Here is a 70,233-nt window from a genome sequence, read left to right on the forward strand (position 1 = left end):
AACCACTCGCTTACGCGTCTGGTGCACTTATAAAGCACTAACTAATCAGGGGGAAGGCGCATCAGTATATAGACCACGTAGTCTACTTCATACAATTAACAGTCACCATCCAAACAAGCATACGATACTACATGTATTTCGTGCCCGTGGATACGACTTACTTGTGCTATTAAGTTAGTACAAATACTAATTAGTAAGCGCGCACAGATTAGCAATTACTTAATACCTCCCCCCAAGCGATATATACGACAGCAACCACCCGTTCAGACTCCTAGTACGACCTACTAAAAGGTCGGAAGTTAGGGATTACGGACTTATCTCTAACTCTATATACTTATTTAAGTCTTAGTACAGTTTACCGGAAGTTATAGACGCGAATATAGACTTATACGGAACCCCTATCCTCAACCCCCTTAAACCTTAAACCTCTTCAGACCTTTTGCGGAAAACCCCTACCCTCCTACAAACCATTACGGACCCGTTAATTAATTTTACGGACCGTTATAAGACCTCCCCCACCCATTACAAGCTGCTACTACCCGCTACGCACCATACTATACTATAGTATGGCAGACATTAGCAAGCAAGTTAGTAAAGGTCAAAAAAAGTAGAAACAAGGAGTCGACGTTACGTCTACAAACGACGTTAACGACTATATTAGTTTCAAAATCCTTAAATACAAATACTTTAAGCTTATAAATAACGACCTATAGAAGCAATACTAGGAAGACTTTACGGACTTTACGGAAGCTATTCTTAAGGCCTATAACCCTATTACTATCCGTAAACTATAAACCCTTTTACATAACTAAGGTATATAGGTTAAAAGGAATAAACGAGTTACTATTATATAGTCCTTATATAACATAATATATAAGAAGAACCAAACGGAATAGACTAAAGAAGAAATCCTAGACTAGTTCTAAGAAACTAAGAAACTCTTTACTTCTTCTAAACTTAATATAATCGCTAGCCTTATACCTAACCTACTTAACTAAATTTGTCCTATAAACCTAAGCGGCTTTAAACTTAACCTTATTGGCTAAAATACACCCTACTCTTAAGTTATAGATTATAATACCCCTATAAACCAAAATACGGACTAAACTACCCCTACTATTTAAGTTATAGACCTATAAGCTATATATCCGCAAGCTATAGATCTATAAGTTATAGATCCGCAACCTACCTAAGTAAAGACCTATAGTAAGGAGCTAGTTAACCTAGCTAAGCTCTATACCGACGAATCTAAGTATAGCGGTAAAAATGATAATTTTAACTTTAAACTAACTATCTTTACGGACCTCTACTAGAAGGCCGATATTCCTAAATAAGAGTTTAGCTAAGCCTACTCTACTATACTGCGCGGCCTAGTACTTAACTACTACTATACTAACCTTAAGAGTAACCCCCTTGGTGTCCCCTTTAATAAGCTATACAAAGCTACCCGTAACTACTTTAAAGGACTAAAATATAGGCGTGATATCCTTACCTAATAGAATACAACTAAGCTACGGACCGTAATCAATAAGAATACTGAAAAATCGACTATAGAGTGCCTGTAAATTCTTATTAAAGACCTCTGGCACCTATAGCACGGCCTTAACACTAAGCTTCGAATAGATAACTTCCTATATAATAAACTTATTATAGCCTACTAGGAAGTAGAGCCCTATAAGTACGCTTACTATAAGCCTACAGATACCTTAGCTAGCCTCATTAATAATCTACGCTCCTCTATTATAACCTACAAAGTCTTAAACCTACTAGGCAGCACTTAAGCCTTTATTATAGATATTTAATATCCGTAAATAGACTTAGACGTCTACTTTACGGACCGCCGCTACTACTAGCAGCACCTATACCGACTAAGTCCTACCTATAACCCCCACAGTAACCCCTATATAAAAGTATACCCCTATAGACGAATAAGCCAGAAATGCTTCGTGTGTAGTAAGGAAGGATATTGGTCTATAAGGCATACCTAGGAAGAACATAATAGGTCTAAGAAGAGATTTAATAAACGGATTAGCTAGTTTATCTTAGAATACAAAGGAGAGGAAGAAGAGGAGCCCCCTAATAAGTTAATAGAAGCCCTTATAATTAACTTTAACCTAGACAACTAGGAATAAAAGACCCTAGAGACGTTTCTAACTACTTTTAGACCTTTTACGGACAGCTAAGCCTTTAATATTACAACCGTATTAGCTAACCGTTCCTTTATACACTTAGTTACGCCCAAAAACTATTCTATAAGCACCCCTATTATAAATATTATAGATTATAAGCAGGACCTATTTGTATATATCACTATAAAACACTATACCCCTAAGGAATTCTACAGTGTTATAATCGATATAGGCGCCTTTAAAAAGTCTACTATAGGCTATAGATAATACCTCATATATAGAACCACCGTAAATAATAATATGGATATTGATATTACGTAAACTGGGGCCATAAATGTCCAATTCGGCATTAGCTTAACTGCATTAATTAGATTAGTTATAGTTAAGACCCTAATTAGCCTAGTTAACTTCCATATAGTAAAAGCAGACACCCCTTTCTTACTTTGCCTTATGGATATAGATAGGTTATAGGTTTACTATAATAATATTACAGATACCTTAATTAGCCCTATAACTGCCCTAGAAAGCAAGCATATTACTCTGCTAATTATATAACGATTTGGACACTTATTCCTTATATAGGGAGAGACTTTATAAACCTATATTTAGGAATCTTTTAACTATAACCTATGCTACCTTACTAGTACGGAGATCTACTATCTGTACCGCCGTTTCGGCTACCTATTAGCCGAAAAGCTATATAGAGTCCTTAAACGCTTTAGACACGACGACGTCAATAGGAAGGTAGTTAATTACCTAACTAAATACTGCTCCTTTTGCTAGAAATACGGACGTTCCCTAGGCCGATTCAAGTTTACCCTTTATAAGGACCTTAACTTTAACCACTTAGTATACGTAGACATTATGTATATTAACGGCAGCCTAGTATTATATATAATTGACAAGGTAACCCACTACTAAGCTGCCTATTAGTTATAAAATATATCCACAAAGCATACTTAGGATATTTTACAGACCTGCTAAATTAATACATACGTTAGACCTCCTAAGTATATTACCTATAACGCTAGTAGGAACTTTATTAGCAAGGAATTCTAGCAGTATACTATAGCCATAGCTATATTAATAAAAGCTGTTCTAGTTAAGGTGTATTAGTCTATTAGGCTTATTAAGCGAGCTTACCTAGCTTTATAGAGAGCTTATTAAATTATTATAGACAAATATAAGGATATCTAAAAGGAACTGGCTCTGTAGATAGCTGTAAAAGCTATTAATAATACCGCCGGCCTAGACGGACTAGTACCTATCCTCTTAGTCTACGGAGCCTACCTAAGGATAAGTAACTTAGATCCTCCTGCCCCGTCTATTATAGAATAAGTAGCTATAATACGGAAGGCAATAGCCGAGATAGTTAAGCTACGGGCTAAATAAACTATTAATAATGCCCTATACTACCGCAATAGACCTAACACAACCTTAGTATATAACCTCCCGCTTAACTCTAAAGTCCTTATATAGCGTAAAAGCGGCAAGTGAACTGGACCCTACTGTTTACTAGCCGTAGAAAACGAGACGTGCTGCGTATAACTTTCTAGCGGGCCAACTAGGTTTAGAAGTACGTCCGTAAAACCCTACTTTCGGCCTAAAGACACCTATAACGTTAAGCCAGATAAACTAAAAATAATTACCGAACTAGATAAACTAGAAGCGACTGCCGAATTAGACGAACTAGAAGCACTCTTACCTACCCTAGAAGTCCCCTAAAAACCCACTAAACCCGCTATACTAACTATAAAGCGCAGTTAAGGACGCCCCTAAAAGCACCCTATAACTAAGAATACCATAATAGAGATTTACCCGATCTCTATAGGAATATCCGCAAAGTAATATCCGCCTATAGATATATTAGTTCTAATATAAGAAACCCTATTTACGGACTTACGACGTAAAGAGATCAACGGACTACTTAAAAAGGGCGTCTTTACAGTTATAACGGAAAGAGACGTTCCGCAAGGCGTCCGTATATTTAACTTACGCTTTATTAACAAAATTAAGCACCCTAGTACTAATAGAGCTTTTAAAAAATTAAGGCTTATTATATAAGCCTATAACGACTAAGGAAAGGACTTAGTCCTTATATAATCGCCCACAATTTAACGAGTTAGCTAACAAATTATACTTGTACTTATACCTAGCCTATAGCAAAGCAAACCCGTAGCTCTTTACCTACGGGATATCTCATAAGCCTATATATAGTCTAATACCTACCTAAACAGGGATATCTTTATATAACCACCCTACGAGCTTAACCTATAACTAGGAACAATTCTATAGGTTATAAAACCCCTATACGGAGTACCAGAAGCTAGAAACTATTGGTTTAAGACGTACCACTAGCATTATATTAGTAAGCTTAAAATGGAATAGTTGACCTACGACCCCTACCTTCTATATAGCTTATTAAACGGCCTTAGTATTGTCGGGCTCTAAATAAATAATACCCTCTTCCTAGTAGACTAGACCTTTGCGGACACTAAAGAAACTAAACTATAAAAGGCTAAGTTCTTAGTAAAGCTGTAAGAGTAGTTAACTAAGTAGAATCCGATTAGGTTTAACGGAGGCCTAATTATATAAAAGGGCAACCTAATTAAGCTAACTTAGGAGCGCTAAGCTTAAAACCTAAAGCCTATTATAGCAAAGCCTATAGACCTTACTAGCTCCCGCGGAGAGACCTATAAGACCGTAAATATAAAGGACTAATACGCCGCCTAGCGCGTAAGAGGCGCCTATATTGCTATAGTCTGCCAACCCAAATCTGCCTATAATTTGTCCTTTGCGGCCTAGGTAGTAGATCTAAAAGAAGAAAATATTAAGCAGCTTAATAAGCGCATTTAGTAGTAAATTGATAATATAGTAAGGGGACTTACCTTTATACCACTAGACCTAAAATCCCTTAGCCTACTAGTATTTATAGACGCCTCCTTTACTAATAATAGGGACCTATTATTATAAATCGGCTTTATACTTGTACTTACGGACTATAATTAAGACGTAAATATCCTATACTAGTCCTTAATTAAATATAAATAAGTAACCCGCAGTGTACTAGCTTCTAAACTATACGTACTAGATTATAGCTTTAATATAGTAGCCGCAATTAAATTAACAATCTAAAAGATCCTATAGCTAAGGCGGTTACCCCTAGTGTTATATACCGATTTAAAGTCCCTCTATAACTACCTAGTTAAACTAGGTACAATATAAGAGAAGAGGCTTATAGTCGACCTAATGTGCCTATATTAGGCCTATAAACGACATAAGATTATAGAGGTTAAATGAATTAGCGGTGGAAATAACCTAGTAGACGCTATAACTAAGGTAAAGCTATATTAAGCCCTTAAAACCCTAATTAACACAAATAAGCTTAACCTAAAAGTTATAGAATAGGTAGAACGGGACTAACGGAGTACCTATAGTACGCCTACGGCCCGTTAAAAGGCTGTACGGCTTATTATACGGCCTATTCTACGGACTGTAAGCTATTAGGTAGAAAACGGTAGAAAGCTACAGTAGAACTTAGTGGACTTACATAACCTGCTAAATTCTATAGGGTAGTTAAACTAACCAATTACAATTTTCCATCCCTAGAATGGAAAATCGCTATTAGCTCGCTTAGCACTAGCGCCTTAGCGGCCCTTAAGGATCCGACTTATAACCTATTTGGAAAGCAGCCTAAACGGTACCTTAGGGGAGATTTCCTATATATTTTCTTTTGTGTTTTACGGTTCTATTAAAGCAATTACGGAGGCTGTACACAGGTGGTTTCATTTTTTAAGTACCGCCAGTGTATAATTATAGCACCTGCTGTACCAACCGCGTACGCGTTTACGCGTTCAGTGCACCAACCACTCGCTTACGCGTCTGGTGCACTTATAAAGCACTAACTAATCAGGGGGGAGGCGCATCAGTATATAGACCACGTAGTCTGCTTTATACAATTGACAGTCACCATCCAAACAAGCATACGATACTACATGTATTTCGTGCCCGTGGATACGACTCACTTGTGCTATTAAGTTAGTACGAACACTAGTGTTAGTCCAACCAGTATTGCATTGCGGTAGATAGTTTCCCGGCGTTCTTTTATGCTCTACTTTGGCTCCTTTCTCTCTCTTGCTGTTGTCTTTGCTGGCCTCTTACGCGTCTCCCTTCCTTCTCTATATGGGCCTGGGCCCTAAAGCAGCACCATTCTTCTTCTGCTTTCTTCACCTGTTTCTCCAATATGTCTTCCCTACTTTAGGGTTGTTGGTTTGTTCTCCTACGGGGCGCCCTAGGGTCCCTCCATAGTTTATTTAGGCGTGTCTTAATATACTTTGTGACATTAGAGTTGTGTTCATTTTGCGCCCTTTGCATTGCAGCGGCTTCAATATGTAGTTGTAGGGGGGGTCTAACAGTATATCGAACCAACTTTAATGAACACAATAACTGAAAAAGAATTTGTATATATAAACCAACTAAACCGGAACATAAATCGTTCCATCAGATACGCAGCTTAAGCTTAATGATTGCGGTTATTTTGCTATTGCAAATTTTATACCAGCTGAGATATAGGTCAATTCCAAGAAAAATAGGAGGCGATGAGAACACGAGCCGTCATATAAAAGCTACATTCGTACCTGGGAGTTTGATGTCAATGGGACAATGATTCAAGATTTCTGATTCTTGGCCCGCACCCCGCAAGATGGCTCACCGTACTGCATGTCGTATTGCACTCTCTAAATTGCCGTGCTTGCTAATCTAGGAGTGAGCACTGACCTAGCCATAGAGCTCATCTAGATGCTGTTGTTGCATTCCATTTGGACAGTTTGATATGAAGAAAAAATTGCCAGGCGATATCAACGCGCTTCCACCACACTTAGCTCACTCGAATGGCTGCTGCTCTACTTTTTTTTGTCAGCCTTATTTCGAGATGAACCAACAAAAAAAAAAACTGCAAGATAGTGCATAGTACAAACTTACCCTCAAGGAGACACGGCAAAGGAGCTTGGTGAGGAAATTGGAGAAATCGTTGGTTCGCGAAGAATCTCATTTTAAGATTCTGAATGTCTGGGGATTCGGCGATTTGGATTTTTATTAACCCTCCTTCCGGAACCTTTTCACGTATTTCATGTAATATTTAACTGTAATACACTGAGGATATACAACCGCTTCTTTGCATGAATGTTGTGCATTCTACTAGAGGAAAGGCCGTGGAGATCTTCACGGTGCCCTAGCTTAAATAGGATATATTGAGAGGACCTAAACACCTTCCTATGGGTTAAGAGCCCCAGCAATTTCACAAGAACGCTGGATCAATCGCTGGCTTGTTAATTAAGATGCCCAATACAATCGTGATCAGCTGTGAAGCCGGATCACCGCTTATCCACTGCCTATAGAATATATTCTGCCCGTTCAAGTAGCTTCGGCACCACCTTGTTCTTGCTCCAACCAGGCTCCAAACTCATCCAATCTCTTCTCCTCTTCATCACCCTCGTCGTCATCATAGTCAAACATACCTTTCTTCTTTTCGTTAGTTTTCTTAAATTTTTCCGTGCCATCGGCAACATATGCTTCTACCGTCCTTCCATCGAAGTGTCGGCCTGCCATAAGCTAAAAAATAAATTAGCTAACAGGAGGTCATTAAGGTTGGGATGTGGGCACTTACCCTGACACAGGCTTTCGCAGCTTCCGCATTGCCAAACCTCACGCTGGCAATCCCGTCTTTTTCTTTGTCAAATAATACGACATTGGTAACCTCCCCAAGCTTTGAACATTCGTCACGGATATCCTCTTTGATGTCGAGGATGGCCGCCGGATCCTCCTCTAATTCTTCTAAAGTGAACATGTGTTTCAGGATGACTACTTTATTGAACTTAGAACTAGTGTCCGGAAGTACAGTTGGGTCGTCTTCATCCCAGTCTGCAAGCTTGTTGTTCAGCTTCTGCAAGTTCTTGATGATCTTCTTCTTTTCCTTCGCACTGGTTTTCGTTGGCGCTTCTTGTTGCTTCTTGTAGGAGAAGTCCGCTTCCTTGACCCTCATTTTTCCGGCAGGCCCAGTCTCTCCAAATCTAAAGTCAGTGTCATCTAGCATTTGTATGGCTAAATTCACAGACTCCGGGCGGAAGTAGACAACAAGGGCATCGCCCTTAAAAGCGCCCTGTTCGTCTGTATAGAGCTTGATACGTGGTGCGCCTGTCTCCGTAGCTTCGGCGATCACACCACAGCGAGAGAATACAGAGGAGACGTCTTCGACAGTGGCATTAAGGGGAAGAGAGGTTATATAGATAGCCGTATTTTTGCGCTCGTCTTTGGGCTGTTCGTCTTTGCGGGATTTCTTCTGCTTGTTTCCAGCTGCCTAGTTCATTATGCAAAGGTCAGCTTCGGTTTGGAGCCGTAGCAAGTTGATCGGGGAGACTTACATCGCCAGCACCGTTAGCATGCTCTTTCTTGCGTTTCTTTAGCGCATGTGCTGGTTCTGCCTCGTCGACGCCAGCTACGGCGTACGCTTCTCTCTGCTGTTGTAACAGGGCTTCGTCCAGCTGTACGCCCGCCAACCATCAATGTAGTGGTTAGAATGCCGTTCCGCTCCAGGGTCACAATGTTGTACATTTGCGACTTGCATGCGATGTTTCAAGAGGGCACGAAGCGTACCGATGGAACCCATTTGTTCAGATCCTCGTCGAATTCCCATTCTGAGCCATCGTCGTCCTCTAGTATCCACTTCTTGTCGAGTTTGGAATATGAGACTCGAGGGTCACTTGCGAAGTCGTTTTGGGTCTGAGGAAAAGATATGCGATCCATGTCAGCCATGGTTGGGATATAGTCACTGTTGTGGTCGGTAGTAGAACGCGCTTTGTGAGGGATCTAAGGTAGCGGCACCGTCTACAATGCCTTGATGAGCTTGGCGAGCTTGGCGGACTGATGGCATCCGAGTGCCAGGATGCGAGCTGAAGATATTAGTTGCATTTAAGGGGTTGCACGCAATCGGTCCGTCCCTCAGTTCCCCCAAAAAGCAAAAGTCAAATATCTTTGGAGGTGTTAATTAAAGGTCTGTCACTAGATTAAAGGTCCATCATGCAACCCTATGGGCAATTTTATCAGTGGCCTTTAGATGTTCTAATGGCCTTTTCATCAAGAAGTCACTGCAAAGTATGCATTCTGTATATATTGGATCCATCGATAGCAAAGCGTTGGGCGATGCTGGGCGATGCTTGCTAGTGCATTCATTTCCGAATGGTCTAGCTACCGACATGCAGGGAGACTATTTAGCCCCTTTTTTCAAAGAAATTTTCTAAGTATAGGGAGCATGGCCAACCGCGGAGATGCGCCAAAAATACCAAAACAGGATCGTTGATCAACATGTAGTATAGTGTGCTCATAAGGAAAGTAGAAAAAACTAGCGAGGTCTTCTCCCTCAAGACCAGATACAGCAGCAGTTCAAATACTCAAATTGCCACATTAATAACGATTACCAATAGAGCACCCGACCCGTGCAGGTAAAACCCTCCAACACCCGTAAAATGGGGACAATAAAGTCCAGGAATATGAAGAGAAAAGAGATCCTTGCGCTCATGGAAGGAAATTTCCCGCGGAGTCAACGGAATCGTGATTCTTCTCACGGGGATCCATCATGCCATGGTGATGATCTCCGGAGGTGCGCGACATATCGTCTTCATCGTCGGTAGTCTTGACCTCGCGGGTGAGCTCAACATAGTCGTACTATCACTGGATTAGCTTGGAAAATGTAAGGGCTGGTATTGGAACTTACGGCAAATTCACCGATCTCGACATCGTCAATACCAAGGATCTCCTCCTCTTCGGTGGCACGCAGCTTCAGAACAGGGAGGAATTTTCCAATTCCGTCAATGCAACCCAAAATAATACAGGTTCCGGCAAAAGAATAGGCACCACCAGTGACAGAATCCGCAAGCTGGTAACCCATCTGGATCCAGTGTCGGTTCACCCAGCCACCATTGATGACTGTGTAGCCATCCAAATGCGCAATATAATCTCTGAGGTTGAATGGATTAGCTGTTGGTACACTTTCGGATTCTTTTGAGTTTACTTACGCTGCAAAGAAGCCAGTGCATATGTTGCCAACAAAGCCACCAACAGCATGGACAGCAAATATATCGAGAGCATCGTCGCAGCGGAGGAAGTACTTCAGTTTCGTGGCGTAATTGCATGCAACGCCACCGCACACACCGAAAACGACGGCAGCCCAGACAGGCACAAAGCCAGATCCAGGCGTGATGGCAACCAATCCAGCAACAACGCCGGAGCAGAAGCCCACAGTAGACCATTTTCGTTCTAGGCGGTAGTCAACAAGGCACCAGGTGATGCCTCCAACGCAAGCCGCAAGGTTGGTAACAACGGCAGCCATTACGGCACGGAGGTTAGCAGAAAGAGCCGAACCAGCGTTGAAACCAAACCATCCCACCCAGAGGAAGACAGTTCCGATGACAATGTGGGTGACGTTATGGGGGCGGTAGTTAAGTTCCTGCGTACCGTGGCCTCTTCTCTTTCCGAGCATGTACGAGTAAGCCAGCGCTGCGCAACCAGAAGAGATATGAACGGGAGTGCCTCCAGCAAAGTCAAGTCCACCCATTTTTGAGACCCAGCCTTTGGGGTTCCAGGTCCAGCAAGCAATTGGGTCATAGATAACCGTGGACCAGATGAACATGTAGATGATGCATGGTAGCATCCGGCCTCTCTCAGCAACGGCCCCGACAGCTAGAGCGACACTGAACACGAAGGGTTAGTAATGCTTCGAGGTCCATTATTAGCTTGACTTACGTGATGGCGGCGAACATGCCCTGATACACGGCAAAAAGCAGGTCCGGGATCCTCGGGCTTCCGACAGATGGCTGAGCAAGGACGTTCTTGAAACCAAAGTTATCGAGAGCGCCGATGAACTTCCCTGCCTTATGAGAGAAGGTTAAGGAATAGCCCCAGAAAAACCACTGGAAAGAAACGACTGCTGTGGCCATAACTGAGAGCCATAAGAGTGACAAGGCTGACTTTCGTCGCGCAAGACCAGAATAGAAGAAACTGCCCGATGAGTTAGTTGACTTAAAGGAAATTATGAATATTTAAAAAGATGAACTATTTACATACCCGACGCCCGGAATCATGAGCAAAACTAGTGCAGTGGAGGTTATCATCCAGGCAATATCGCCGGACTTGAGCGGCCCAGTCAGCACTAGAAATCAGTCGCAAGAACGCTGGAGAGTGCGTACATTGTAGAAAACATTGAGATCGTACAGTAGCGAGTCTCCGCCCGTAGGCATTGACGAGTTGTTGTACGGCTCTAGCGGAACATAGGGAAGTGCTGTTGGATCTGTGGACTCGGCCATGGCGGGTTATCGAAGGCTATTTCCAGCGTTGTAAATATAGGATAGCAGGGCGTGGGATGTGGATTCGCTTCGGTCGCGCTGTAGCTAAGGAGAGCGACCCTGCTACCGGGAGAAGTGTAGAGAGGTAGAAAAGAGGTTGTTGGAAGGAGTGGACGAAGTGGGAAGTGGGAGGAGCCGTGGTTTGGATAGACGTGACCAGCGGCTGAGCCCGAAGTTCACTTCCAGGGATCTCAGAAAATGTTTTCCTTGGCGTCGGCCTCCAATTCTCCTCTTGGGCCAGCCGAGAAGGCTGTGTGCGAGCTGAGGAAGAGATTCCGCACGCGACTGCAGCGCGAGGACTGGAGAAAGAAGCTGGTGTTTATACAGGGAGCATGTGCAAATGCAAGAAGCGGAGCCGATCCAGCATAAGGGGCCATCTCCATAATTTAAATGGTGATGCGAATTCCACAACGGGTCTTCCACAGGCCCGGGGCACCACCGCACTAGAAGCAGCGGCCAGGATTCCCTTCCAAGCCACTCAGTGGGGTGTCAGATACGTCCCGCGCTTCAGCCAATGCCGGCGTTGTTTGCCCGCTGTGTCACGCAAGGAGGCGCCAGGATTTTGGGGCGGGACTGGGCGGAAGGCTATGCTAGTCGAACCGCCCTCGCGGGATGATGACCGCGCTGCTTTTCTCTATCACACGCTGAGCTGCGTGCTGTCGTGACCGCTTGAGTGCAGGTAAGCTTCCGGAGCGCCTTGCCCGCCTTGCCAGCCCGAATAGGAGGCTCTCCAGCGGTCTATTTTCGGCCTGCGAGCGGCCTCGACCTGCGAACGGGCATTCCTTGATGCAAAGTGCTATCCGCCCGGCCCTATCATGAGTTTCCAAGATGACATTGTGTTTTCTGCAGAGACCCTTTTTCTTATCAGGCCCGCAATCTCCTAGGCGTGCCAAGGCTCCATCTCCCTAATAAGCTTTGCGGCCCTTGCTTCAGATGGAACCCTAGCGCTGATGCTGGCTCGAAGCAGCTAGGAGGGTGGGCGGCCGAGACCTTTGACCGTTCTCGCGCCTTCAAAACGCTCTTCTCGAAAGCTTCTTCGTCCTCGTTTTTGCCTTTCCCAAAGCTTGCGAGGCAGTCTGGTGGGCAACTGTACGGCTGTCTCAGCAGTCATTTGACTGCCTTTCCGGAAAAGTCCAAACCACCCGCGTCTGAGAGTGGGACGCCGCTGGAGATCCCCCATAACGCGGCTGGCCACCCCACATCCCGCCTCTTCGAAACGAAAGATCGATTTTTCACGGAATACTCCAACAGCATGCGTTTCTCAATCGGTGCCTGGCCTGTATCCCCCGCGAGCCTCCTGCAGGAAGGATACTAGCTCCGGCGTCCCCCCAGTGTGCGCGCAACACCACCCACCCTAATTTCGCTTTCTTGCACACTAGAGAACTTTAAGTTTAACTTTTACAATTAAGCTTAAAAATTCAGAGACTTTACCTTTCTTGCAAGTGCACAGCCCTTTTGTACACTGGATCACTTGAGGGGGGACCTTGCCTATGGCAAATGCTTTTTCTCTATCGAAGTGGGCCCTATTCTCATAGATTTTCCCCTGTTGACGATCTTAGAGAAATTGTCAAGGCTGGAATGCGCCTTTGCTCTCTTTATTTCTCTTCCTCTCTCTCAAAACTTCGTTTTCCAGTTCGCTGGGGTAAGCGAATTTATTTCGCGGAGATAGCTAGCCTTTCTCTTATTGGTGTTTGTGGAGAAAGTAAAGACAGGGCAGACGCAACTGCGAGCTGCCTTTCTAAGCAAGAGAACCAACGAAATCCCAGGGAATGCTGGTCCTTCAAGGCCTTTGCTGAGTCACACGACGTTTGGCCTCATGTATTGTACGTGCCTTGCAGTTCCACTGGCTGCACGATCGCTGAGGCCACTCCAGTCTTTCCCCGCAGTTTCTCACCTGCAGCTGCTGTTGGTGTTCTCGTAGCACGGTCTCGGCGCCGTTTGCACCGCCTTTGGGCCGGTTCAAAGATCCGTCTACCGGTCCATGCTATCCTGAGACATCATTTATTGAGACATGTACACCACCTTGGTGCATTCGGTTGAAAGCGCGTGTTGATCGCGCAGATCAAGCTTATGTGGATTCATACCCAAAAATACGTTAAAACAAGTCAAAATGGTCGTGCGTATTACTTTGGGGGTATGAAATTGCGCCGTTTGATCGCCAAGATCAGCACGCGCGTTCAACCGGATGCGCCAAGGTGTACAACACTGCTGACGCCATTCGCGTCTTAGCCTATATATAGCGTCATCTCATCCCTCGGGAAAAGCGTATGCTGATCACGCACTACTCCTCGCTGTATAATCTCCAACTTAATTTCCACGTTGAGAAAGGTCCATTGGCTTCGTCGCCATTCGAAGAGAAAGGGTCTTACCAATGAGCACGATCTGCAGATACTCACCGCCGGATGTGACAGGGCGCTGTAATTTATCAGGTGCTCGAAAATGCAAAACTTGCAAAGGTGGGAGCACAATGACATTTCACCAATCTGGGTATAGTTGTGTGTCGCATGGTTTAAGAAATGGTCTAGCTTTTCACACTATTGAACGCAGCAATGGTGCTTATTACTATCAGCGCACAAAAGCGTCGTTGTGTCCAGCTCGATCTCCACCGGCAAACTTGCGCGATTACATTCCACTCACTTTGTTAATTGTCAACTGTTAAATTTCATCGCTAACGTTTGTCCAATCCGAACGATCCTTCATACAGGACGCATATGAATTAATGGTACTCCTGGAACAGCGCGAAATGTTTATTTGGTATGCCTCGAAACATTCCTAGCACTCCAATCTCGACCAGTGGTTTGAAAGACACATGGCAACTCTTTGTGGTTGAAGCATGAGTCCGTTTTTCAACTCCGACGCAGATCTCTAAGTCGGTAATAGTTTCACGATTAGACACGGTAACAGGGATGTTTTCAGGGTGATCGTATCCGTAGTTCGGAGAACCCCAACGTGGAAGGAGGCAGAGAATGCATAATTGTGGTACATCAAATGCATCCTTCGTGCAAGCAGGGATTGTATCGAAGCATTGGATTTCAGATGTTGGAGAGGATACAAAGGCCCGACTGTAGATGGCTTGGTATTCTTAGTGCAAATTTTCATGCCTGAAAGCTCATTCAACATTGATTCCTCTATGGTGAAGACTCCTACGTGAACCTCCCGGATATTTGAAACTATAAAAACAGTGTGGAAGGGACGTTGGAAGCTTTCCATTTCATTGGCAGCGGAGATAATTTGCGAGCCACCATCCGCTGATCTCTTCTCTGGTAGCAAGGATGGATTAGAGCCACATTTTTACGGTGGTTATCAAGGCGAACATAAGTTCGTAGTTGGCAGGAATATCGCAGCCCTACTTTGACTCCTGGAATGATGAGAAATGGTATTGGTGGCGAAAGCACGCCCAGTGGCCATCACAAGGGCGGGAAACCAAGTTTTTAGTGAAGGGACTAGGGTGAGGTCCAAATAAGCAACACATTAACTCCTCCAAATCCATCTACTTTTCTAAACGTCTGTATGTGCTCCTTTATTTTCTGCTGAGCTTTCTCGCAACGCAGTTTCGACGTTCGCACCGCCACAGCTGTAACGTCAACGTACATTCCCGCATCGGCTGGCGCTCGCCGATCATACCTCGAGACGGGAGAGCGTGAAGCAAGCCTTGCCGTCATGAGCCGCGAGCCTCCTCCTCAAAACGTCCGCTTCACAGAAGTTGGCCATGCTCAAGTTCTGCTCGATAAACGCGTCGACATCAACAACCAGCCGATGATGGAGACGCCAGGTTTGCCGACAAACGACTCGTCGGGGACAGGCTCGTCTGGCGAGTCCGATCACGAGAGCCCTCTCGACTATGGCCAGCGACATGGCTCCCTCGACAGTAATGAAGGCGAATATCAGTTTGCACCCCCGGTGTCCACAACGCCCATTGACGATGTACCACCTATGAGTAATAGTGCAAACCACGGCTGGGCCTCAACCGGACAACCCCGACCGAGAGGAACGGGCTGCGTGGGCGGGCCAAATGGCACGTTTGAGAATCCTCCGCTACTACAGACAACCGGCATGAGCACCGGTCGAACGCAGAGACCGAGTGCGATCAGGACGCCCTCAAATGCGTACGCGCCTGCCCGGCGGCCAAACCAATTCTCCTTGAATACTTCCAGTCGACACCGCAATTCCTCCACGAACCGAAGCCGCCGAAACCCCAACGCAGAATATCGCGCGCAGGAGAAGGCATACGTTCAGCGAATACGCCAGGAGGATGATCAGGATGATTTCTTCGATCTTCGTACACCTAGTTTGGGATACAGCACAGATTCTGAGACAGATGACGAGTCGCCATCAACCGCCGAGTGCGTTGATAATGACCCATATGACCAGGAGACACTATTATACTACGGGAATGATGATATGCAGCCCTCAGTGGAGGAGCTAAAGATCCCTGCGAATAGGGAGAGGCTGGAATGGCACTCGATGCTTGCGAGCGTTCTGACTGGAGATGTTGTGAAACAAGAAAAGAAGCGATTGATTGGTAGCAACGAGCAGCAGGGCGACAACTCCTTAAAAGCAGAGATATGGATGGGTGTTAGAGCAAAAGTCTGTGGGCGAATGCTACCAGCACAACGACGAATAATCGAAGATGGCCGATCACGCATGAAGGCAGTTATCGAGGGGATAATAGCCTTCGAAATCAAAGGAGAGGCCGAGGTTGGTAAGACTGCTGCCCAGCAAGTAGAAGAGGTGGTGAAGAAGATTGAGAAATGCGAAAGTCTCTACCCAACAAGACAGGCTATGGAAGCTGCTCAGCCACAAACCGCATCCCAGGCATATAAAGAGAGCTGTGATGCAGTCATATCATGGCACAACACCACTCAGCTCATTAACACTGAATTGGGAATCTTGAAAGCTTGGGTTGGAAATGATGAGCTTGATTTCTCGAAGCCGCGATCTAGATCAGGGAACGACCATCGCCTTACTGACGACTCGTCCTTTATTGACAGAATCCTCAAAGAAGACGGTCTGAAATCTCTACAAGGCAAAGACAATCTTCTCGTCGAACTCAATAAAGTCATCAACAAAGCTAAAGCAACTTTGATTGCAAACGCGGAAGGGTTTGCAGAACGACATCTTCCACCGTACATCGAAGAACTTCTCACTCTCATTAATTTCCCCTCCCGATTAGTGCAGGAGATTATTCGAATGCGTCTTTCGTATGCTAAGAAAATTAAGGATCCAGCGCAGCAGGGCATTATGATGGCAGAACAAATGATCTCTCAATTTCAGATTCTCCTCAACCTCGCCACCCGGATAAAAGAAGCATATACCATTGTTTCGCAACCAGAATCCGGTTGGGAGCCACCGCCCTGTATTGAAGAGAATTTTGACACGGTTGTCCTGGATGCTCTCAAATTTTACTTCAAGATGCTGAACTGGAAGCTCTCTGCCAATAAAAATACATTCAAGGAGGCTGAAATCCTTGAACAGGAGTGGGAATTTTCGAACAAGCTAGGAAGGCGGCTAGAAGGAGGAGATGTGGAGGTTGCGGAACAATTCAGGTGAGCTTGCTTAATAGAGGTTTGGAGGCAATGACTAATTGGCATCATAGTTCCCTCACCTCCAAGTCGCTCTCACGTCTAACAAGTCACTTCGAGAAGGAGCTGCAAAGACGGCCAGAAGAGGTCGCTGGAGCTGAAATGGATAAGCGATACAAGCAGATTCTGGACTCCGTCCGGGTCCGCCAACGAAAGCTTTTTCGCTTTTCAAGAATTTTGACACAACGGTTCGAAAATTCGACCGAGTATAACATCAATATCGACCCAGAACAACTCCACGACCTTTATGATGCTCTTATCCTCTCTGGTCATTTTCTCATTGAGACGCAAACCAGCGACAATTTCGGCATGTACATTCTTGCTTCGCCAGCATTGGAAGACAGGCCAAACGATATTCACTCCCTTCTCACAACCTGCTATCATGCTGAGGATAACCCGGAGGATCCAGCAAACCCGTATGTACTGATCTTAAAGCCTGAGAATCCAATGTATTGGCCGGGAAGGAAATTCGTCTCCGGTCTACGCCAACCTCATCTGGACTTAAAGACAAGCCGTCTCCGACTTGTAGCTGACGGATCGCAACAACGACTTGCAAACGCCAATGCAGCCTTTATGCAGGCTATTGGTATAGACCTGACGAAACTAATCGAGCAGCGGGCAAATCTTCCTCGTGTCAACCAAGAGCTGCAGAAGATCAAAAAGACGGCTTACAAGCTATCGAATACTATCATGGATAGCGTTGAGATTATCCGAAAGCAAACTGTTGGTCTGGAATGTCAAGAGCTTATTCAGACTTGCTTTGCTTTTGCCACCGAATTCGGGCAACGTTCGGTCTACTACATGGACCATAATCGACGGGCTTTGAACAACCTTAAGCTGACGAGGCTGGCACTGGACTGGGTTAGCTTCATATGCGACGATTGCGTAGCGTCGGATCGCAAGACTTTCCGATGGGCAGTCGTTGCATTGGAGTTCGCTATGATCATGACTCGTGGTCAGAATATCCTGTCAATCAGCGAGCAAGAATATGCCAAGCTACGAGCCAAAGTCGCCGGCTGCATGTCCTTACTCATTTCCCATTTCGATATCATGGGTGCAAGATCCACGATAGCAGCTCAAGCAGAAAAGCAGCGTATGGACGCTATGATTGGGAAGCTCAGGCTCGACGTTAGCCGATTGAAAGATGATGAAGAGTCTGTCCGTCTGGTGCAAGAGAATTGGCTTGAGCAGCTAACGGAGATCGATGAGTTCAGGAAGCAAAAGGAAGCTGAGAGGCAGGCATTGGGAAGAGTTTTGGAAGATTCCAATGAAGCTGATCGAGCCTTGACCTACCTTTCCTCTTCCGCCACGAATGTAACTTTGCGATGGCAGCAAGGCCAATTCGTTGGAGGAGGCACTTTTGGTTCTGTCTACGCTGCGATGAACTTGGATTCAGGACATTTAATGGCTGTCAAGGAAATCCGTCTTCAGGATCCCCAACTTATTCCAACGATTGTTGCACAGATTAGAGATGAGATGGGCGTCTTGCAAGTCTTGGACCATCCAAATATTGTGTCCTACTATGGCATCGAACCCCACAGAGATAAAGTGTATATCTTTATGGAATATTGTTCCGGTGGATCTCTGGCAGGTCTCTTGGAACACGGTAGGATCGAGGATGAGACAGTGATCATGGTGTATGCTCTGCAAATGTTGGAGGGTCTAGCATATCTTCACGAGAGTGGTGTCGTCCACCGAGACATCAAACCCGAGAGTAAGCGAAATCTTTAAGATGTTCCAAGCTCATGCTAACTATATTGTTACAGATATACTGCTAGATCATAACGGAGTCATAAAATTTGTAGACTTCGGAGCTGCTAAGGTCATCGCCAGACAAGGAAAGACTTTAGCTGCAGAGCACGCCGCAACCCGTCAAGGCCGTCAAAAATCCATGACAGGGACTCCAATGTACATGTCACCTGAAGTGATCCGAGGACAGAACCAAGGTCGTCATGGTGCAGTCGACATCTGGTCCCTGGGATGTGTTACCCTCGAGATGGCTACCGGAAGACGACCTTGGGCAAGCTTAGACAATGAATGGGCTATCATGTACAACATTGCTCAAGGCAATCCTCCACAGCTACCTACAAAGGACCAACTAAGCGAGTCGGGAATCGACTTTTTAAATAAGTGTTTTGAAAGAAACCCTTCGAAGAGGGCATCGGCAGTTGAATTGCTGCAGCACGAGTGGATCATGGCTCTTCGAGCTCAATTATCACTAGAGCCGCAAACGCCACAGACACCCAGCGATACATCGAGTAGTTCAGGTAGCACCCACAGTTCCCGACAAAATTCTGGCATCTACATGTAATTGTCTTTACTGTTCGCGTAGGCTAAACATTTCATCTTGTGACCGGTACAGGCTTATGGCAAGCTGGTCAAACCGTTCAGTTTCTTTCATTTTTCTCCAGACCATGCCATTTTTCTTCGAGAACAATCGTTTTTGGGAATGGAACATTTGGTCAGGCGTTTGCATTAGCGATGGAGTAGGGCATTTTGGCATAACGAAAGGATTATGATATCCAACTCTTGTAGTATTCTTCTATGTACAAAGCAACAATTGCTCCCGGCATACCAGAGGGTGCTTGTGTGGGTTTGGCATGTAGCGATATAACCGACTATCATTTTTGCCTAAGGGGTTTAAGCATGTTCCGAGACGTGACCTGTCCACCTGTGCCACAAAAAAGTACTTTAGAGACTTACAGGGCCTTCAAAATGGCTCACTAGACCTAATGCATAATCCTGAACTAACTTCTATAAACCTAGTTAGTTTGGTGGCATCTCGGTGCTGCTGCTAATCACTAGCTCAAAAAGCCTTCAGAATCAAATGCTCGTCTCAATGGCTACCAAAACTATTCCAATATATAATTTGAAAAGCCTTTATCCACACACACCTTCAAAATCAGCGCTTCATACAAGGGCTCCCGGGCACGTGTGACGATTTCCCCGCATTCGCAGTGGCGTGTAGTACCTTGAAGCCTGCAACAGAAATTTTCTTCTTGTGCAGGCGCTCACCCATAGACTTTTGGCGTCCTCTAACTCGGGCCGGAGGCGGCGAGGGAGTCGGACTGGGAGCTCTGGCCTTGATTTTGCCGGGAATTCAGCGTGGATTTTTGGAGGGGCACATCGACACCGCAGCTGGGGGAGAGTTTAAAATTTCGGAGAGGGGAAAGCTTTCTGACTTCTCTCACACCACTTCCTCCTTTTGCCATTGAGAGAATTTGCGCCCACCATACTATCAAAGGTCCTGAAACCCGTATTCATTTCGCGAAAACCCCCCAAAAATTTTTTTGGTGGATGCATCGGTCTAAAAGTTCCAATTGAAATTGATTCTTGCCTGAGTTTTCCGCGGGTATTCTCTACACCAAAACCTCCGCCTCACCCACTTTTGCCTGCCCATCGCGGCATCCCCAAGACCCTCCGATCCGATCCGATCCCATCCACCTAATCTCCTCACGCACGCCAAACCTCGCTCCCCCTCCGCCCCTTCCCCAACGCCTCCGCAATCTCCTCAAACACCCTTATCCCCTTCCTACCAAGCGCCGTCCCCACGCCCACCGCCGCGGCGCCGACAGCGCGCATGCGGCGAAAGCCCTCCGCATCCTCGACGCCGCCGACGCCGATTATCTGGATCGCCTCGAGTTCCGTGTGCCGGAACAGCTCGCCCTTGATCGTGTAGACGTTGCCCAGCGCGAGTGGGTGCAAGGGGGCGCCGGCCATGCCGCCGATGCCGGTGCCTGTGGCCGAGTTGAGCGTGCTGTGCAGGACCTCGCGCGGGAGCACGGCGCCGGAGGTGGAGGAGGAGGTGGTAGTAGTTAGGGTGGGCGAGGAGGGCGCTTCGAGGCGCGGGGAGAGGAGCAGCGCGGAGCCGAGGGTGTTGGTCGCGGTGATGAAGGAGACCGGGGTGGAGACAGTCGATGGTGACGCGACGGCGGAGGCGAGCAGCGCGTTAATGAGATTGTGGTATTGGTCGGCGTGGGTGTAGGGTGGTGTTTTGATGCCGATGAGGACTTGGGCGGCGGCGAGTTCCTGCTGCTGGGATGGCGGTTGAGAGAGGAGCTGGGTTGCGATTTCGGCTTTCAGTGCTATGAGGTATTCAGCGAGTCGGTCTGTGTGGTAGGCTAGCGGGGGTGTATTCGGGATGTTGGGGCAGGAGAGGTTGATTTCCATGGCGAGAGGCATGAGCACATTTTGCTGGTGTGCAGTGATGAGGCGGTAGCATTGCAGGACCTCGTCGATGCTGCCCGTGACGGAGATTATGAAAGGTTTAATAGTGGGTGAGGAGGGTAGGTTGGGAGAGGAGGTGGATGAGGCGAAGCTGCGTGCTTCTCGCGTTCTATCGGAGATGGTTTTTATAAATTTCAAATATTCCCCCAGCAGTATAGGACTATATCCGAGTGTATTCAGGCTTCCAGTCTGGTCCGCGCTAGCATTTGCGTTGTCGGGGGAAGCGTTGTGGGTGGTGGGATTGAAGAATGTGTATTGATGGATGTTGGGATCGTGTGGGAAGCCGTTGAGGAGTGATGTACGTGTTGTAACCGCTCCAGTGAACGGGCAGTTGTAAAGCTCCTGGAGCTCTTCAAGGGTGGTGCACCAGGGATTTGCAGAATTGAGGAGTGGTGGGTTGATCATGAGAGGCTTCATGACTGGTAATTAGTGTAACGAAAAGCGGGGCAATACTTAGTACTCTTTTCGTAGGAGCCGAGCGCGTGCGGGTTTATTTAGCTGCAGTTCGAAAGGTTAAGATAATATCATATCATCATGACGGGCTCCGATCACAACCGGTTGGGTGTGCTGGGGTCCTAGGCATATCAATGAATTGGACAGCGTGAGGAGGTGCATGGGGAGGTGCAGGCTTTCGTCTAAATGAGCAAAGAAAGCTGTTCTCGCAATGCGGCACGATATTGATGACTTGAAAGCATCTATTGCTTCAACTCGATGGATCGGTCTTCTCTCATAGAGACGGGCTGACTAGCTGTTGAACAACCCAAAACGCTGCTTATATAATCGAGTGACATCCGCTAGAAAGGCGGTCTGACTGAAGCTCATATGCATGAATTTCATAGCTTTTCAGTGATATTTTATCCAATTTTTCATTATGTCCGAAGACGCAAAGAAGGTCTTATCCTACCTTTTTTCTGCAATCCAGTCGAAAGATTCTCGCCACCATGCGAGGTATGGCAATTACCTCCGCAGGAACCCCGAACAGATTGAAAATGTCATCTTCAATTGTCTTCGGCCTGGAACGATGAACTTCTTAAAAACCGGAAATCTTTCCTCGATAGACTCGTTAGTGGTGAAGTAACCTCATGACTGATACTTAGGCGCTGACGGGGAGCAGGATTAAATCCATCGGAGGTGATACAAATTACCAGGGTCGAGGGGTGTATCTACACGCCATCGTCGGCCTTGACACACTGTACGAAAAACCGCTGTCATCTGGCCCGTATTTTTGAAAATCCTCAGTCCCCTTGAGAACTAACCAGGGGCCAAAATATAGTGTAAGAGTTTATGTCGGTCAAGCCTCGAACATCTCTTCCCGGATTAGAAAGGAACACTTGAATTTCAGGTACCGCCGCGACAACAAGTCCCTCCATTACTATGCTTTGCAACGAAGTTCCTACGACTCCTTTTGTGTTCTTGCCAAATTACCCAGCAGTTCTACCAAGCCAGGCATGGACCGACCTGACCTACTCCTGAATATCTTGGAGATGTGGTGCTGTCTCTTACTTCGGTCTTTACCCTCCCCAAGCCTAAGAGAATATCTTCCGCCAACGTACAAGCTTCCTCCACTGGGACCGCCAGAAAGCCTTAATATTGCTCTTCCTCTTGATCAAGGTACACCGCTTTATAGCCAAGGCATGAAACTAGATCTTAGCTACTCTAAAGATCCGCTTATCCTAGAGTATCTTGGCGACGCTGAAGAGCAGAAGTCAATTGAACTTATAACGGTTGTCGAGACCTCTGATAGAAAATTAGGCCCGTATTTGGTCGTTGGCCTTACAGTCGTGGCTGCAGTCATGATTTTCAGTTCTTGGCGGAGGAGGCCGTAACCTCCGGGGAATATTTTCTTCTAAAGATTATGAATTCTCTTCTATTCGTTTTCTTTCTCGTGAGTTAAACGTCCGTGCAAAATTAAAGAGAGTCTCACATCATCTTTAACTGTTTGTCTCCTTGAGAGGCTTTTCATTTAGTAACATGTACTTTATACAAGTTCCTACGGGCCTTCAAAGAGGCTAACCGAACCAAATACATGGCTGTAACCCGGCTATATACAGCACTAATAGCGTTGTTCCGAGTGATGGGTTATTTAGCTATTGCCATTGCATGTCCAATGTTCTAAACGCCCTCAAGGGCATATTTAGAGTCCCATTAGGATTGAAAAGAGTAAATGAGTCCCACGTTTTCCTCTTATTCTCCCTTCTCTTTACTGTATGTCAACATCCGGACGCGTGATCGCTAGAAATGGTTCAGCCAATAAATAGTCTTCCACAGAGGGGGAGGGGGGGAACTCGCGTCAATGCGTTCTACTGCAGACTCAGCCTTACGTCAACTTTCACGTGTGTTCTACCTAAGATGCCCAACCAACACAAAGCTCGTTCTTCAAAGCAAAAAAATTTAATAATGTGGCTCTTGCACACCTCCAAGCTCGCACTGTATCAATTCACAGATGCTAACATACCCCACTATGCAATTCTTCGCATACCTGGGGCGCAGAGATAACCTTCGACGATCTTAAAAAGCAGCGCCGGATGGGGAAGCCGCCTAAGGGGGCCAGATATGGTAAAATCATGGGATGTTGCGCCAAGGCACGTTCTGATGGCTTCGAGTATGTCTGGATTGACACCTGCTGCATCAACAAAGAACAGCAGCACCGAGCTATCTGAAGCCATTAATAGCATGTTCCGGTGGTACCAGGGCGCGGCGACGTGCTACGCTGTATTCGCAAGTTGCCAACAGTTCACGCGCGGCTGGACGCTTCAGGAACTAATTGCTCCTTCGACGGTTGAGTTCCCTGCATCAAATTCGGCCGAGATAGGGACGAGGACGAGTTTGCCGGATGAAATAGCGAAAATTATCGGCATCAGCCCCCGTATCCTGTGCAAAACTGGCCGGGTAGACGGGGCCAATATTGCACAGGGAATGTCCTGGGCAGCTCAGAGAGAAACAACCTGGTCAGAGGACAAAGCATATTGCTTGATGGGGCTGTTCAGAGTAAATATGCCAATGCTCTATAGAGGAGAAAAGGCCTTTGAGCGGCTGCAGCTGGAGATAATTAAAAAGTCACATGACCATTCCATATTTGCGTGGAGTTTGACACCGAAGAGGATGTTTTCGGCCTCCTATCTCCCAAACACACGCGGACTACTTTCGTACTCTCCTGCCGAATTTGGACATTGTGAGAAAATACTTGCAAGCACTGAAATGGTAACTGAGCCGTACTCTATGGCCAACTTAGGCTTATTTATCAAACTTCCTATTGTCGATCGGTAGTCCGTGCACCGATTATAAGAAAAGAAGGACTCGTGTAATGTCAGCGGTTAGGTTAAACCAATGAGAAAAGGCTAACCGGTTAAAATTCTTGACCAGTTTACTAAACCTTAAATTAGATCTTGCAAGTCATCGCGTACAATATCGTCAATTTTAACGATTTCTGTACCCCCCCTCCGGGACACTCTACCTTCGATCAACGCCATGCCTCCCTCATTGGTTTTAAAATGCTATATAAATTTTTATTATTAAGGCCTTTCGAAGCTCGCTGCTAAGACGGGGAAACTCATACTAATCTATATGAGGATTTCCGCCCAAGAGGCGTCACTAGTAAGACGCTAACCACCGGAATTGACGAGATGGTGTATACCATCAAATACGACTGGATTATTAGCAGCCTCATATGTTAATATTCGCAGGTCTACTTACCTCCTACACCACCAAACACAATGGGATTAGCAGCGGCAGCGCTTGCATAGACCCGCATCACCTAGGATGCTGTTGCTTTGCCGGTTAGCATGAATATGACTGCTCCATCAATCCCTGATGCCTTAGATCCTCCTCGCGAACAGTCAGTCTGGCAGTAGCCGCCTCTCAGCTGGCAGAGTCCAGCGTTATTTCTCGTGATGTTTCTCGCTAAGCTGTCGGGCACTCAGCTGCGCCGAGTGCCATTAAAGCGAAAACTTCAAGCAGGGGCACGATTAGCCTAAACATCCGTGTTGCTCAAATTCATTGAAAGGTGCTTGCTTGTTCTTGGTGTCATATCGTTGATGGCGCATGCAGGCCAAGGGTGGAGGAGTCAGCGTTGACCGCGCTGCTATAGGAAATATTAGGCGTTGGTTTTTCGGCGGTACGCTTAGAGAGTGTCATATATAGGGGTTATGCGGTTAGAGGCTTGCTCAGTCCCAGAACTTGCTCGTTAATCGTTGGTCAGTACGGCAGTGTAGGAGGGCGGGGGGTCTGCATCCGAAAAGGGTGGGCTAACGTAGCTTATGGGCTTTTGACGGTTGGGGGGTTTGACGGTTTTACTACCGCTTGCCTGTTTAAGCTTAGCGACCTATACTGCCGCTTCAAGAATCAAAACATTGAATTCCTCAATGCGTGATCCATATTTAAGAAATTTACCATTAACGCCACTATGCCCCGCTGGAGTCGCGAACCTAATGAGGACCAGAGGATTAAGTTAGCAATTACTAGCTTTAAGAATGGCCTCTATAAAAGCCGGAAAGATGCTGTAAAGTCTCACGGTGTTGACCCAAATACATTGCGCAGGCGACTTAACGGCAAACATAAATCTCACAAAGTCGCGCATACTTAACAGCAGCGACTACTACCCCCTGCAGAATCCGCAGTTGTGTGACAGTGTATATACCTTAGAAAATGCTGCGTGATACCTTTTGTTAAGAAAATGCCTGCAATTGAGCATTTTGAGGCATTAGTTTTGATGTTCAAAACCGTCAAAACCCCCCCAACCGTCAAAAGCCCATAAGCTACGTTAGCTGGTTCGGCTTGTCAGCATGTGGGATCGTGCTGATGTCCTTCATTTATTGGCAATCCCAGTTTAGGCGATGGCTGGCTGAAGACAATACCCCGCATCTCCAGCAGCGCTCGCAGTCTATTTCTCCATGATTTGTCTCCGTTAAACAGCAAGCATGTGCCAACTGCAGTGACAAGTACTCCGACTTCAATCGCAATATAATCGTGCTGCGAGGTTAACATTTTGATTTTCAAGCCTTTCTGGACATTCCGAACCGAGAATACTCTGTAAGTGTCCAATATGTCCGACCCAAACGTCTACACCATTGGTTGGATCTGCGCGATAAATACAGAGTATGTTGCTGCACAGGAATTCCTCGACGAACCACACGATCCCCCTGAGTTCGTGTCTCCTCACGACAACAATGATTACACGCTTGGGAGAATTGGAAAACACAATGTCGTCATTGCCGTCCTACCCGAAGGGGCGTACGGGATCGATAGCGCAGCATGCGTGGCTAGAGACATGCTACATACCTTTCGAAACATCCGAATCGGCTTAATGGTAGGCATCGGCGGCGGAGCGCCCAACGCAAAGAACGATATCCGTTTGGGAGACATCGTGGTCAGCTTGCCGGGCAACGGGCAAGGCGGCGTGTTCCAGTATGACTTTGGGAAAACAATCCAAGAACAGACTTTCCGCGAGACACGGTATCTAAACCAGTCGCCCAACGTCGTCCGGGCGTCAGTGGCGGGGCTCAAGGCCCAGTATGAGCGCAAAGGGCATCAGTTGGAACAGGCTGTCAACCACCGCCTTGAGGATAATGAACGGCTAAAGGAGAAGTACGCTCACCCGCCGCCAGGGACCGATCGATTGTATAAATCCGAAGTCGTTCACCCTCCAGACAGCGAAGCGAGCTGCGTGGAACTCTGCGGCGAGGATCCGTCGAAGTTAATAGCCCGCAAGGAACGGGGCAAGTTCCAGCTTAACTCTACCATACACTATGGGTTGATAGCCTCAGGAAATCAGTTGATGAAAGACGCAATAATTCGTGATAAGCTTGCAAATGAAAAGAACGTGCTGTGTTTCGAAATGGAGGCGGCAGGACTTATGAACCATTTCCCTTGCCTGGTTATTCGCGGTATCTGCGACTACTCAGACTCTCATAAGAACAAAGAATGGCAAGGGTACGCGGCGATGGTAGCAGCTGCATATGCAAAAGATCTTCTTGATCGCATTATTCCAAACAAGGTTGAGGCTGAGAGGAAGGTTGTTGACGTTCTGGCTTCCGGTTAGTTAATCTAACTGTCTGTTAGGACTGTCTTGTTAACTCTGAGTTAAAGTTGGGGAACTTGTAAACGAGACTCTAAGCTATTCTCGCGATACAAATATTACTTTCAAAACATGGAAGCGGAAAAAAGAAATCGACGACTGGCTACTGGCTCCAGACCCTTCGTCTCATTACAATGAAGCCCTGGGGCGACGCCATAAAGACTCGGGTCGTTGGTTCTTGCTCCGTGATGACTTCGTGAAATGGAAAACGAAGAAGAATTCCTTTTTCTGGCTTCATGGTATCCCTGGGTGTGGCAAAACGGTCCTTAGCTCCACCATTATAGAGGATCTCGACCAGGGTTCATCCACCCAGCCTTTACTCTACTTTTTCTTCGATTTCAATGATCCAGAGAAACAGAAGAAACAGAAAGTTGATAAGATGATCCGCTCACTCACCAGTCAGCTTTACTATAAGCGCGAAGAAACTCAGAGCCTTTTGGATTCACTCTTTTTCGCTTCTGGCGAAGGACATCAAGAGCCCGCCCCAAAAGCACTGCGTAAGACGCTCTCGGACATGATACAGCAGGCCGGACAAGTGTGGATAGCTCTAGATGCTCTTGACGAGTGCCTCAAGCACTCTGAAAGAAAAGATTTGCTGTCGTGGATGATAGATCTCGTAAGCTCCGAGCAAAGAAATGTCCATCTTATCGTCACTAGTAGGCTAGAGCAGCCATTTGAATCAAAATTAAAAGAATGGAATCATGACAAAGACGTAGTAGCAATTCAAGATAGCATGATCGCTGACGACATCCGCGCCTATGTTCGCACAAGAATCAGAGAAGACAGTGATTTCAAGAAATTGCAAGGGCACGCAGATGTTCAGTTAGAGATCGAGACGAGCATTATGGCAAAATCCAACGGAATGTACGCTTCAAACCCTTTGTTCCTGCTAGACCTCACTCCAAAGATCAAAACTAAGAGTAAGCAGGTTCCAATGGGTAAAATGCCAGTTTGATAATTTGGAGTCTTCTTCTTGCGACATTCGCTCCCTCCGAACCGCGCTATCATCCCTCCCAACTTCGCTTGACGGAACTTACGACCGGATCCTAGAAAATATCCCGTGCGGCTACCGCCTGAACGCTACAAAGATCCTTCAGCTCCTGGCGTTCTCTGACCGGCCGCTGCTACTTAAGGAGGTGGTCGATGCAATAGCAGTCCGTGTTGATGACGACCCGCCGTTTGATCCGGACGATAGGATGTTTGATCCGCTGGGGGTTCAACAATTTTGCCCGAGCTTGGTGGTACTCGCTCCCGGTAAGGACACGAGAATTGTTGGTGATGTGCCCGAGTTAGAACTTCATTTTGCGCACTTTTCGGTCAAGGAGTATATTACATCGACGAGAGTAGAAGCATCTTTCAAAACCAGTCTGAACGAAGTCTTGGCCAAAGCATGTATTGCAAGAATCTGCTTGGCATATCTCTCTCAGCTGTATCTCGATTCTGAACAGGGCACAATCTGGAAACTCAAGACAGAGTTCCCGCTAGCACAGTACTCTGCCCAATACTAGATGGACCATGCAAAGCCCGCTGAGGAAGAGACAGGCATTCAGGATGCCATAATGAAATTCTTTCTTCAACAGAGGCAAGCCTACGTTGCTTGGGATAGGCTTTATAACGCCGATCGGACTTCGGATTTAGATAATGTGGCGACGCCGTTGTACTATGCATCCTTGGCAGGTCTCGCGCATACGCTGAAGTCGCTCCTGAGGGATGATACTGCAGATGTCAACGCAAAGGGTGGCAAATATGGCACCGCTCTTCACGCAGCCTGTGTCAGAGGTCATGTGGAAGTAGTACAGATGTTATTAGACCAAGGCGCTGACATAAATGCGGAGAGCGGTAACTATGGAAACACTCTTTGTATCGCTTCATTAAGAGGCCATAACGGGGTGGCGCGTCTACTGCTAGACAAAGGGGCCAACGTTAACGCAAAGAGCGGCAAATATGGAAATGCCCTCTATGCTGCGTCTTCTAGAGGCCATGTGGAAGTGGTAGATCTGCTATTACGTAGAGGCGCAAACATAAACGCATGGGGGGGAGAAATGGGCAATGCGTTTCAAGAAGCTTATTCTGAAGGCCACGAGAAAGTAATACCACTGCTGATGAGAGACAAATGGGGGAGATGGAGAGAAGATGGTAGTGAATATGGCAATGCTCTCTATGCTGCTTCATTGGAAGGACATGAGAAGGTGGTAGAGTTGCTTCTAGACGCAGGCGCAGACGCCAACAAACGTGCCTCACCGTACGGCAATGCTCTTCAGGCAGCTTCTTACCGTGGTTATGAGCGAATAGTCCGGCTACTGCTTGGCGGTGGGGCGGACATTAACGCTAAAGGTGGAAAATATGGCAGTGCTCTTCACGCTGCATACGTAGAGCGTAACGCGGCTGTGACGCACCTACTTCTAGATAGGGGAGCGGATGTGAATGGAGGGGGTAACGACGACGGCAACCTGATTGAAGTTGCTTCTGAGCGAGGTGACGAGGAAATGGTGCAGTTATTGCTAAGTAGAGGAGCGCGGAGTGGTTACCCAAGAGGAAAATATGGCAGCGCTCTCTATCTAGCTTCTTTGCAAGGTCATGATAATATTGTACAGCTGCTACTAGATCACGGAGTGGATCCTAACTCATGGGGAGCGCTATATCGAAATGCTCTTCAAGCTGCGTGTTCTGGCGGTTACGAGAAAGTAGTCCGGCTGCTATTAGACAAAGGAGCAGATGTTAACGAACGAGGTGGAGTATATGGCACTGCTCTCTACGCCGCTGTTGAGGGAGGTAATATAGATATATCACAAATGCTGGTGGATAAAGGGGCAAACGTCAACGCAAAAGCCGGTCGATCTAAACGTTCTTCGCGATTTAACGACAATCGTGTAATAAGGGTAGAAGAGGATGGCAGCGTTTACGGAGCACCGAGCTGCACATATGGCAACGCTCTCCAGGCTGCTTCAGCACACGGATATGAGGAGATAGTGCAGCTGTTGTTAGACAAAGGTGCAGATGTCGACATCAAAGGTGGCCAGTATGGTACCGCTCTGCACGCTGCTTGTGACAAAGGTCATGAGAAGACCGTAGCGCTCCTGTTAAATAAAGGAGCCGATGTTAATGTGCAGGATGACAATAACTGCACCGCACTCACACTGGCTTCCCAAGACGGGCGGGAGAAGATAGTGCGACTGCTGCTGGACAAGGGAGCGGATGTTAACAAGCAAGGCGGTAAATATGGTAACACTCTCCAGGCTGCGTCATATCATGGGAATAAGGAAATTGTACAACTGCTTCTCGAGAGAGGAGCAGATGTGAATGCGCAAGGCGGTAAATATAAATGCGCTGTCCGGGCTGCTAGCACACGAGACCATGAGGACGTGGTGCAGCTACTCATAGACAATGGGGCAGATTATAAGCCCGAAGCGAGTAGTCGAATGATAGCGGATGAATTGGAGGAAATGGAGGAAGAATGGGGATTTTGGCCTACGGAAAGGTACACCGTCTCTTATGGTCCCATGTTTTAGTAGAAAGGAAGCAGCCTTTTCACGAATGTAAGCTTTTCTGTACTGTAGTAGAACAATTTGCCACGACCAATTTTTCCATTACGACTAGCGAAGCTGAAGACTTCCAATGTCCGGTACTCTGTGTATTAATTAGGGCTGTCTGTAACGGGATTAGCAGTTACAGTAGAAATGTCTCGGTGAAACACTCGACAGATGAATTCCGACGCCTTGACCAAATTCTGCCGAATTCTGCCAGCTTAATCGACTTCTGCCAAGTTCTGTCAGATCAATCGAATTTGACCGAAGTCCGTCGAAGACCGCGTGCGCACGTGCGCACGCATCGACCACCAGGACCCCTGACTATTTAATTATATGATTCTCCCGTTACTCCTTTCTCTTCTTTACGCAACGTCTCGTTCTTAGCAAGAGCTATACCCTTAGATTTAGATAGAATTTATACTATTCCTTCGAATCTTCCCCGAAGTCTCTTCGCGTCCTAACACTGTCCTAGTATTAAGTGGGGTCTGCAATTGTTAACATTACCTATATTACAATACTCAACCTTAAGCATCTCTATGGAGGCGGTTGTTAGAGCTAAGGTGCTTTCTACCATGCCACTAATAGATAAGGCTTGTTTGAAAGGAATGTTAAGGACAGTGCTTAGCAGGCTTATAGAAGGAGGGTGTACATCCAGAAATAAGATAAGGGAATAACTTTGCGTTAATAAACGGCATAAAAAGCTAAAAGGAGGGCGTGTACCTAGCAGGAGGGTGTACACCTAAGTGGTTTAACGCCTTTACCTATTAATTGACAAAGAGGCTAAGCCTTAGTTATATTTTGTAAGGCTGCTCTTTCGCCCTTAACCGCCGCCTTACCTAACTATGGCCCGTTGGCTGCTACACAGCCTAATATAAGTTATAAAATAAAACAAGTATTCTCCTATAGCACTTTAAGGTAACAGTGCTCTTAAGCCTTCTTGGTTTTAATATAAAGATGCCGCCAATCTTATATAGCTTGCTTTGGCGGTATAAGTCCCAACTTATTTCGAACCTTAGGAGCCGTGTATACACCCATAAACTCACTATCGAAGACTTTCAGTGGCGCAACGCCGGGTTTAAATCATGGGGGCAAACCTTAGCAACGAACTAGGCAGCAAATGGCCTGAAGTCAATGCTAATTTGCGGACAACACTCGTGTCGAACAAATGAGAGCGAGGGAAGGTCCAGGATCGTAGCTTTACGTGCCTTCTATTTCAAAATTCGCGTGGCAAGAGCTTCTTGATAGTTTTGAAAATAGTGGATGATAATGTTAGGTGCGTAGTTCAGACGGATTTAAACAACAAGGAATTGAAGAAACGGCTAGCTGATAAATTTCGTGCTAGAATGGAGAGGAATTCGCTTGATGTTGTCAATAAGCCTTTGTAAGGAGGAAATTCCGTATCCATAGCTACAAAAAGAGGCCTTTTAAGGGAATGATAGGTTACAGAGTTGTGATCAATATTATCGGAGAAGAGATCCAAAGGAAGGGGAAGAAGTTGTATAATATGCAAATGTCTAAGATCACTTTTTCAAGTGGATTGTGGACTACTGTCAATCAGAAGTCCGTGCGCAGATCAAGAATGAGAAGTCTGTCTATTAGGGGGGTTTCGATAAACTGACGGAAGGTATCTGACGGAAGGTAATGCAACTCGAATCGAGGCGATCTTCGCGTGCTAGCAGTATGTAGTTAGTAGGACCTTCCGTCAGATTCGATTCTTGGCAAATATCAAAAGTTTTAATGAATATTTTCATCAGAACTTTAAGCCAGCCCCCTATTTTATTAACAGCAGCCAGCGACTCCAAATTTCGCACAGTTAATCCTTGCCACTATGTCTTTTGATCTCGCGCGCCAAGTTGATCGAACCGTCGAGTTGGTGAGAGGCAAGGATTGCTCTCTATAGAAACCCCTACTTGACCAATTGCCGGAAGGTCGCGCTAAATGTATGTGTAAGCACTAAAAATTAGCTTTGCCTTCCGTCAGATGCCTTCCGTCAGCTCATCGAAACCCCCCTATTGAAGGTGGCCCTAGGGCCTCTATATATACATAAGGGTGACTGAGTCGGTGACCGAGTCAAGGGGTTGGTGACCGAGTCAAGGGGTCAATGACCGAGTCAAGGTGGCAAAGAAATCCGATTCAGGTCGACAACTACAGCTCTGGAAATTCTCCTTCGAAAACGATAGGGCGCCCAATTTCCGGATTCCTCACTTCTACCTGCATTACGATGTCTCAAATCACCTTAGCCAGCTAGTTATAACTAATTCGCTAGCATTGTACCGCCCTTTAAATCTATGTTCAATCTATATTCAATCCCTCCCTGATGTCCGAATAGGCCTCGACAACGATATTCGGCACCATGAGCTGATAATGTTCTACTCGGACCTAAATCCCTACTCAAAATTCTAGACGTGGCGCAACCAACAGCAGGCTCGCATGGACCACGACATAGTGTATACACCGTAAAGTCTTAGACGACGACGGAGAACTTCGAAGGCTTATGGCCGAGATCATGGACCACGACATAGTGTATACACCGTAAAGTCTTAGACGACGACGGAGAACTTCGAAGGCTTATGGCCGAGATCATGGACCACGACATAGTGTATACACCGTAAAGTCTTAGACGACGACGGAGAACTTCGAAGGGTGATGGCTGGGATGCGAGACTATGGTTGACGTACTGGAGTCACTCCCAGCCCCTGCCAGCCACAACGCTGCATCCAAGTAACAACTCAGCTGTTACAAGCAGCACTGTCAGGTGGTTGTGGAATGTGAAGAGTATCACACTCAAGACACCCCACTGAAATACTCTGTGGATAGACTCTTGATCCTCCAATGAGGATTAGCCTAGGATGTTCTCCCATTCTAAACCAACTACACGAACAGGCCACTCGATCCAGCTCTTCCGCTCCTCCCCTAACACAAGAGCCGCAGTAGTAACCAAAGTCACGCCCCAACCTTCTATCCACCAGACGCCACGGATCCTCCCAGGCAGAATCGCGTAGTGCGCCAAAATGGCAAGAGCCTCCGGGCGCTGGTTCTCGATCAGTGCGATAAACTCCTCAGGCACACTGGTGGGCCAAGTGAAGATCGCGCCGCGGTCGATCAGCTTGCCATTATCACACTGGTCGTAGACATTCCTGTAGTTCGGATCGAGGCTGCTCGGGTTCCTTGTCAACTGCGAGACGAGCGCGAACGTGTACCGCAGCTGTGTGAGCGCCGACGTCAGCACCTGGAACGCGTACTCGTAGTCCTTCCCCGGCTGCATCCACAGCCGCTCCAGCGCTGCGAGCCGGTGGTCTTCGAGCACCGCCTCGGCGTCTACGGGTATTGGCGGCTTTGGCCACCACTTGCGCGTGCAGAGTGGCGATAGTGGGCTTCGACTGATCCAGTCCCAGCCTGGGAATAGGATTACCAGCGACCCGCGTAGGGTGCGGAACATGCCAATTGCTATCCGTGTCATTTCGGCGGTTTGAGTCTTCCGGCCTGCACACTCTGTGTTCCTTTTGGGTGTTAACACGGCTTGGCATTCTTCGTGGCTTGTGTTGAAAATGAAGACGCATACAAGAGCCGAAAATGCGAAAAGAGCCTCGCAGTTCTCAGCCGTAACGTTTGTTATGACATGTCGGAAAAGCGAAAGTGCAATGTTGAACTGGCTGGCTGCTGTAGCGATGAGAGTTTCTTTGCCCTCCGCATCTCCACGCAGTCGAGCCAGGTGAAGTAAGGTGATGGCTAGGATGCCGTGGACGAGGAATCTGTGCGAGGCTGCCAATTGAGGAATAGTCCTTTGCCATACTATCTGGGCCGGTTGATCGGTTGCAAGAGTGATGCTCGTAGTGGTGATATAGTGATGTAGCAATTCCCGGCCTCTGACCTTGACGGATTCTGCGGCACCTTTGAGGCAATCTTCAAAATTAAGTAGTAGCGGCGGCAGTTTTGGTGGAGGTACTGTTGAGGAGCTTTGATGGAAGACATGCACGCGAAAAGGGGGCTTAATGCCAGCAGATAGAGATGGGAGGGGAGTTGATAGAGGAGAGAGACGAGATGAGGGAACTATCATAAGAAAACTGCACGGGATTGATTTCTTATTGCAGTTATTGCAGCTTGGCTGTTGTTCATCACACTATCAGATCCAGGGGTCAGCCGCGTCTTAGGCATCATGCGGCAAGGCAGACATTCAACGTAACCTCTCACAGAGGACCCTCGGCTGAAGTGTTAAAGACTGCAGATGGCGGGTTGAGGCATGTCGCTCTCGTACACTAAGACAGGGAAGGGTAATGGAAGCAATGCCACTGGAGATTGCGTACCTTGATGCGCCGTTTCTTACAGGAGACGCACCCTCGTCTTGTTTTGCGATGAGCCTTACGTGAGGGCATTGAGGCGAGCTGTAGCTAATGAATAGCAAGACTAGTAGGAGTGGGGACAGTGCAGGAAGGAAGTGCAGAGACTGAAGGCGGGTCTGATAGAAAGGTGCGCGTAAAGGGGCATTTTCGAGACGATAGGTGCACAGCCTCGCTATAGTTATCGATTGTGGATCGGGATGAAGTTTGGTCCGGTCACTTACAAGGCTGCTATACCTTGTTAAGGTTTTTTCGTACAGAGCCTTCTGTTATTGGACGTTTTGACCCACTCGGCGTTAGGGTCTTCTGCAACTTGCCGGTCCACGGACGCTCCAAACAGTAATTCTTGCGGATTTATCACGACTGTATTATGGCAGGCTGTCTGAATAGACCTTGCATCCAATTAGTTTAGCTTGTGTACGATAATTTCTGCAGTAGCGAAGAGAGTCGTCGTCGCCTTTGTTTTCAGGCGGTTCTGGGGGCACTGGCCTTAGGTTGCTGTATATAACCCCTTGAAGACTTTCAGAAATTATTTTATCTTTAATTGATACTATCCTCATCGCTTACTGTTGCTCTGCTCGGATTCTCCACACACCCGGCCTCAGTTTTTCTTCTTAATTTTTCTTGTCAATTTTCTTACTTTGCCATGGCGAAAACGCATCCAAGCCTCGACGATCCCAATGCCTTCGTTCTCTACCGCTATCATCCCAGCCTGGTGGCAGCTATTATATTCATTGCCCTTTTCGCAATCACCACGATCATACACATCGTTCAGGCAGTTCGTTCGCGAGCCCGATTTCTCATCCCGTTTATTATCGGCGGTATCTGTAAGCTTCCTACCTCACCAAATAACCAACCCTTCACGTTCAGGATACAACATGCTGACACGCATCTGTGGTTTGCAGTCGAGATCGTAGGGTATGCTGGCCGAGCGCAGTCGTCCCAAGATCAATGGAATCTAGGAGCCTTCATCCAGCAGTCGATCCTGCTCCTCGTCGCCCCCGCTCTTTTCGCCGCAACAATATACATGACGCTCGGACGGATCATCTTGCTCGTTGGCGGCGAGAAGTATTCCGTGGTAAAAAAAAGATATTTGACCAAGATCTTCGTGGCGGGCGATATCTTCTCTTTCCTCCTCCAAAGCGCAGGTAACGTACCTTTCCCTCCGAATCACAGAAGCTCGAGCCAGCCAGAAGTCCCCATACGAACCTGAAGTCCTCTGGACTACTTCCTTCAATGGGCCCAGAAAGAGACAGTCACCCAACCTTAGCAACATCGAAGCCACCCACAAGCCCTCATGCTATCATCTCGTATCTCTACAACCCGGCCTTTCCCTCAAAGCAGCTAACTCCCCTCCTAGGCGGCGGCANCATGTCCGGCGGCGGCAAGAGCGTGAAAATTGGTCAGGACACGATTCTGGCCGGACTCTTCGTGCAACTCCTCCTTTTCAGCCTCTTCCTAGCCGTCGGGATACTCTTCCACCGGCGCTACTCCGCCGCCCTGGCGCTCAACCCGTCGCTCGCGGGCTCGCGGCTGCCCTGGCGCAAGCACCTCCGCACGCTCTACGCCGCCTCCGCGCTCGTCCTGCTGCGCTCCGTCTTTCGCGTCGTCGAGTACATCATGGGCAACGGCGGCTTCTTGCTGCGAAACGAGGTCTTTCTATATGTCTTCGATGCCGTGCTGATGTTGGGGGTTATGGTGCTGGTGAATCTGGTGCATCCTGGGGAGATTGCGGTGATGCTTGGGGGGAGGGGTGGACAGGGGATCCTGTTAGATTCGAGGGGCTTGCGGCAGGAGGGGGTGATGGAGGGGAAGTAGTGATTGGAGAGGGCGCTGGCAGGCTGGTCGTGGGTTAGTGGCGCTTTGCTGAATTTTTTTGGGGTTTTCTCTTTCGCAAGACAACCAATCGCTAAGGGAGGCAGTACTAGTGACAATTAAAATCGCTAAGTAGGTGGGCGACTAGAGGGACTACCTATAGAGGCAGAAGTAGGGCGTTTGGAGCTTATATTAATAAGAGAAAAAAGTTTTACAATACCACGATCTAGAACAGATATTACGACTTTTAGTAAGGGAGAGAAGTTTAAAATAGCTTTAAAATTAAGCTCCAAGCTCCGAATTAATGTAGGCCGTAGCTTAAGCCGTAGCTATATACTATACCGCTTTTTACTAGCTCTTTATATTAATTTAGCTATAGATAAAGCGAAATTAGGTGTGTGGTATTGTCAATCGGTAGTCCGTGCACCGATAAGTAAGTAAAGAATGAGGACTCTGTCTATTCAAACTATGAAGAAAAGAAGCTATTTATACATGAGGTAGGTCCAGGCAACTGAGTCAAAATAGGTAATAGAAACGGGTGGTGAGACCTAGGGNACTAGGCATCAAAGACAGTAGTAAGACGGTGGTAAGAAAACCCGATCTGGATCGACACACCCCCCCAGCTTTGAGCCCCTACGGGTCAAAGCTGTATCGCGGGTCTTGGCATGGTGTTGAGTCGAATATACCCCATATCTTCCTCCTTGCTTACCTTTTTCAATTTAGATCCTTTCCTTGATATCAACCAAATTCAATTGATGAACGAATGTGTCGTGCTTCTGCCTTGGCAGAGCTTTCGTTAAGCCGTCTGCTACTATTGCGGCAGTAGGCGTCCAATTAATCCTAATTCGATCGTCACGTACTTCTTAACGTAACCAGTGGTGGTGTATGTCGACGTGTCGGAGCTTCGTAGATAGCTCTGGTCCGTCTTTTGTGAGCAGTCGAATCATCTGTAGATTATCGCAGTTAATCATCTACCTGTCATCTAAGGTCAGTCCGATTTCTTTAAAGAAGCAACTCCACCAGATTAATTCCGTGCCTGCATATAACAGAGCCATAAGCTCTACCTTAGTGCTTAACTTCGTTACTAACGTCTGCTTAGTAGAGCGCTAGTCAATTAGTCCCCCGAATAGGGTAAACAGATATCCTTCCGTACTACGTCTACTTATCAAGTCGTCTCCAAACGCTGCGTCGCTTGCTCCCGTGAAGACTTAACTCCCTACATTATGCCCTGAATATTCAATCGCGAGGGTCCTCGTCTGATACAAGTAGGTGATCGCTTAACGGGCTGCGGCGTCGTGTAGGGGTAAGGGGTTTCGCAGGAATTTCGATAGCTTGCTTAAAGCCCAAGCTGCATTAGGTCTCATAATATAGGTCGCGTAGAGGAGTAATCCAATCATCCTCTAGTAGACGTAGGTGTCTTAATTTAAAGCTTCCTCCGGGTTTGGTAAGAGCCCGTCAGTGCTTATAGGTGTACTAACTAAGCGCATATTAGTTAAATAAAAGTTATTAGCGATTTTCTCAATATAGAAGTCTTAACAGAGCTACAGCTTCCTCTAACTCCTATCTCTTAAGACTCAAATTCCTAGGAACTAGGACAGTTCTCCTAGGTCCTTTATCTCGTATTTCTTTATAAGCGCAGTCTTAAAGCTCAGAAGCTCTAACTAGTTCCCCTTAGTACTTGCGGCACAGATATTGTCTATATAGAAGAATATAATCAGCCGATTGTTATAGTAGAAACATGGCTCTCTACTAACAGGCTTTAACCCCAATTTGGTTAGTTCCTAACTTAAGTCGTTATGCCAGAGACGCGGCGATTATTAAAGTCCGTAGAGAGCTCTACGTAGTAGTAGATATTTGCCCTTAATAGTAAATCTATCCGGACACTTAATATAGACTATTTCGTTAATTAAGCTGTTCGCGAACGCGTTAACAGCGTCGCCCTGCTAAACGTCCAAATTAAATACTGCGATGACTGCTGCTAGAGCTCTAAAGACCTTAGCTGCCAGAGTCGCTGCATAGGTGTCCTTATAAATCAACTCTTGTAGATCGCCTTTTATATAGAGTCGTACCTTGAACTTCGTTAGATATCCATTAGTATCCGTTTTATAGGTAAATCTCTAGGTAGTAGGCACTGTTTTGACTAACGGAGTCTTATCTACAACCTTAAATGTTCCACGACCTTCTAGGTCAGTATACTCTTTTGTAGTAGTAGCAAGGAAATCTTCCCTATACTAGTGTCTTATAAGCTCCTTCCAGTTCTTAGGCGGAGGTAGTAGCTTATTATAATGGATTTTCCTATAATATTTTAGGCCTATATGGAAGGCTGCCTAAAGCGCTTTGAAGCTATCTACCTCCTTAAGGTGAGTTAAATAAGCTATGTATCGTTTAGGTAGCCTCCTTAATTATTTACCTTTTATAATATTGTCTTCCTTAACGGCTGCGCCGTCTTTATCCTTTGAGTTATCCTCTATAGGTACGTATTCGTAATGCGGTCGTTAACAGGTAGAGGGAGCTAAGGAGCTTAAGGATTCTTTAGTAGGAATTAACTAAGGTTCTAGTGTCTCGTCTGGGGTAGGAAGGGCAGGTAGGAAATCATTCTTTAAGGTTTATAAGCTTGCTACGTTATTGTCTTAATCGGTTACTTAGTCTTAATTTCCACTAGAATCTGCCTATTAATTTCCACCGTCTTCTACTTAAATCTTATCTAAAGTCTCGTCGTCCTTATCTAACGTTTCGTTAAGCTCTTCCTAAAGCGTTCTGTTAATATATAACATATTAATTACCTCTAAAATTTAATCAGCGCGTTTTTAGAGCAGATTCGCGAGATCTAGCTAATTATCGTTATAGAGCAATTGCTTATTAAATATAATATCTCTTATTTAAATTACCTTCTTTTCGCTGGGTATATAGACCCTAAAGATATTCGTTAACTAGTACCTAACTAGGTATCTAATATAAGCTCTTAGCTTAAGTTTTTAAGTGCGCGGGAGGTTATATTTAAGCGGGTAAGCTCTATAGCCGTATACACGTAGATAAGCTATATTTGGCTTTAATAGTAAGAGCCCTAGTACTAACTAAAGCTTCTTAAAAGGTGTCATCTATCTAAGCTGGGCGTTCGGTGTCTAATTAATTAAATACGCTACAGCTCTAACGATCTTTAGCTAGAGCTCTTCTAGTAATTAAGCTTTAATTCGCATGCAACGAGACTTAATAATAATTACCCCCCTAGAACGTTTGGTAGAACCGTTCTAAGACTTTATATATAGGGCCGATTGCTCTACTATAATTCCTTCTTAGTTTATCTAACTATAGAAGTCGCCACCAAGGGAGGTCTCGCCATTAACTTAGATAACCACAATCTTCTAATTATATCGACGCTTCACCCTATTCAAATATCGTATAATTACTTACGTTAACGACGACTTTTGGGCAAAGGTCTCTACCTCGTTCATTTGCAGAAATTCGTTATAGAAATATATCGTCCATTTATAACCATTATACGCCACGATCTCTGGAAATAAGTTGATATGCACTTAGTAGAAGGGCCTTATTGCCTTGTCGGTAGGTGCTCTTCTTAATACAATTTCGTGAGCCTTACTAACAGCACAGGATTCACAGTCAATCGTCGCCGGTCCTCGAAGCTTCGCACCTCCTACCTCCTAAGGTAGATGCTTAATTACCTTCGGTCCTATATGGCCTAGTCTCTTATGCCAGAGCCTGCCTGCTACTTCCTAATTAGGAAGGGGGTCTCGCGATTAGATTACAAATAAGGCTTTTAGCTCATTGTATTCAAGCGTGTTTTGGTTGCAATATCGCCCGCAATAGGCAAATGTCTTATAATCGTCTTTGTAATATAGTAGGTTCTTTTTATTATCCCACCATATATTCTTATCGTTAAACCTATCTAGATAGGCCAAATTCGTATGGAACGCTGGTATATATACTGCATTAGCCAGTAGGATCCTCTTAGGGCCTACTAGCGTCTGGATCGTGACTGCTACTGTCCCTATACCCTTAACTAGATCTAGGCCCGTTCCGGCGTATATAAAGTTATTACTTAGCCGGAGCTCGTCGACGAACCTCAATCGATCGTTAATAATGTATATTATGGTTCCGTTGTTAAGAATTACGCTATCGCGCAGCTTATAATTAGAACCTACGTTATAGACGCCTACTTAGTATACGGCGAAGATACCGTGGTTATCTTCCTTTTAACTTCCGTCTAGGTTCCGTACGGCTTCCTTTTATAGAGCTTCCTTGCCTAAAGCCTCCTTTCTTATCTTCTTAATCTTTAACTTAGTCCAATCTAATACGCTTACAATCCTTTCCTTAACTTTTATAGCCGTGGCTTTATTAGATTTCCAATCCTTTAATTAAACCGATTCGTTAATATAAGGATAATCCAGAAACTAGTAAATATCTCTACAGTAGCACGTTAGGATATCCTTCTTCTTTAACGTCCTAGACGGTGTAGTAGGGGCCTTATCCTTAGGAGTCTTGTCCTTAGGAGCCTTATCTTTACAAGATCTATCAATTAACTCGCCCTAGAAGCCCACTGCATTAGCGCTAAGTTAATCCCTTCTCTTTTAGGCAGTCTCTATTCGTTAATAGTTCCAATATATTTTAACCAGTCGATCTATAGATATTATCTAGTTACTAGCCTAGTCGTGTTTATCGAATTCGACCCTCTACGTTAAAGCCCAGTTTAGTAATGCTAGCTCTATAGCCAGCAGAAAGTCTCTAATTGCTTAATCGCCGTTTACGTCTGGTAATTTAATCTTTTTATAGTTATTATATGTCTTCTCCTACTGCTATAGCCAGGCCTTAAAGTTCTGGTTCTTTAGGCCCTTTTTAACCTTAGTATATTAAGTGGATAGGTACAGCTTATGTGCTATATCGGTAGGGGCAACCCTCTCCTTAAGAGCCACCAGGGTGTTGTATACTAAGTTAATACCCAGTATATAGGTGTTAAGGTTCCTGGCCACTACACCAGTAATATAGCTTCGTAAAGAGGTTAAAGCTGCCTTCTACTTCTTATATTCCTTCTTTACTATTTTATACCTCTTACGGAGAATTTAAAGCTCGTCCTTCTCGTCCTCAGAGAGAGCTGCATATAAGGTCATTCCTGTCTTCATATCTTAAGGCCTAGGAAAGACTAGTTCAAGCAAACGGGGTAACTAATCCTATTTAGTTAAGGGGTCGACGTACTCCTATACGTCTCCTATTCGAGCTCGAAGCCTAATAAGGTCGATCCATTCGTCCCAATCAGCTTAGTTCAATAATATCACCGTCATGGTAACAGCTTGGGTAGCTTAAGAAGTCATATTAAAAGGTGCTTATAAGGACAAATGAAGTATTTAATAAGGGATAGGGTTAATTAAATCAATAGGTGCAATATGGCAAGTCACCCGGGCTCATAACTGTTAATCGGTAGTCCGTGCACCGATAAGTAAGTAAAGAATAAGGACTCTGTCTATTCAAACTATAAAGAAAAGAAGCTATTTATACATGAGGTAGGTCNAGGCAACTGAGTCAAAATAGGTAATAGAAACGGGTGGTGAGACCTAGGGTACTAGGCATCAAAGACAGTAGTAAGACGGTGGTAAGAAAACCCGATCTGGATCGACAGGTATTACGCGCGTATAGGGGGGGGGGGACACCAAAGCTGGTATAAGCTATACTACCTTCCTTAACTAATACTAAAAGTATGCTAAGACATCTGTGCTAACAGCTAAATATTTAATAGCGCTCCTAAAGCGCCGCCAAGGATTATATTAGCTAGCGTAGATTTAAAGGCTGCCGCTAATCTACGCTAATCTAGTTCTATTACTAGTAACTATATACACTAATAACGCTAATAGGATATAATAGGATGGTATTACGGACGCTTTAAGTACGATGTTACGACTACTTGGGGAAGAGTTAGAAGAAGCTAGTTGGTTAATACAAGCACGGTCTAGGATGGAACCGATAGAGCTATGTGACGAGGGATAGTAACCAAGGTTACGTGACATGATCTGTATAATCTGTAGGATCTATATAATCCGTAATAGAGTAGATAAAGCATACATATATTACGTACAAGAAGGATTTTATAGGAGTACGGTTATATATATAAGGACCCTTAGTCCCTACCTAGATAGTTCCTTCCTTATAGTAATTCTTAGAATATAATTAGAGTTAATCTATTAGGCAACCACTCTATTAGTTATTATTACTCGTTAACCTCTATACTTATATTACTTACACACCTAGCCTAATAATAAGCCTACTATAGTTCTTGCTATAAGGTTCTATTACACAATTACTACCTAGTTATAGTATTAATATAGAAGTCAAATAATATGCTACTAAAAGCAGCCACTATAACGCTATTAATGGCGGCAACTACATTAGGATTAGGTAACGACACTAGTATAGCAGACACTAATTTACAGCAACCTATAACGGTTAGACAACTACAAGAGATAGTTAACCAGCTAATAAAAAATAATGTAATATTGGAAAATAGGATTAACGGGATAGGTGCAGTAAAGGTTAAGTTACTATTAATTAAAAGATTCTTAGGAGAAAGATTAAAGCTTAAAGGATTCCTTACGTAAATGCACTTTAAGGTTATATAAGAGGGAGCTAAGCTAGTAACACTTATAGATTAAATAGTATACGCAGGATTGTTCTTAATAGGAAGGGCACTTAAGTAGTTTAAGCCTTACCTTACAGAAATCTAGGTAAATGGAATAACAACTACAAACTAAGAGGTACAGTTTATGTTCTTAAGCTAGAATAGATTTGTAGAAAGACTTATATAAATATTTAGAGACCTAAAGGCAGTAACTATAGTAGAAAGAAAACTCTAAGATATTACGCAATAAACCTTAGCAATTAAATATATAACGTAGTTCCAGATATTAGTAATATAAGTTAAGTGGAATAATAGGGCGCTTATAGCACAGTATAAACAGAGACTTAAGGCTAAAGTCTAGGACGTAATTATTCTAATAGAAGATGCGGATACCCTAAGGGAATTAATAGATTAGGCAATTAAGATTAATAATTGGATTTACTAAAGGGAACAAACTAAGTAAGGTTAGGATAAAGTTCTATAGTTGTATAAGGCGCAGAGTACGTAACAACTAAAGCTAAGTTAAAAACTATAGTATAGCGTAAAGCTAATAGACCTAAGTAGTACTAAAGAAGCCTATATAAGATAGAGTAAAAAACTATAAAAACTTAGAGGTTAAGGATTTAGTAATTATAGAACTAAGGAGCAGAGGCTAAACTAGGGATTTTAGTAGCAAAAGACGTTTAGGCGGACTTTATAGTAAGAAAAATAGTTTAAAAAGGGAGCTTATATAAATTGCGGGAAATAAGGTTATTATATTAGAGACTATAGAAGTAGGCAGAGTTACTATATAGTAAAAGGTATAAGACTAGTAGACAATATATACATATAAAGGGATAATAATATACTATAAGGAACAAAAGAGTGTTTAATTAGAAGTTTTACGTTTTGTTATAATAACGCATACTAAATTCATAAGGACGCTAAGTATAGCGTAAGCTATTAGCTATAGGAGCTATACTTAGCGGAGTATAAAGGAACTAATAAACTAGTTTATAGATCGGATATTAAGGATAATAAATTTAATATAGGCGAAATATTTTGTGATAATAAGGTAATATAAGCGGTTTACTAGGAACATATAGCTATTAAAGATGTTATACTAAAAGTAGAGGATAATTCCACTATAGAATAGGGAATATTAGTAGGGATTAAGACCCCACTAGATATAATATCTATTGCTTTATAAGATGTAAGAGAAGTAGGACAGCAAGTTACTTTAGCACTCAATAAAGGCAAAAAGCTAAAGGCTTAAGATTTTTAAGATAAGATAAGAGACAACTAAGATTCTTAAGATAAGATGAGGTAAGCTTAAGGACCTATAATAGACGATAACTAATAGAGTAGAGTAACGGCTTAGTTTAAAGATATATAAATAAGCTTAGGACGAAGTTTCCTATAGGTATAAGACTCTTAAGATAAGATAAGTAAGATTTAAGATTCTTAAGATAAGATAAGAATACTAAGTAAGCCTAGTTAGACTAAGGCTAGGGCTAAGCTTAAGTTAAAAGTAAGCTTAGGATTAAAGAATCTAAGGGGCTAGGAATTTAGAGAATGAATTAAAACACCCACAGATAAGAAGTAAGGAGCTTTTTTATAGATTAGAGAATCTGTAATACAAATAATAGTTAGACTAGGAGACAGAAATATAAAACTAGAAAACTTACTAGTAGAATATAGTGTTTAGACTAAAGATTAAAAAGTTAATATTAGGATTAAGAAGTAAGAGAACTTTAAGGATTAGAGCGTAAGACGCAAACCAAAGGAAACTATAGAAGAGTTTAGATAAAGAATTATCGCATAATAAGAATAGAAACTAGATAAGAGATCTAGTATAGTAGGATGTATAAGGGATAGAGCGCTAGTATATAGAATTACTAATAGGCCTAGGGCAGGCATACTAAGAGCTAAGTAGCTTACTGAACTAGAAAACGAGGAGGATTTAGGGATCCCTACTAGGTTTAAGGAACGATATATAAAGGGCTATTACAATACAGTAATAAGAAGATACTTCCTTATGGATAAACTGTATATACTCTAGCAGCTATACCAAAAGTGGTATAGGTAGAGGCACAATAATAAGTGGGAAGATTTCTATATATGGTTAGACGAGAAAGTTATCTAAAACCACCTAATTACGGAAAAGGCTATAAATCACATTAAAGGAGCCTTAATTATAATGTTAAAGGATCTAGAGGAACGATTAAAGGACTAAAAAGCAAGAAACGTATTTTAGTACCTACGAATAAAGTTATAACGTTTAGATTAGTACGATAAAGGTTTAAACTTAAGGATAAAAATAAACTAAGAGTTAACCCAAAGCACCTAGCATACTATACGCTATTATGGATTATATACGTGGATAATATATATAAGATATATAAGAATCTAAAGGAAAAGAATTAGAAATACCTTATAAGGATATATTAGATAATAAATAAGCAATAATATAGGAATGCTAAGTATATGCATAGCTAGTATCTAGCGGAAGTTTAGGAGTTAGGCAATTTAATACTTTAACTAGGAAGATTCCTTATAGAAGAATGCTTAGATAGATAATAGTGGTGGGAATACCTAGAGAATACGTGTCTATAGTATATTAAGGACAAAAAGCGAACTAGGTATTGGCTAAAGAGTAAGCTAAGTGTATAAGGATTAAGCAGCTAATAGTTAGGAAAAGTAGAGGCCTACGGAACTAAAGGGAGCCAGTAGTAGAGCCTTAGACCCTTAAAGGAATTTAAGAATAACACCTAAATTTATAAGTTAAATGGCAAGATTAGCAGTTTAAGGCGCTAATAGATAGTAGAGTAACGTAAAACCATATCTTATTAGCAGTAGTTAAGAGAATAGGATTACCTCACAGACAGAAGGAGCAATTTTACCTATTAGTAACAATTTTAGGAGATCTAATAACCTACAGAGGAGGGATTATTAATCTTAAAACAGGACCTATTTAGATAACTATTAAAGGGAGATAGATTAAGATGTCTTTTAATATATTACCATTAGGGAATAATAAGGTAGTATTAGGCATGCCTTAGTTACAGGAATATAATCTAAAGATTAATTAGATTACAGGTCAGGTTAATATTAGAGATACTTAACGCCGCAAAATGTAATAATAAGCTAAGTTAGTATAGTACTAAGTAGAAACAACCTATAAAGAAATAGAAAAAGGACTAAGTTATATACTAAAGAGATACTATAAGTATAGTAAGAAACTATAGTCACTAGAAAGTAAAAAGCTGTTAGAGTATATAGTATAGGACTATAAGATAGAATTAGAACTAGAAATAAGTCTAAGGTTCTTTCTAATCTATAAGCTTACTAAAGAAGAAGGTAGAGTATTAAAAGAGTTTATCTAGGAAAACTTATAAAAGGGATATATTAGACTATTACAGTCATTAGCGGGATATCCAGTACTATTTATACTAAAGAAAAATGGCAAGCTAAGGCTATGTATTAACTACAGACAGCTAAATAGTATTATTAAAAAGGATAGGTATCCTTTACCCTTAATTAGCAAAATCTAAGACAGGATAGGTAACGCGTAAATCTTTACGAAGATAGATTTAAGATAGGCGTACCATTAGATCTAGATTAAGGAAGGCAATAAATAGAAGGCAGCCTTTAGGTTAAAGAAAGGACTATATAAACTATTAGTTATGCAATTTAGGCTTATAAACACACTAGCAATGTTTTAGAAGCGTATTAATAATATATTAGGAGAACACTTAGATGAATTTATTATAGTATACCTTAATAACATTATTATCTACTTAATAACTAAGGAAGAATATAGAGAATATGTTAAATAGGTCTTAAAGAGACTATAAAAAGAACAGATACTAGTAGTAATTAAGAAATGCGAGTTCTTTACTAGGAAGACCGATTTTGTTAGATTTATTATTAAACTAGGCCAACTTAGTATAGATCTAAAGAAGATTAAGGCTATAGTAAATTAGTAAGAACTAGAGAATATTATACAGTTAAGATTGTTTCTAGGGTTTTGCAATTACTGTAGAAGGTTTATAGCGCAGTGGTTAAAAGATATTAAGCCACTTATATAATTAATAAAGAAAGAAAAACTATAGGTGTAGGGAAAGGAGTAGTAAGAATTATTTAAGAGAATTAAGGAGATATTTACCTAGGAGCTAGTTCTTAAAATCTATTAACTAGGACTAGAGACGGTTGTAAAAATAGATATATTAGACTATATACTAGGGGCGTGCTTTATATAGAAATATTAAGATAGATAGCACCTAGTGGCATACTATAGTTAGAAGATAATACTACTAGAGTTAAACTATAACATCTATAACAAGAAGTTATTAGGTATAGTTATAGCATTAAAGAAATAGAGAGCATTCTTATAAGGTATAGAGAAACTATTTATAGTTAAGATAGATTATAAGAACCTAATAGGATTCCTAATAATAAAGGAACTTAACTAAAAATAGGTTAAATGGGTAGAGATGCTTACAGAATACCATTTTAAGATTTAGTATACTAAAGGTACAGACAATATATAAGTAGATACTCTAAGTCGAAAAGCTAAATTATAAAATAAAGAAAAGCTATTAGGGGCTTTACTGCGAAAAGACATAGACGGACTAATTAGGTATAATTATCCAAAGATTATAATAACTTAGAAGGAACTAAAGAAAGTTTATAAGTTACTAGAGAGCTTTTAGGTATAAAGAATTCTAGAAGTATAGCTAGAAGATCTATAGGTGAATATATACAAAAATCGAGAAGTAAAGTATATCCTAAGAAGTATAGCAGAGCAATTTGTAGAGGAATTCTATAAGGGATTAACTTAAGGACATAATAGAGCCATAGGCTTAGTGTTAAGACTCTAAGAGGAGTATATTATTAATAGAATCTAGAGAATAGCTAGGAAGGTTATAAAAGAATATTTAGATTGCTAAAGGAATAAACTAATAAGGTATAAGCTATATAGAGGGCTATAACTTATTAAAACACTAGAGAGACTATAGGAGGTTATATTATAGGACTTTATTATTAAGTTACTAAGGTTAAAAGACTCTATTACCGGACAGGATTATAATGCGATTTTAGTAATAGTAGATAAGCTTATAAAGTAGGGATACTTTATAGCATATATGGAAGAAATCTTAGTAGAAGATATTACTAGAATCTATATTAAAGAAGTATTTATAAGATATAGAGCACTAAGTAAAATTATATTAGATAGAGATCTAAGATTTATAGCAGCATTTTAGGAGGTATTCTTAGCAGAATAAGGAGTTAGAGCAGCAACTTTTACTATATATTACCTATAGACAGACAGCTAAACGGAAAGATTAAATTAGATACTAAAGCAGTATCTAAGGCACTATATTAATCACGCACAGAATAATTAGGTATTGCTATTACTAGTTATATAGTTTATATATAATGCAACACCTTAAGAAGGAATAGGCATATTACTATTTAAGGCAAATTATGGATATAAGCTAAGAATATTATTATTATTACGGCAAGCGAAGAAAACAAGTAGTATAGCTAAAAAAAGAATAAAGATATTAATAAATCTTTATATAGACCTTATAGAATTAGTAAAGAAAGTATAAGAGAGAATAAAAAGGTACTATAATATTAAGAGATCTAAGGGACTAGATCTTAAGGAGGGAGATAAAGTATGGCTACTATATAAAAATTTTAAAAGTTAATAACTAAGTAAGAAGTTAGACTACGTTAGACTAGGACCTTTTAAAATTATATAGAGAATTTTACTAGTTACGTTTAAGTTAAACCTACTAGCTAAAATAAAGATCTACCCTATATAGTATATTGTAATGCTAGAGCTAGTATACGGAAATATTAAGCTACTAGTTTATAAAGCAGACACGTATAAAGGATAAGAAGAAGATAAATAGTAAGTTTCGAAGATCGTTAGCTATAAGGATATTAATAACAAAATATAATATAAGGTTAAGTAGATAGGCTATAATAAGACTACCTAGGAGCTACTAGAGAATTTAAAGAATGCTATAAGAAAGGTATAGGAGTATTAGAAGAAATTAGGTTAGGTAGTATTAATAAAGAAGGATTACTAAAAAATAAGTTACCTAAGGGGGACCTAAGAAGAGTAGTTACTAAACTACTTAGATCTATTTCCTTTACTATTAGAAGAGAATCCGTTCTTTTATTACTAAGTTCCTATAGACCCTATTTTATAAGTTTCTACTCCTTAAAATGGACCTTCTTGCGTACCTTCTTAAGACGGATTAACTAAGTAGACGCCGCAAGACGAGACTTAAGGGCCTATTGCTGAGCCTTAGCAGCCTCTTATTTAGCATTACGGAAATGGCGTAACTCCGCTAAAGTAATAGATAGCTTATTATCTAGCTACGCAGCAGTAGATTAAATATAAAACCCTAAGATAAATTAATTAGGGAACTAGACGACTATTAAAAGTAATAGGTTATGTATATTTAGCATTAGAGATAGAGCGAACGTCACAAGACGAATAAATATTTGCTTTAGTGCACTTTAAGTAAGAGGACGGTTATTACGAAGATGGGTTTACCAACGTAATATAGACTAGCCCCTCTTTTAAATAACAAGAACACAGAGACGGTATAATCTCACTAAGAGATAATATCGCAGCTATAGTATGAATGCGACGAGCAGTTAAAGAAGAAGAAATTACTTTAGGTATAATAAGTAATAATATTAACCAAATTAATTAGATAGATATTATACCTTTAGTAAATAACTTAGAGATATTAAGGATCTTTAAGAATAAAGATAAAGAGGAGGGAGATGGTATTACGGATGCTTTAAGTACGATATTATAACTACTTAGGGAAGAGTTAGAAGAAGCTAGTTAGTTAATATAAGCATAGTCTAGGATAGAACTAATAGAGCTATATAANAAGGAATAGTAACTAAGGTTATATAATATAATCTATATAATCTATAGGATCTGTATAATCCGTAATAGAGTAGATAGAGTATATATATATTATATATAAGAAGGATTTTATAGGAGTACGGTTGTGTATTTAAGGACCCTTAGTCCCTACCTAGATAGTTCCTTCCTTATAATGATTCTTAGAATATAATTAGAGTTAATCTATTAGGCAACCACTCTACTAGTTATTATTACTTGTTAACCTTTATACTTATATTACCTATATACCTAGCCTAATAATAAGCCTACCGTAGTTCTTGCTACAAGGTTCCGTTATAGATAGTGTAATTAGCTAAAGCTATAGGCTTTTCTTTAAGATACGTTATATCTTAGACTAGTATCTTTAATATAGAGGATAACAGGTAGAGATAATTACTTACTCCTTCTTTTCTAACTTAAAATAAAGATTCTAATATATAAAGTAGGAGGCTAAATAAATAAAAGTTATGCTAGGAATATCCGCTGCTCCTCTTAATAGTGTAAGTAAAGAGTTAGCTTAAATGTTTACTAAAGATATAGAGTTTAAAGGGGAAAAAATAGGCATAATATAAAGTAGAACCCTTATTAAAATTTAGCTATAAGGAAATAATTTATTAAGCAACAAATTTTAAAGAGTAATTAGTAGGAAAAAGAATTTAAAAAGTGTATAGAAAGATTTTATATTTATAAAGAGTTGAAGAACTTTTCTAGTATATATTTTACACTAATGCGAGTATATATTTAGGGTAATTTTTTATACTTAATATAGATTAGCTTGCAATCTATTATTAATATAAATAGTATAGATATAGATTAATTAATTAGTCTATTTTTATATACTGTAGTATTAGGTATATATTTTATATATAGGTCTTTAGCTATAGGGAGCCCCTATAATATATAGATAATATAATATACTAGTTTATATAAAAATCTATATACTTTCTTTCTTTTTTATTCTCCTATTTACTTTATTAATATTTACTTATTTTAACTATAGAGTCTTCTATACTTTATTAATTTTGACTTTTATATAACTAATATAATTTCTACTAATTAACTTAATTTATTAATAAATAGTATTAAAAAATATATTATAAGGCTATAATTACTACTTAAAGAGTATTTACTAAATTAATATAATTAATATAATATATTATAAGCCTTAAATAAGCTACCTATACTATACTTTCTATAACCTATATAAATAATATATATCTAATATTATAGTATTAATAAAAAATTAGATAAAAGAATATAAGAAAAGATATATAGAGTTTTATATAAACTAGTATATTAATTAGTATATTATATTATCTATATATTATAGGGGCTCCCTATAGCTAAAGGCCTATATATAAAATATATATTTAATACTATAATATAGGGGCTTAACCCCTATAGGCACTTTTAATTAAAAGCCTAGGTAATAACTAAAATACTATTTAAACCTTATAGAATCTAGCTACTATAAGCCCCTTTAAGCCGCTATAAGCCTTATAGTTAAGGGCCCCTAGATACCTAAAGCTAGTTACTATAAAAACCTAGTATAGATAAGAGTATAAATATAGACTAATCTATACCTATCTATATCTATAATAGATTACACACTAATCCATCTATAGAAAACTGCCCTAGCATATATTATCACCTATTTAAACTACAAGCTTAATAGTCTCGGCGAAGTACTTCTCCATTAGTTGAATGGAGTCTGAAATAATTCTCCCCAAGTTCCGAACCTTCAAGTTATACTCCACCGTATATACTTTAGCGAAGTTGATACGCGAGGCAGGATCGATCGTGATACTTGGGTCTTCCGTCTTGATATAGAGAGGTGATTTCGTAAGCTGTTCTTCCTCTTGGAGTTTGATATGGCTGCTAACAGGCACCACAGCAGCATGATCCTGGATCGAGACGCCGGCTTTAGTTGTTCCCTGGCCTTGATACGTACTCATAGGCAAGCATAAGCAATGCGTGGATCTTGTGCGAATGACCACGAACCGTCGGATTTTCCAGTAAATCGTGCGTTCAGATTCCGGATTGCCTGCCAATTCCGGCCAGAAGACCATGAAACTTCGACCTTTCTTGAAAAAGGAGCGTGGTTTTCGAACAGTTTCAAAGCCGGAGTGAAGCTGTCCGCCAACTTCCGATATGATAACGTATTCGATTCCATTTAGCTGTATAACATCTCTTCGGGGAGAGTGTCCATTGGGTTGTTTATGATCGAGATTCGCTGGAAACGGACTGTAGGTGCGTCTATCGACGTGTTAGTAATATGTCATACCCAAAATTCTACGAAGACTTACAAGACTACTTCTTCGATCTTTTCAACGCTAGAACTTCCTTGGAAACTTGGAGTATCTTCCGCATTGCTACCGTTCACACATCCGCAGCCGCATTCCCTGCAGATCTCCTCTCTCCAGTAAGCTAGCAGTCGACTTAGATGATGTTCCGCCACGTGACCGATCTCTTTCGCCTTGACGTTATGCTGAATGACTTGGCCTCTCCCAAATCGAATTCTCGACGCGCGATCAAGGTGTTGGGTGTCTGTCGCTGAGGGGACTATCTCGATAGGCAGCTTCGTTAAGTTTCTTTCCCCGTCGAATAAAGTTGGGTTGTCGCCTTGCATGTATGCAATTGCATGCTCGCTCGGATTGCAGCCCGGCTTCAGGGTCCCTTGGCCACCATACATGAGAATGGGACAAGCGTAGCAAAAGCCTTTCCCCATCTGAACAACGACGAATCGCGAAATTTGCGTGAAAACTTTTTCCCCGAACAGTACTTTGGAAACGTTGGGAGACTCGCGACTCCTATTGGCCTCGCTCCATGGCTCGGTGAACAAGGTGGCGAATACCTTTCCGAGAGTGAAGAAATCGGAGCTCCTGGTGGCAAAGGCAGAGTCCAGTCGTTCAGATTTGCCCTTCATCCCGTTAGATACTGGCGGATTTCCGCTTATTAAAGAAGATGAGAATAATTCGTCAACAGCGAGCTTCAACCCGGAGTTTCGAAACCATATATATGGCAGTCCACGTTGAACCACAAACACATATTGAAGCCCGTTGTCGGGGCTCGAAAACCAACCTTCCGAGCCAGCATCCGGGCTCTGAATGATCAACTCTTTGGTTTTAGAGACTAACTCGTCTGGTAGTTTTGCCACAGTGTTCGTGGCGACGTCTAGAATGGAATCATCGTTGGCTTTGAGCCCACTCGTTGAGACCGAAAAGTCGCGTTCCGAGAGCTCGGTTGGACTGTAGAATGTACGTCTGTCGGAGGTTCCAACTTGAGTGGACTGAGTGGACTTGGAGGTACTGATATCGGAGTCATCCGCATCTGCGCAGCCGCCTATGTTTTGATGTGCTATATCCTCAGGGCTTGGACCTAGAGTTGTCGGCAAGGTGGGTGTCCTAGATAATGATGGATTCGATGTCCGACTTGAAGTGGGTGAACGGGAATCGTAGTTGCCATTTGAGGCCCTTCTGATGTTCTTGCCACGACGATATGATGGTCGTGGCGCAACTCCGCCTTGCCCTTGTCTCGATGATAGATCGGGAAGGTTAGAAGGTGGTGCAGAACGGTATGGCACTGGCTCAGGGGCTTCATCAGGGTAGATTTTGCCGGATTTGTGTCGCATATTCCATATGAAATGTTGTATGAGTTCGAATCTCGATACGTGTCGGCGCTCACGAAAGCCGGGGCCGGTGGAGAGACTGATTCAAACCGATCTTCACTTCACTTGCCGCCTGATTCCTCGAGAATATCTGTTGCGTTTCTTGCCAGCGTCGATCGGCAAGAGCAAATTTGTCAGGATGCTTGACAATATGGTCCAGCCGTATCATGCCACTTTGAATTCGTTTGCCGGATTGTGTGAGGCACGTGAAGCCGATTGTGAGGTGTCCCGTATGACTCGCTAGCGACCTAGAAAGACAGGACGTTGGAGACGGAATCGTAATGAAGAGTATCTACAGAGGGGAAATACGGAGTTGATGCCCGGGATCCGTAATAGCAGCCGTTGAGCTGATATTGTGGGGTTCTTTGGAGCGCTAATTTTCCTTGCGCCTGGAGCAGGCTGACAAGCTGCTAGAGCCCGAAATAGTCTAGCTCGAGCGCAAGATATCGTGAGAACGCAAAGGGAAGAAATGTCCCTTCGGTGAATGTGACCGTATGCCGCCGGAAAGTGCACTAGGTGATGAGAGTTTAATATTCGCGTTTGGAGGTAGAAGCGAGGCTGAGATTGGAAGCGGTCACTGATTGCGACGAACGATTTATAGAAAGCTCGCTTCTTGTCCAGTGACAAATCACGTGCGTGTTACTCACGCCTCATAAATACTGGCCCACAAATAAAAGCTAGCCATGTGCTATGCTATCCATGAAACTATGGCCTCACTTCCCATGGATGTTTCAAGTCGGGACGTGTTGCGTGGAAGATCCTGATATAGAACCTTAAGAACACGACAGCAGACCGCAATAAAGTGGGAACAGGATCTTTCACTTTATTCGTTTACTCATTAGCCATTGATATGCCGTTCTGAGCTAACTAATGAGATGAAGACGCGATTCAAGGCCAGAATATCTAGATACTTTCCGTGTCTTCAGTGGCAGTGGTAACCTGGACACGGGGCATGCGATGAGTGACAAATTCAGAAAGATGTCGGAGATCTTTTGTACGAGGCGGTCATCCACGTCTACATAAGTCTTGTGGCTTGTGTGGTCAAAAGTGAGGCGAACCCCATGACTCTTGGAGTAATAAATAGAACTCCCAACTGTTCGTGAGTGGCACTCCTAGACAATATGGGCCGCTCTGGTAAAGAAAAAAAAATATATATATCAAGCGTTCATGGAGTGAAGGCGCCCACATTATTTGTGTGGTGGTTGTGTAGGGGAAGTCAGCCATTTGCATAAAAAGATCGTGCTGGGGGTGGTCGCAGAGAAACTCGCTAGCGACTGCACTGCAACGCCAGCCCTTCCTCAGTGTCCAATCAATTATTGTTGAGAGAGAAGGCCCAAGCAATAAATTCTCGGCTGAGGCTCGTGTACGCAATTCTTTGAGAAAAACAGGTCTGGTGGGTTTGCACATCCATCAGAAAACAGCTCGCAGCGGGAGTAGCGGTTTGCTGCCGGGTCTGGCGGTGAAACCTGGCATCGAGTAAATGATGTCCTGTTCTTCATGACTGTCAACCCGAGAGCTGTCATTCCTGTGGGAATAAAGCCCACGGACTTTGGCATCGCTACTTGAGTGACGAAGCCGGCGACAATTTCGTGGCGTCCGGCGGCTCCGCTCCCGAGGTCAGCTGCGCTTATTGCCATCTTGCGATGAGATCCTACGACTTCGGTCAAATAAGTGCGGCAGCCTACTGTGTGCTGATTAGAGACTCTTTCTCATGGGCGCGAAGAGAATGGTCTTCCGCGGTTGCTCGACCGAACTTGAATACGTGTTTAGGGATTGGGCCCAAGAACCCTCCAGTTATAGGTTATGAACGGTCCCGTGATCATGCCTTCATACTTCTTGATTTGACTCAGCATGCTCAGACTATTACCTCAGCAAGCTCAGACCGTAGAATCAATTAGCGGACATACGTATATCCGCAAGCGGATATCGCTAACCTTTTTTGTCAAAAAGTTGATTCTATGGTCTGAGAGGCTTTCACAGACTTTATTAAGCGACGCGACTTATTTTGTATGTAGAGCAGTTACCCTTTTTAACGAAATTAATCCACACCCCTACAACAGCTATTATCTCAGAAACACCGTTAAATTAATCCGCAGAAGCAGCTCTATAATTGATAAATATATCTACCCCATCAGCCCCCGCGATGTCAAGCAGAAAGCGCCGCCGAACGGGCGATTCGCCGACTTAGGCTCTGCACGAGGCTCTGCACGGGGCTCTGCACGAAGCTCTGCACGAAGCTCTGCTCGAAGCTCTGCACAAAGCTCTGCACGAAGCTCTGCACGAAGCTCTGCACGAAGCTCTGCACGAAGCTCTGCGTACGGAGGCTCTGCACGAATTTGTATACGGAGGCTCTGCACGACGGCTCTGCGTACGACGGTTTTGCGTACGACGGCTCTACTACGGAGGTTCTATATGAAAGCTTTGTGTAGAGCTTCGTGTAAAGCTTCGTGTAGAGCTTCGTGTAGAGCTTCGTGCAGAACTTCGTGCAGAGCTTCGTGCAGAGCTTCGTGCAGAGCTTCGTGCAGAGCTTCGTGCAGAGCTTCGTGCAGAGCTTCGTGCAGAGCTTCGTGCAGAGAGCTTCGTGCAGAGCTTCGTGCAGAGCTTCGTGCAGAGCTTCGTGCAGAGCTTCGTGCAGAGCTTCGTGCAGAGCTTCGTGCAGAGCTTTTGTACACGGAGCCTCTATACAGCCTACCCAAACAATAACTACCTAAGGTACTCCACATATCCGCAATACGGATACATAAACAAAATAGCCTTATTAATCTTATTTCAGCCAGGCAGGTATCACGAATGACATAAGCTAGCTGGTAGATAGAGACACAGAATTGAACGATTGATCTGTTTTATTCAAGGTGGCTCTAAGAGCCCTAATATACATAAGAGAATTGACCCCCTACAGGGGTCCCTAGAGAGTGATGATACACGTTGAAACTGACGTCGAACAGCACCCGTCGCACCTCTGTAGTAGGGCTACCTCCGTGGCCAACATCTTATATAGCTTCTACCTCTCTATATAATAGAATTTAGTAGTTGGCATATAATAAGGTTTTAGTAGGTATATTATACACTACAACGCGGACGCTATATATCCGCTAGGCTATAATAGGTTCTTTAGGGTAGCTATTATAGATCTATATAGGTTTTATATATATTAGCTAGCGTTTAATAAAATTATATAGAGTTCTACAATCCTTAATAACGCGTTTTTTTTGGCGAAAATAAGCATAAGACCCGAGAATACCTGAGTAATAAAAATGATATAGCCTAAAAGCCTAGGTTCTGTTATATAATCGATGAACTTTGGGAAAGGATGTAAAACACTGGTGTTAAGTTATTTTAATATCCGCAACCTCCGCAATGCGGATATTGTNNGANNNNGTNATAAACGTTGTNAATGNGGCTTAGACGTGATTCTGGTGGTTTCGCACAAACGTAGTTAGTCAGCTTGCGGACCGATTGAAAATCCGCACCAACAGAATCACGTCTGAGCCTGCTGAGGTAACTCAGACTAAGAAACCGATGAATATCCGCAAGCTAACCTATTCAATCGATCCATCTGTTTCTTGGTCTAAGCCACTTTAGTAGGCTTTCAGAAGCTGAGCTGCTTTGTTTATATAAGGCAAACCATTAACTTTAACGAAATTAATATAACTAACCGCCACGTCTATTATCCTGCAAATACCTGCGTTAGAATCGCCTTAATTAGCTCTCTAATTAATGGATTTTCTAGAACTAACTGCTAGCTATGGGTGCATCTAAAAGGCGTTAAAGAAACCTCTTTATTTCGGCTCTGTAACGACTCTACCACACCTCTACTATCGTCCATATATAGTCGCCTATATATAGTCGCCCGTACAATCGTCCGTACGAACGGCTCTACATCATCTCTACGAATGGCTCTGCATTATCTTTACGAACAGCTCTACAAACGGCTCTACGAACGGCTCTGCAACGGCTCTGCAACGGCTCTATGAACGGCTTTATAAACGGCTCTGCAATGGCTCTGCAACGGCTTTATAAATGGCTCTGCAATGGCTCTGTAATGACTCTATAAATAGCTCTACTTGTCTAGCAGGAGCCAGTCTTTTTAAGCTTTTAATAATAAACTACCTAAGGGCTTAAACACATAAATAGATTTTAATGGATATAGCAGATAGAAAGTGGGTGGTTAAGGTCAATATTGTTAGTATGGATATTGCGACCGTAATTGTACACTTTGGAAAACCGCGTTACGGCTATTTTGAAATTAATGTTAGGAACGGGAAGGCGGGGAGACTTCTTATATAGACCATTTAATTCGCCAGAGCTCAATATATAATTGATGGATTTTTTTAAACTAGCCAAACTCGTTGTTATAATAAGAAGTGAATATCCGCAATATTAGCTATAACGTAGCTGACCAGGAAGCGAGCCACCCCACGTAGCGAGCCACATACAGGTGATATTTAATCAATTTATAATAAAATCAACAATGAGCTTATATATATTCCAAATAGACCAAATTAAAGCTTTTATACCACTATTTCGATTGTAATATTGCTTAAAATAATTTATCTACGTTTTGGTAGTGATATAGACCCGCGCGCCAACTAATCGCACAGGCGACTACCACATTCCTGCGACGTCCCCTTCTAGATCAACGACCTATTGATTCACTTATTTATAGGCTGCGGATTACACCTAAATATATAAGAAAGGTGAGCCTAATTTTAATTATACTTATTAGGGTTTAGAACGGCTCTGCTTAATACAGCAACGTTAAGCTCTAGTAGGGTCGTTCCTTCCTCATACTCCCTTTAAGTTAACTTTTGTGCGGAGGCCTCCTACTTCTATAGATTTAGATTTTAATTAATTAACGTCCTCCTGGCTAAGGACTCTGCCCTTACTAAGGAGTCGCCTACTTAACTTCTTATTAATATAAAAGCTTTAATATTTCTTATTTTCTTCTCTTTAGATATAGGAGTTGGTCGCAAAGCCTATTAAAGCTTTAAAAAGCTTTTTAAGATATTGCCGAGTTAGAGTCTTAAGCAGGCCGTTTAGTCGTGTAGTTGTTAATTCCTTAATTCAATTATATAGAGATTTAATTTCCCTTATAGTTCTTAGCGTCTTTAAAGTGCGTAAAGTAGTAGGTGTATTTAATTCCTCTTTATCCTAGCTTTTAGAAGGCTCTGTATAGGTAAAAGTCTTTAAAATAGCAGTAGGATTATATAGTAGAAGGCCTATAGCTTTTTAGGCGTTGCTAATTATATTAGGGGTAAATGCCTATATACGCGCCTTTGGGTAAAGCTTTAAAAAATATTCCTTATTAACGCCTAAGTAGCTATATTAATAGAAGTTATCTACCTACTTCTTATAGTAGTAAGAGAGTGGCCCAAAACAACCTATATTTAGTGGTTAGAGCTTATAAGTTAAATAAGGTAGTAGAACTATTAGGATAATTTTATACGCAAGCGCATATTTAACAAATTGCCAGGTAAGGTGGCTTAAATAATTATCTATTAAAAGTAGGCGATATTATTATATTTTACTATTAGAATCTTCTATAAGGTATCCTATATATTTATTATAATATTTAATGTAATATACGCCTAAGGAGTTTTCTATCTACCCACTAGGGGAGGTAGCGTATGTATATTCACGAAGGCCCTTATTTTACTTAGTAATTTAACACTATCCGTCCTAGTAGTATTACGCCTTCTAAATTAAGAAGGTAGGTAGTAGAGAGCCGTTAGTATAAATTGTCTTAATTATAAATACTGACTTATAAGTACCTGGCTATATAACTATTAAATTTTTTAACTTCTCCCTATATGTCTTGCCTAATATAATTACCTAGGCCACCACTATAAGGCCTAGTATTACCCCCTTCTCGTTAAAGTTACTAATAAATTTTAAATACTTAACTCAATATCGCCTATAAATGGTATAGAAAAACGTAAACTAATTATATATAACTACTAGATCGTTATTCTAAGCTCTCTAGTAGTTAAGCTAACGACTTAGTATAGTACTAAGACTATAGCGTTAAATAAATCTCTGCCCCTAATGCCTGCCTATAGTTTAGCCTTTTCCTAAAAGGGAATAAGCTATTTTTAAGAGCATATTAACCTTTAATAAAAGGCCCTAGGATTAACATTTATAAATCTATTTAATAATTTGCTGTTTTTATAAAGAATATAATAAACCTAGGTAAGCTTTATATCGTAAAAACGGCTAGTAAGATGATGTTTAATAGTAGATTTAGGTACTCCGTGGGCGCTAAAAGCCTTACAAATTGACAGCTTAACACTAGAAGAAAGATCTTATATAATATTTTATATAGTAGTCTTAGCTTCACAAGAGGGTAAGGATTGATTTGGCATCGTGTAATATACTAAGGCTTTTTAATTTTGGTGTGATTTACTATGAAATAAAAAATAGTAGGAATATTCTTGTGTGGCTCGCTATATAGGGTGGCTCGCTTCCTAGTCAGCTACGTTATAGATTTGGCGACGTGCGTTACAATTATCTACTAAAGTGTCTCAGACCATACAGGGACAGATGGCCTAAACTAGTTTAGTGCCGTCGGGCCGGATTTATCCGGCCTCCCATTGTGGTCTAAGCATGCTAAGACAACCTCTTGATGTCTATTTCTTCTTTTATTATTTTATACCCTAAAGACAAAGATAAACTTTAGTAGTATCCGCCTTACGGACTATTCGCTTACGCTTATAGTCCTACGTAGCTTAACGGAAGACTAGGTTTAACGGAACGTGTATATAAGATCGAGCCTTACCTGTTTCCTTATATAGTTATAAATAAAAGTCTTCGCGCCTAAGCGATTTTATACCAAAACTCGCCATAGTTATAGCAAAATTTCTATTAATATAAATTATAAATTTATTTTAAAAAAAATAAAATAATTAAAAACAAGTAATATTGCTAAAAATCTACTAATTTGGATTATTATATATATAATTACAGCACCTGTTATACCAACCGCGTGCTTACGCGTTTGGTACACCAGATACGCGTTTACACGTTTAGTGCACTAACCACTCGCTTACGCGTCTGGTGCACTTATAAAGCACTAACTAATTAGGGGGGAGGTGCATCAGTATATAGACCACGTAGTCTGCTTCATATAATCGATAGTTACTATTATCTAAAAGAGTATACGATACTATATATATTTCGTGCCCCTGGATCTAACTTACTTATACTATTAAATTAGTACAAATACTAATTAGTGAGCGCGCACAGATCAGCAATTACTTAACACCTCCCCCTAAGTAATACTCGATAGTAACCACCCGTTTAGACTCCTAGTACGACCTACTAGAAGGTTAGAAGTCGGGGATTACGGACTATTACTAACTCTATATACTTATTTAAGTCTTAGTATAGTTTACTAGAAGTTTATAGACGCGAATATAGACCTTTATAGAACCCTCTACCCTCCCGCAAACTACTATAGACCTGCTAATTACCTCTACGGACCGTTATAAGACCTTATGGAAAACCCCTACCCTCCTATAAACCGTTACGGACCTATTAACCGCCTTTACGGACCACTATAAGACCTTTTCTACCCGCTATATACTATACTATATAGTATAGTAGACATAAGCAAGCAGATTAATAAAGGTTAAGAGAAATGGAGCTAAGGAGTTAACCTTATGTCTATAACTAACGTTAACAACTATATTAAATATAAAATCCTTAAATATAGATATTTTAAGCTTATAAATAACGACCTGTGGGAGCAATATAAGGAAGACTTTGCGGACTTTACGGAAGATATTTTTAAGGCTTATAACCCTACTGCTATCTATAACCTATAAACCCTTTTACGTCACCAAGGCGTATGGGTTAAAAGGGATAAACGAGTTACTGTTATACGGTCTCTATACAATATACTATATAAGGAGGACTAAACGAAATAGACTAAAGAGTAAATCTTAGATTATATTAAAACCAGCAACCTCTTTACCTCCTTTAAACTTAACAGAATCTCTAGCCTTATAGCTAACCTATTTAACTAAACTCGTTCCACAAACCTAAGTAGCATTAGAATTAATCTTACTGGCTAAAGTATACCTAATACTTAAGTTACGGACCACAATACCACCGTAACCCAAATTACGGACTATAATACCCCCGTAACCCAAATTACGGACCAAACCCCTTCCGTTACTTAAGTTATAGATCCGCAAACTACCTAAGTAAAGACCTATAGTAAGGAGCTAGCTAACCTAGCTAAGCTCTACACCGACGAATCTAAGTATAGCGGTAAAAATAATAACTTTAACTTTAAACTAACTATCTTTACGGACCTCTGCTAGAAGGCTAATATTCCTAAATAGGAATTTAGCTAAGCCTACTCTACCATGCTGCGCGGCCTAGTACTTGACTACTACTATACTAACCTTAAGAGCAACCCCCTTAGTATTCCCTTTAATAAGCTATATAAAGCTACCTATAACTACTTTAAAGGACCGGAATATAAGCGTAATATCCTTACCTAATGAAATGCGACTAAGCTATGGACCGTAATCGACAAGAACACTGAAAAATCGACTATAGAGTACCTGCAAATTCTCATTAAAGACCTCCGGCACCTATAGTATGGCCTTAACACTAAGCTTTAAACAGACAACTTCCTGTATAATAAACTTATTACGGCCTGCCAGGAAGTAGAGCCCTATAAGTACGCCTGCTATAAGCCTATAGATACCTTAACTGGCCTTATTAATGACCTACGCTCCTCTATTATAACGTATAAAGTCTTAAACCCACTAGGCAGTACTTAAGCCTTTATTACAGATATTTAATATCCGCAAATAGACTTAGACGTCTACTTTACGGACCGCCGCTACTACTAGCAGTATCTGTACCGACTAAGTCCTACCCGTAACCCCTATAGCAACCCCCGTATAAAAATATACCCCTATAGATAAACTAACTAGAAGTACTTTATATGCGGTAAGGAAAGATATTAGTCTATAAGGTATACCTAGGAAGAATATAATGGGTCTAGGAAGAGACTTAATAGCTATATTAACTAGTTCATTTTGGAATACAAAGGAGAGGAAGTAGAAGAGCCCCCTAATGAGTTAATAGAAGCCCTTATAATTGACTTTAACTTAAACGCTTAGGAATAAGAGACCTTAAAGACATTCCTAACCACTTTCGGACCTTTTATAGATAGCTAAGCCTTTAATATTACGACCGTATTAGCCGACCGTTCCTTTATATACTTAGTTACGCCTAAAAACTATTCCGTAAGCACCCCCGTTATAGACGTTATAGATTATAAGTAGGATCTATTTGTATATATTACTATAGAACGCTATACCCCTAAGGAATTCTACGGCGTTATAATCGACATAGGTGCCTCTAAGAAGTTTATAGTAGGCTACGGACAATACCTTATATATAAGACTACTACAAATAATAATACGGACATTAATACTATATAAACTGGGGCCATAAACGTCTAATTCGGCATTGGCTTAACCGCATTAATTAGATTAGTTAAAGTTAAGACTCCAATTAGCCCAGTTAACTTCTATATAGTAAAAGCGGACACCTCTTTTCTACTCTGCCTTGCGGATATAGATAGGCTATAGGTTTACTATAACAATATTACGGACACCCTAATTGGCCCCGCAACTGCCCTAGGAAGCAAGAATATTACCCTACTAATTATATAACGATTTAGACACCCATTCCTTATATAGGGAGAGACTTTATAGACCTATATTTAGGAATCTTTTAACTATAACCCATACTACCTTACTAGTACTAAAATCTACCGCTTATATTGCCGTTTTGGCTACCTATTAGCCGAAAAGCTATATAGAGTCCTTAAACGCTCTGGATATAATGACGTTAATAGAAAGGTAATTAACCACCTAACTAAATACTACTCCTTCTGCTAGAAATATAGACGTTCCCTAGGTTGATTTAAGTTTACTCTTTATAAAGACCTTAATTTTAACCACTTAGTGTATATAGATATTATATATATTAACGGTAGCCTAGTATTACACATAATTGATAAGGCAACCCGCTATTAAGCCGCCCGTTAGTTATAAAATATATCTATAAAATATACTTAGGATATTTTACGGACCTGCTAGATTAATATATACGTTAAACCCCCTAAGTATATTACCTATAACGCTAGTAGGAACTTTATTAGCAAGGAATTCTAGTAGTATGCTATAGCTATGGCTATATTAACAAAAGCTGTCCTAATTAAGGCGTATTGGTCTATTAGGCTTATTAAGCGAGCTTACCTAGCCCTATAGAGAGCTTATTAGATTATTATAGACGAGTATAAGGATATTTAAAAAGAACTAGCCTTATAAATGGCCGTAAAAGCCATTAATAACACTGCTAGCCCTAACGGACTAGTACCTACCCTCTTGGTTTACGGAGCCTACCTAAGGATAAGTAACCTAGGCCCTTCTGCCCCATCTATTACGGAACAAGCAGCTATAATATAGAAGGTAATGGCCGAAATAGTTAAATTATGGGCCAAATAAGCTGTTAATAGCGCCCTATATTACCGTAACGGACCTAATATAACCCTAGTTTATAACCTCCCGCTTAATTCTAAAGTCCTTATATAGTGTAAGAGCGGCAATTAGACCGGACCTTATTATTTACTAGCTATAGAAGACGAAACATACTGCGTATAACTTCCTAGCGGACCAACTAGCTTTAAAAGCATGTCCGTAAAACCCTACTTTTGGCCTAAAAATACCTATAACGTTAAACTAGATAAACTAGAAGCACCCGCTAAACTAGATAAACTAGAAGCACCCCTACCTACTCTAGAAGTCCCCCGTAAACCTACTAAACCTACTAAACCTGCCGTAAAGTGTAGCCGAGGATGCCCCCGAAAGCACCCTATAATAGAGAACTACCTAACCTCCACAGGTATATCTGTAAGGCAATCTCCGCCTATAGATATATTAGTTTTAGTATAGGAAACCCCTTTTACGGACTTATAACGTAAGGAGATTAATAAACTACTTAAAAAGGGTGTTTTTATAGCTATAATGGAGAGAGATGTTCTGCAAGGCGTTTGTATATTTAACTTACGCTTTATTAACGAGATTAAGCACCCTAGTACTAATAAAGCCTTTAAAAAATCAAGACTTATTATATAAGTTTATAACGACTAAGGAAAGGACCTAGTCCTTATATAATCGCCTATAATTTAACGAGTTAGTTAATAGATTATACTTGCACTTATACCTGGACTACAGCAAACTAAATCTATAGCCCTTTACTTATAGGATATCTTGTAAGCCTATATACAGTCTAATACCTACCTAAGTAAAGACATCTTTATATAACCACCCCACGAACTTAACCTATAACTAGGAACAATTTTATAAGTTATAAAACCTCTTTATAGAGTACTAGAAGCTAAAAACCATTGGTTTAAGACGTATTACTAGTATTATATTAGTAAGCTCAAAATGGAATAGTTAACCTACGACCCCTGCCTCTTATATAGCCCATTAAACGGCCTTAATATTGTTAGACTTTAAATAAATAATACCCTATTCCTAGTAGACTAGACCTTTATAAACGCTAAAGAAACTAAACTATAAAAGGTTAAGTTCTTGGTAAAGCTATAAGAGCAATTAACTAAGTAGAATCCGATTAAGTTTAATAGAGGCCTAATTATATAAAAGGGCAACCTAATTAAGCTAACTTAGGAACGCTAAGCTTAAAACCTAAAGCCTATTACGGCAAAGCCTACGGACCTTACTAGCTCCCGTAAAGAGACCCGTAAAACTATAAATATAAAGGATTAATACGTTGTATAGCGTATAAGAGGCGCCTATATTACTATAGTCTACCAACCTAAATCTGCCTACGATTTGTCCTTTACGGCCTAGGTAGTAGATCCGTAAGAAGAAAATATTAAGTAGCTTAATAAGCGTATTTAGTGGCAAATTAATAATATAGTAAGGGGACTTACGTTTATACTACTAGACCTAAGTTCCCTTAGCTTACTAGCATTTATAAACGCCTCCTTTGCTAATAATAAAGACCTATTATTATAAATCGGCTTTGTAATCGTACTTATGGACTATAATTAGGACATAAATATACTACACTAGTCTTTAATTAAGTGTAAATAAGTAACCCGTAGTGTACTAGCTTCTAAACTATACGCACTAGCTTATAGCTTTAATATAACAGCCGCAATTAAATTAACAGTCTAAAAGATTCTATAATTGGAGCAGTTACCCCTAGTTTTATGCACTAATTTAAAGTCCCTCTACGACTACCTAGTAAAGCTAGGTACAATATAAGAGAAGAGGCTTATAGTTGACCTAATGTGCTTACATTAGGCCTACGAACGACGTGAGATTACGGAGGTTAAATAGATTAGCGGCGGAAACAACTTAGTAGATGCTATGACTAAGGTAAAGCCGTATTAAGCCCTTAAAACCCTAATTAATATAAATAAGCTTAACCTAAAAGTTATAAAATAGGTAAAACGGGACTAACGGAGTACCTACGGTACGCCTACGGCCTATTGAAAGGCTATACGGCTTATTATACGGCCTATTCTACGGACTATAAGCTATTAGGTAGAAAACGGTGGAAAGCTATAATAGAACTTAGTAGACTTACGTGACCTGCCGAATTCTGCTATATTCTGCTAGGGTAGTTAAATTAACTAATTATAATTTTCTATCCCCGGGATGGAAAATCGCCATTAGCTCGCTTAGTACTAGCGCCTTAGCGGCTCTTAAGATCTGACTTATAACTTGTCTACAGCCCATTAAAAGGCTGTACGGTTTATTTTACGGACCGTAAGTAGGACTTACGGCCAGCTTAGGGCACCGTTTAGAAGGTAGCCCAGAAGGCACCTTGGGAGATTTCCTATGTATTTTCCTTTATACTTTATGGTTTTATTAAAGCAATTATAGAGGCTGTATATAGGTGGTTTCATTTTTAAGTACCGCTAGTATATAATTATAGCACCTATTGTACCAACCGCGTGCTTACGCGTTTAGTACACCAGGTACGCGTTTACGTGTTTAGTGTACTAACCACTTACTTACGCGTCTGGTGCACTTATAAAGTACTAACTAATTAGGGGGGAGGTGCATTAGTATATAGACCACGTAGTCTGCTTTATATAATCGACAGTTACCATTATTTAAAAGAGCATACGATACTATATATATTTCGTGCCCCTAGATCTAACTCACTCGTGCTATTAAATTGGTACGAACATTATAGTCTATTTTAAATGCTGCGAAATGCTGTAAAATGCTGCTAAATTTTTTCCTGACGTAGGTATAAGAGGAAATAATCTTCTTAATCTTGTAAGGGCTAGCGTTCTTCTAATTAAGTTTTTTAGTAAGTTGTTTTGTGTTTAGGTTTCTTATATTTAGCTAGATAAAGTTACTAATCTAATAGGCCAGTGGTAGGGTTTATTTCTTATTTACTACGGCTTTATAGACAGATTAGGCCTATATTATTTCATTAGTAAGGAACCGTTATAGTTCCTCTATTTTCTCTATAAATTTATTTACTTCTACAACTTATAAGGTATAATAAGTGGGGCGAGGAATATTGCTAAAAGGTTTAAAACCCATTTATAGGTACTAGCCGTAATTAGCTAGAAATAGGGAGACCTTTATAATTTTTAAGACGGAATTATTTATAGTAAACTTAGCAAATATAAGCTAGTTAATTTAGTTATCTTATAAATATAATATATATATCTAAATATACTATTCCATTATAGTATTTCTACGTTCTATTTAACCGTCTATTTCTAGATAATATATAGTAGATAGTGCTTTAATACAGAGTTAGGTAGTTAGTTCTTTTTAGAATATAGAGATAAACTAGCTGCCTTTATTAGAGATAATTGTTTTAGGGAGTCTATAGAGTTTCTATACGTAATCTAAAAACAGTTAGGCAATAATAGGCGTTAATATATTAGGGCAGGCGATTAAGTGCCTTATCTTAGATAGTTAGTCTATAACTACTATAATATTTATACAGCCTTTACTTACAGGGAGGTTAATAATAAAGTTAATTAAGATATCCTTCTATCTTCGGTCTGGAACAGGTAGTAGCTTTAGGAGGCCGTTATACATCTTATGCGAAGCTTTAGCTCGTTAGTAGATATAGCAGCTAGAGATATACCTTTATATTATATTATATATATTCGGCTAATAGTATTCTCTTTAAAGCAGTTCTAGGGTTTTTCCTTAGCCTAGGTGGCTAGCTACTAGTAGATTATATATATATTTAAGGAGCTTAAGCTTAAATTCGTTATAGTTAGGTATAACTAGGCGGTTTTAGTAATATAAGCGGTTTCTACAGGCTTCGCATTTACTTAAAGAAATCTTTTTAGAGCGTCTAATGCTATCGTATATTAGCTTAAGCGTTTCTTAAATAAACTCGTTATTTAGGTATTTATTAGCTATAATCTATTCAATTAATTAATTGGTTATTTTAAGAACGTATACCGTAAGGTCTTTAGTAGGAGGGTTAAATAGTTTAGGGCGAAGTAGGGTCTAATTTCGGTAAGAGCGCGCTTTTTCTAGGGCTGGCGCGTCTTACGAGCGTTAGGTTAGGGCATTAGGCTTTTAACCTTAAACGCCTAGGCGGTATATAATTAAGAATTAAAAATAAAACAGATATTTTAACTAGCGGGCCTAATAATAACTTAGCTATTTTATAGTTGTAAAGTACTATAGGTTCTTATAGTCGCTAAAGACCTTAATCGGAAATTTAGCGCCTTTTAGTTCGGGTTGCCATTATTTAAAATATCTAATAATAGCTAACAATTCCTTATTATAGATCTCGTAGTTATATTCGGCTAGGCTTAGTTATTTTAAGAAGTATAATAGAGTATAATACTCTATCCTTATTATATTAAAACAGGATGCCTTTAGTAACGTAGTTAGATAAGTCGGCTTCTATAACACTTATTTAGTTTAGGTTAAAGTATTAGAGTATAGGCGCAGTAGTAAATATAACCTTTAAATAGGCAAAGGCCTTCTTACATTCCTTATTAAAGACAAAAACTTTATCCTTTTAGGTTAGAGCTATAAGGGGTAAAACTAGGGCGGAGAAGTTATTAATAAACCGTTAGTAGAAATTAGTAAATCCTATAAAGGCTCTTATATCCTTAACGTTCTTAGGTTCTTGCTAGTTTATAATTGCTTTAACTTTCTTTGGGTCTATTTATATACTATTTATAAAAATAAGGAGTCTAAGGTATAGGACTTCTGTTTTATAGAACTTGCATTTATCTATATCTAATTATAGACTAGCTCTATATAGGGCTTACAGAATAAGGTTAACGTGTTTCCGATATTTGGTTAGATTATTACTATATATTAGGATGTCGTTAATATAAGTAGTATAAAAGATATCTAGGTAGGGGCGTAGGGTATTATTTATATAATGTTAAAACGAGCTTAAAGCGTTTATAAGGCCGAATAGTGTTACTAAGTATTTAAATAGTCTATACCGAGTACAAAATGTAGTAAGCTATTTATCTTCTTTTGCTATATAAAGGCGGTTAAATATAGAGATAATATTAAGCTTTGTATAGTAGCGAGCCTTACTTAGTTAGTTTAGTGTCTTCTATATTAATGGGATTAGATATTAGTTCTTAATGGTAACGGCGTTAAAAGCTTAGTAGTTTATATAGAAGCGCAGACCGCCGCCGGGTTTCTTAACGAAGATCACTAGTATAGCTATAGGCGATAAGCTTGCTCTAATAAATCCTTTACTTAGGTTCTTATCTAAATACTTTTATAGTACTTAGAGTTTGTTTTAGAACATCCCGTATAAGGGTCTAAATCTAGGCTGCTTTTCTTCTTTAAGTATAATCTTATAGTTGTACGATTAGTATTCCGGTAGCTTATCGGCTTCCTTTTATAAAAAT

The 70,233-nt window shown here is 41.9% G+C and overlaps 11 protein-coding genes across 11 annotated transcripts; 6 read left to right on the plus strand and 5 right to left on the minus strand.

The window, feature by feature from the left end:
- Window positions 1-7,284: 7,284 nt before the first annotated feature.
- On the minus strand, window positions 7,285-8,969 carry K441DRAFT_623649 (nuclear mRNA splicing factor-associated protein). The gene is made up of 4 exons (XM_067646048.1): window positions 8,781-8,969; window positions 8,549-8,668; window positions 7,795-8,484; window positions 7,285-7,739 (listed from the first exon to the last, which is right to left on the minus strand). The coding sequence occupies exons 1-4, from the start codon at window positions 8,937-8,939 to the stop codon at window positions 7,542-7,544; spliced, it is 1,167 nt and encodes a 388-aa protein (XP_067496551.1). The 5' UTR covers window positions 8,940-8,969; the 3' UTR covers window positions 7,285-7,541.
- A 318-nt stretch (window positions 8,970-9,287) lies between these two features.
- Window positions 9,288-11,871, minus strand: K441DRAFT_649163 (ammonium transporter). The gene is made up of 6 exons (XM_067646927.1): window positions 11,369-11,871; window positions 11,247-11,311; window positions 10,926-11,180; window positions 10,199-10,873; window positions 9,898-10,141; window positions 9,288-9,848 (listed from the first exon to the last, which is right to left on the minus strand). The coding sequence occupies exons 1-6, from the start codon at window positions 11,483-11,485 to the stop codon at window positions 9,699-9,701; spliced, it is 1,506 nt and encodes a 501-aa protein (XP_067496552.1). The 5' UTR covers window positions 11,486-11,871; the 3' UTR covers window positions 9,288-9,698.
- A 3,313-nt stretch (window positions 11,872-15,184) lies between these two features.
- Window positions 15,185-19,417, plus strand: K441DRAFT_596234 (MAP kinase; the record flags this gene model as incomplete). Its single annotated transcript, XM_067645027.1, has 3 exons — window positions 15,185-17,070; window positions 17,121-18,820; window positions 18,873-19,417. 3 exons carry the CDS (start codon window positions 15,185-15,187, stop codon window positions 19,415-19,417), a joined length of 4,131 nt encoding a protein of 1,376 aa, XP_067496553.1.
- A 1,142-nt stretch (window positions 19,418-20,559) lies between these two features.
- On the minus strand, window positions 20,560-21,750 carry K441DRAFT_596132 (FMN-linked oxidoreductase; the record flags this gene model as incomplete). The annotated part of the gene is made up of 1 exon (XM_067645025.1): window positions 20,560-21,750. The coding sequence occupies one exon, from the start codon at window positions 21,748-21,750 to the stop codon at window positions 20,560-20,562; it is 1,191 nt and encodes a 396-aa protein (XP_067496554.1).
- Window positions 21,751-22,102: 352 nt separating this feature from the next.
- K441DRAFT_671345 (uncharacterized protein) lies at window positions 22,103-23,387 on the plus strand. The gene is made up of 3 exons (XM_067650414.1): window positions 22,103-22,395; window positions 22,448-22,525; window positions 22,607-23,387. The coding sequence occupies exons 1-3, from the start codon at window positions 22,205-22,207 to the stop codon at window positions 23,157-23,159; spliced, it is 822 nt and encodes a 273-aa protein (XP_067496555.1). The 5' UTR covers window positions 22,103-22,204; the 3' UTR covers window positions 23,160-23,387.
- Window positions 23,388-23,570: 183 nt separating this feature from the next.
- Window positions 23,571-25,058, plus strand: K441DRAFT_744120 (uncharacterized protein). Its single transcript, XM_067654417.1, has one exon. It carries the CDS (start codon window positions 23,887-23,889, stop codon window positions 24,598-24,600), a length of 714 nt encoding a protein of 237 aa, XP_067496556.1. The 5' UTR covers window positions 23,571-23,886; the 3' UTR covers window positions 24,601-25,058.
- Window positions 25,059-26,202: 1,144 nt separating this feature from the next.
- Window positions 26,203-29,397, plus strand: K441DRAFT_649174 (purine and uridine phosphorylase). Its single transcript, XM_067646928.1, has 3 exons — window positions 26,203-27,365; window positions 27,418-28,270; window positions 28,335-29,397. The coding sequence occupies exons 1-3, from the start codon at window positions 26,375-26,377 to the stop codon at window positions 28,912-28,914; spliced, it is 2,424 nt and encodes an 807-aa protein (XP_067496557.1). The 5' UTR covers window positions 26,203-26,374; the 3' UTR covers window positions 28,915-29,397.
- Window positions 29,197-30,651, plus strand: K441DRAFT_461175 (ankyrin; the record flags this gene model as incomplete). Its single annotated transcript, XM_067641776.1, has 2 exons — window positions 29,197-29,493; window positions 30,571-30,651. Coding segments are annotated over 2 exons (378 nt in total), but the record flags the coding sequence as incomplete, so codon positions are not given.
- Window positions 30,652-33,772: 3,121 nt separating this feature from the next.
- On the minus strand, window positions 33,773-34,990 carry K441DRAFT_596210 (uncharacterized protein; the record flags this gene model as incomplete). The annotated part of the gene is made up of 1 exon (XM_067645026.1): window positions 33,773-34,990. One exon carries the CDS (start codon window positions 34,988-34,990, stop codon window positions 33,773-33,775), a length of 1,218 nt encoding a protein of 405 aa, XP_067496559.1.
- Window positions 34,991-35,752: 762 nt separating this feature from the next.
- K441DRAFT_671349 (RTA1-domain-containing protein) lies at window positions 35,753-37,394 on the plus strand. The gene is made up of 3 exons (XM_067650415.1): window positions 35,753-36,097; window positions 36,176-36,418; window positions 36,631-37,394. Exons 1-3 carry the CDS (start codon window positions 35,917-35,919, stop codon window positions 37,086-37,088), a joined length of 882 nt encoding a protein of 293 aa, XP_067496560.1. The 5' UTR covers window positions 35,753-35,916; the 3' UTR covers window positions 37,089-37,394.
- A 14,890-nt stretch (window positions 37,395-52,284) lies between these two features.
- On the minus strand, window positions 52,285-54,260 carry K441DRAFT_682890 (uncharacterized protein; the record flags this gene model as incomplete). The annotated part of the gene is made up of 2 exons (XM_067651630.1): window positions 52,285-52,885; window positions 52,936-54,260. The coding sequence occupies 2 exons, from the start codon at window positions 54,258-54,260 to the stop codon at window positions 52,285-52,287; spliced, it is 1,926 nt and encodes a 641-aa protein (XP_067496561.1).
- Window positions 54,261-70,233: the final 15,973 nt, after the last annotated feature.

This window comes from Cenococcum geophilum (assembly GCF_001692895.1).
Source record: "Cenococcum geophilum 1.58 unplaced genomic scaffold K441scaffold_97, whole genome shotgun sequence".
Taxonomy (NCBI): Eukaryota; Fungi; Ascomycota; class Dothideomycetes; order Gloniales; family Gloniaceae; genus Cenococcum; species Cenococcum geophilum.

Coding starts and splice junctions, on each gene's coding strand:
- K441DRAFT_623649 (XM_067646048.1), bottom strand. CDS start 8,939: ATGGCTGACATGGATCGCATATCTTTTCCTCAGACCCAAAACGACTTC. Junction 8,485..8,548: donor ATGCTAACGGTGCTGGCGAT/GTAAGTCTCCCC, acceptor ATAATGAACTAG/GCAGCTGGAAACAAGCAGAA. Junction 7,740..7,794: donor CTGCGAAAGCCTGTGTCAGG/GTAAGTGCCCAC, acceptor TTTATTTTTTAG/CTTATGGCAGGCCGACACTT.
- K441DRAFT_649163 (XM_067646927.1), bottom strand. CDS start 11,485: ATGGCCGAGTCCACAGATCCAACAGCACTTCCCTATGTTCCGCTAGAG. Junction 11,312..11,368: donor ATCTCAATGTTTTCTACAAT/GTACGCACTCTC, acceptor GGGCCGCTCAAG/TCCGGCGATATTGCCTGGAT. Junction 10,142..10,198: donor TGCACTGGCTTCTTTGCAGC/GTAAGTAAACTC, acceptor ATTCAACCTCAG/AGATTATATTGCGCATTTGG.
- K441DRAFT_671345 (XM_067650414.1), top strand. CDS start 22,205: ATGTCCGAAGACGCAAAGAAGGTCTTATCCTACCTTTTTTCTGCAATC. Junction 22,396..22,447: donor AATCTTTCCTCGATAGACTC/GTTAGTGGTGAA, acceptor GACGGGGAGCAG/GATTAAATCCATCGGAGGTG. Junction 22,526..22,606: donor ATCGTCGGCCTTGACACACT/GTACGAAAAACC, acceptor GCCAAAATATAG/TGTAAGAGTTTATGTCGGTC.
- K441DRAFT_744120 (XM_067654417.1), top strand. CDS start 23,887: ATGGTAAAATCATGGGATGTTGCGCCAAGGCACGTTCTGATGGCTTCG.
- K441DRAFT_649174 (XM_067646928.1), top strand. CDS start 26,375: ATGTCCGACCCAAACGTCTACACCATTGGTTGGATCTGCGCGATAAAT. Junction 27,366..27,417: donor TGTTGACGTTCTGGCTTCCG/GTTAGTTAATCT, acceptor TCTGAGTTAAAG/TTGGGGAACTTGTAAACGAG. Junction 28,271..28,334: donor ATGGCAAAATCCAACGGAAT/GTACGCTTCAAA, acceptor AAGAGTAAGCAG/GTTCCAATGGGTAAAATGCC.